Source organism: Brachycentrus maculatus, unplaced genomic scaffold (assembly GCF_059751285.1).
Source record: "Brachycentrus maculatus isolate JH-2025_06_01 unplaced genomic scaffold, ASM5975128v1 h1tg000012l, whole genome shotgun sequence".
Classification (NCBI taxonomy): Eukaryota; Metazoa; Arthropoda; class Insecta; order Trichoptera; family Brachycentridae; genus Brachycentrus; species Brachycentrus maculatus.
In genome coordinates, this window is record NW_028280766.1 from 805,076 (window position 1) to 877,164 (window position 72,089).

Here is a 72,089-nt window from a genome sequence, read left to right on the forward strand (position 1 = left end):
TCTTTGCTTTTATTAGCAATTCACCTCATAAAAAACACATGTTTTTTTACCACTTGAGTTTATTTTTTGACGACTAGTTTCGGAAGTTAAGCTTCCATCTTCAGGTCTTAATTTCAACATCAGTTAACATGAGTGTTTTCTTTAATAATTTCGTCATGTCTTACCATAAAGTAAATGCCGAAACAATAAATAAAATTTATCATTAAATGTGATGCATTCTGTGCGAAAAATAATGTTATTTAAAATGTAAATATCTCATTTCGTCCCTTGACGGCTCGAAGCGATGTATCGCTTAAAGCCTTTTCGCTTTCCAGCTTCGATATATCCGAGTACTTTACAAAATGTTCACGTGACAGTAGCAGGTGGCGTTGCAGATAAAAATGTCAGATTCAAGTCACACTTTATTTTTGTTTTAGTCTCTATAATATAGCAAAACGTATGATATTTTTATTGTATATTTTATATGGTTTTATCAACAACAACAAAAAACACCCAATCATATATCGCTCACTCCTTTCAACAACGTCATAAATAAAAAAAACTTTTTTTATTTATGATTTTTCAGGAGATCGTTTTTATAGTTTAAGAATATAATGAAATGTATTAAAAATAAATATCAAGCCACTTATTGAACTTTTTACAGTGCTACAGATATTTTTAGGTAAAATCTGAAGTTTTTCTCGATTTGAAAAATATTTAATATGTTTAAAAAAACAATTAAAAAATACCTTTTCTTCAAAATGCAAAAACAACACTTTCTGCCCTGTAGCGGGTAAATATTTAAAAAATGCCACTTTTGCTGAGATATAGTAGGTACATTTTCTCGGCATTCCAAAAACATGCAAAGCTGAAAGTTGACGATTTTTGATATATGACGTTGTTTAAAGGAGTGAGTGATTTGTAAACATTTAAACCATTAATTTTTTATTTTCAAAAAACACTTAATTTGATATACTAAAAAAATCCGTGTTTTACTGAAATTTTATTTAATCGATATTTTATAGACCTTTGATCGTTTCGAAAAGTACATATGGGACGCTTATCCCAATGCCATATTATTTATGATCGATGAAAGTTAATGCTTTTTGAGGACATTATAATAAAAGGTTACAAAGAAAATAAAACTTTTTTTATTCCTGTGCTCTATTCTCCACAGAAAAAATGGGTCTTTAACAGGAGAGAAAAATTGGGGGCCAAGAATCTTTTTATTGATCTTTTAATTCAAAAATATATCTTTGTGATCTCGCAAAAATATGACCCTACAGAAAAATTTACTACTGCAAAGCAAAAAAGCGTGTTTAAAAAAAATATAAAAAAAGTTTTTCGTATTGTAAAATACAGAAGGGACATTATAAACCTTTGTCCTTCAATTCATTTGAATTTTTAAAGTTGGTACAATAATTATTCCTCCATGCGCATCGAGGTATCAAAAACTACTACAAATAATTAGTATAAAAGAAACTTAATATAAAAGAGCTATTTATGAATGGATAATGAAGGAAGGTAGATTTGAATATTTGATAATAGACCGCGTCGTCAGCTATGTCGTATTTGATTGCATGTCATAATCAATTTACTTTATGTAATTTTGGAAATTCAGTTGGGGGCACATTGTTGCGATTCGGAATTACTAATTATGTGTATGGTGAAATAAATTTAATTAGAAAAAGGTATTATTATTTTTTTGTTGGAAGTACTACCGAGAATTTGAGAAGTGTGGCTGTCAATAATGGGTAGAACTGGTGAATGTTACACTGTGTAAAGTGATCACTTAAACCGGCCTATGACTGTTGTCATCCCCGTAAATGCCCAGACTTCCATATTCTGCTTCATCTTTGATGAGATGTTAAAAAATAACATGAAAATAACTCCTGTAATTGGAGATAATCCAGATTTTGTGAACAAGTATTTGGACACACTCAAAATGTTTATAAAAAGGTAGTTTATTTTTATTTCTACTTCCAAAGAGTTAAAGATACGATACAAATAACAATTTTCAAGTACATATATATAAAATAAATAACGGTATATCGGTATATGTATGGAATGTATTATACTTCGCAACTAACTAGAGAAAAGTACGAAAATTCTCTAGTGGATGACTATTGTAACATGCGATTACAGGGAAAGGTTGATAATCCCAAGAGTTCACAACAAACACGGAAGTATACTAACGCTTCATTTAACAGCTTCCTTTATTTTCATCTTGTTGCCTTCGGAGGTAAAAGGGGAAACAAAAATACGGAGCAAAGGCAAAGTAAAGGTATGGGTTACCGATCAGAAGTTATTGGATGAGAAATATTTAAAAGTTTGCGTTTCTTCCATATTCCCACTGAAAATAATTGTGTTTTACATATATTTTTTAAAATATAAGAAATATTTATGAAAATTACTTCAAAATGGACCAATCTAGAATTTAATGACGAAAAAAATGCAAAAAACTTACAGCGGGATAATCAATAACCCACAAAGTAATTTTCATTAAATTCGAGTAACATTTCACATACCTTATTTGCTTAAAACACAATCTTGTATGGAAAAAAATAGAGTAATTCAAGAGGAGTTAAAAAATTATAAAAATATTTTTAACCAAAATTCAATATTTAAACGAGTGTATTAAAAAAAAAACGCTCGTAGCTTGTCGCGCAGCGCAGTCGCTTACTGACTTTGTATATTTGAGAGTACACCCTTAAAACATTTTTCATCTTTCATTTTCATCATTTTTTTGTAACATATATATATATATATATATATATATATATATATATATATATATATATATATATATATATATATATATATATATATATATATATATATATATATATATATATATATATATATATATATATATATATATATATATGTATATATATATATATATATGTATATAAATAAACCTTTTTAATACTTTACATATATATTTCAAACCACTCCATTTAGAAATACGCAATTTGTTATACCTGCCGTTATTTCTCAACGGGTCGAAATTTATATCCCTTTCGGATTCATTTGGTAATTTGTATTTTTACAACATATATAAATATGGGGTGAGCCCATTCGTTTTTAGTTTATCAACGTGTTTCACGCCTCGCGGTAGGTGGGACATAACTTTACACTAATGCTTACTTAGGGGTTATATTCATGATTAATACCCAGTTTGACGCTTTTCCCTACCTAAACATTTTTATTATACGTGAATGAAAATGTAGCGGTTCAAAAATGATGACATGTTAGCTTGGCATAATGACATCCTTTACCTTTTACTGGCCATGAATTAATTTATATCGCACTAGATTGATCATCACATTCACCTCATTTTCTAAAGTGCTAGGGTAAAAGTAATACAATATACAAACTGAATAAATCAGTATTTAAAGATAAATATATGCACTACTGTTGGATTATTTTCCGTAATAGTCTCGTATCTGAAAATTGTAAAAATAATCCAACGTTTATCGATCCTCCAAACATCCCAATAAAAGGGTCTCTCCTTAATCCCACATAGAAGGCTGATGTGGACATATTTGTGCTGTGTTATTTATTGATTCGGCATTAACTTTGTGGAATGATATGTTGATTGCTTTATTAAAATTAAACACTTGAACATACAACTTTAATGAATTTTATTTATATATACGACTAGTTTCGAAAACATACAGATGTTTTCATCTTCTGGTACAAATTAAAACTGTTTTCATTTGTACCAGAAGATAAAAATATCTGTAAGTTTTCGAAAATAGTCGTTTATATAAATAAAACTCATTAAAGTGGTATATTCAAGTGTTTAATTTTAATAAAATATGCACTGTGTCATGAAATTAATGATAAACAATATAAAGGAGTTCCAAAAATGTGAGTAGTGTAGTCATGAATCATGCGTAGAATGGTTAATATTGCACGTGTGTAAAATTGATTTACTTACTAAACCAACATATGATACTTTTTTCATCCATGTTAAGATGTCAAAAAAAAAGATTTTTGATCAATTGGGACAATAGAAAAATTAATCCAACAACAGTGCATTTTTATAATTTTCAAAAAAAATATGTATTAGAGATGTTTAATTTTTTTATTGTTTCGGCATGTAGGTACTTTATGGTAAGACATGGTTAAATCATGTCTTAACAAAAAACACTTGTTTTTTTATCACTTGAGTACTATATTGCTACAACTAGTTTCAAAAGTTACAGATGCTTCCGTCTACTGGTTTGAATATACACTAAAGCATTAATAAGAATAAGTAATCTTTACTGATAGACGTGGGTAGATTGTAGATTATATGTGAAGAGGGATGGGGTTATGTTAGAGGAGGAGTTTGAGAATAACGTGAATATAGAATATTATTTATTAAATACTATTAAAAATGTTTTTTTGGATTTTAAATTTCATTATTTGGACTTTATATGATACTGGTGTTATTTTATTTATTGTTTCGGCATCAACTTTGTGGTAAGACATCTTACAATGATTAAAGAAAACACTTAAAAAGTTATTATACAGACCTGAATGATGGAAGTTTAACTTCTGAAGCATGCAGTCTATAACTCAAGTGGTAAAAAACAAGTGTTTTCTTTAATCATTATACTGGTGTTACACTCAACTCAAATTATTGCACTTTGAATGGATGTGGTCCAAAATGGAATCCTTACAAAATTTAATAAATATCACCTTAAATAAAAAAGTATATGTCACTAACCGTAATCTTATTACTTTTTACATAAAGTTGTAGGGAAAACTTAGTAAGGTAGGTTTTTGAAAAGTATGATATAAAACGTGTTCGTAAAATTTAAATGAGGGATGAATTAAAATTTTTTGCGGTGGAATGAAATAATAAATATTTTTTGTCTACTTGTAAACATTAATTAAAGTATGAGACGCCTTAATGTAGGCGATTAAAGTCTCATTTTCTTCACACAAAATTTCAAGTGATGTCTTAAAAGTGTCACGTACATTTCACATTGAAATGAGTGAAACTACGTTCTAACATTTAACTTACATCACGTGTTGCCAGAACATTTATTTGCTTACGTCTTCGGCGTTTTAATACGAGTATGCGCGATTGTATTTTATTTTTATTATTTTATAATTTGTACACCCTTCACGTCTCCAATATTACTGTAATATATTAAATTAGTGTTGGTATATGAATACTGTATGAAATATTTTTTTCAGCTTTATTTAAGAAATTCTTAGATAAATGAGATAAATTAGAGAAATGCTTAGAAATAGAATTTAGTTTTTTTCTTTCTTTCTTATGATTGTTTATAAATGAAACATGAAAATATTTCCCTCTTTTATGTATTTAACTTCATATAAAATCTTCTCTTTCAAAACCCTTGATTACGTTTTGTGTGAAAAATAACTTTTGTAGCATTTTTCAAATATCAAATACACAGAATAATGAATGTTTCATAGCTTTTAAAATGTTCACTCAAGTCAGCCACTGCTAAATACTCAGTCTCAAGTCACCCAACCCGAGTCTTGGGAATACTCAGACTTCCACATTTCGTTCGTATAAAAATTAATGCTTCGTTTTTGTTGAAATACATTTAATACATATGGATGTTTATTGAAAAAAATAAACCTTTATTTTGAACATATATTTGTTGTTTTATGCCAAAGTATCAAGAGTAAATTTTAAATTACTTATAATTTAGCCGTTCCTTACCCCCTTAATTTCACATTCAGTTGAATTCATTTTATTATATAGTAAATTACCGGCACTTAAGAAAAATCTGACGCGAAAATATTCCCCATTTGCTGCCTTAATTTTTATTTAAGTACATCATCTAAAATATCCAAAATTGTTAATGGTGATATACTACATTTTTGCAAAAGCAATTTAACTAAATTTGAATAGGAATTCAGCATTGTGGAGTAAAACCTTAACCGATTTACGGTATTCATGTTAAAGCATATTCAAGTCAGAGCTAACATAAGATAGATCGCTATTTCTACAAGCGAGAGAAACAGATCAAAATTTATGCTCATGTTAAATGCATCACCAACAAACTGAGGCGGTTTTAATAATTTATCAAATATTTTTTATTATTTATCGTCCGCCTCCGTAGTGTAATGGTCAGCACGCTCGGCTACCGTTCTGGAGGTCCCGGGTTCGATTCCCAAGGGGGGTAAAATAAATATAAGTGATTTTTTCACTGTAATATTTATTCAATATTACCATGGACTCGTACCTGAAGCGGAGGGTTGATCACCTTTCCTTCATGTGTAAACGATCAAGATAACACTGCATTTATATGACACAGTGCTCTATGCACCATTGGGGTGCGGGTAAGGGTTTTATTATTTTATTGTTATTTATTTATCATTAAAAAAAGTTATCAGAGTATGTCATTGAACGATATCCATTTTACTATTAAAAAAAATAGTTATGGATGTATATGTAGGTCAAGAGTCTCTTAAGGAATATAAAAAAAATCATAGTGATTTTTCCATTTTTAAACCACTTTAAGTACATCCATTCTTCTTTACGTTTCGTGTCCCCCCCTCTCGACGTTAACTATTACTTGTGACAAAGTGTCTCTATTTACGTCAGTCCGAAACAGCTCTTTGACGGCACCTTTTTGACCTTCGATTTATTTAAAACCATTTTTGTTTTCCAATATCTTCGTCTTCTGTACGTGTCATGTAAGGACCCCCCTGACGTCAACTATCACTTGAGAGTGATGATTCTCGTCCAATCTTGTATATTTCGGAGCCAGGAGATCTGTGTTCTGCCTACACTTTATCAACCCTCTATTGTTTTCCAATATAAAAATTAACATTTGTAAATGTAAAAAACAATGTCTTTTTAAATAAGGAAGGAAAATAATAAACTTGTGTTTGAAAACTTTTTCTTTACAGGATAGTGCAAGTTTTACTCTGCAAACAAAAAATTAATGTGATAAATAATACATGAACAGCTTCATTTGTATATTTACCAAGTGAAGAACGAATGTAACCAGGGATTTAAATTTTGCATTTATAATACCAGTGTCATAGTTTATGGTGCAAAGTGTAAAATCAGCGGTATTGGGAAAGTAGAAACGTAGAAGAGGTCGCGAGCTTTCGATTTTCGTTAGATGGGTCGGTAGCCTCGGTCGGCGACATGAACGGTCCCGGTTACGGCGGCGAGCAGTCGTCGCCCAAGCTGCGCTCGGCCAAGAAGTGCCAGTTCGCGGCCGCCGAGTGCGGCGTGCGGCTGGACAAGTGTGCCGGCTGGCTGTGCCGGCGCGGCGGGCAGGACCTCGACGCAGCGGACGAGCCCGTGGCGCCGCCGACCCCGCCGCCCGCGGCGTGCGACGACTCGCAGCCTCCGCCCAAGAACTGCTTCAGGCTCGTCATGCTGGGGTAAGTTTGCATGCTTTTTAGTGTTAGTCTATTCAGGACCATATTAAAAGCTTTTAAATGTGACACCGAGGATAGTCTGGAACGACTAGTTGTGATCGGTAGCCTGGAGAGAAAGAGAAGGAGAGGAAGAGGAAGATCCCCACACGATGGACCGATCAAATTAAGGCAGCAGCAGGCACCTCAGTGGTTGGAGCGCTACGTGCAGCGCAATCAAGGGATAACTGGAAAAGTGTCATTGCTTCTGCAAGGGTCACAACCCTCGGCAATGAGGAATAGACGGAGAAGAAGAAATGTGAACCGTCCTTATCATTCATCGTTCACTTTGTGTAATACCACTTTTATAAACACTTATTCGTGACTACCAAAGTGAACAATGAATGATAAGGAGAGTGTTATATTACCATACCACAGAGTAATCTATGCTTTTAATGAACAAAAAATTCACAGCAAAACGTGATACAATTTTGTTTACATTTTGTATAAAGTTCACAAAACAAACAAAAAATTGCTTCACATGAGAAGGTCTCTCAGGAAGCCTAGATTTGGGAATGCGGTGGGATAGTTTTCAATATGTTGAGCAGGATATTTTTCTAAATGATTATGTTTGATTAAAGGTTCTGCATCGTAAGAGTGTTGTCTTAATGTAAGGTGCTGCATTGTGTTGTTGTTCTTCTGTGTCGTGGTTTGTGCTGGGTTGTAAGTTATGGTTCCTTTTATTTTGTCCATCTTTTGTTAACATTGTGATAAGTGTAAGAAAAAATCGCAACTTGCAAAAGAGATCCGTTATGGAATATCAATAAATAATGACTGAGTGGGAAATGTGATGACAGGATTTTTCTGCAAATGCCTGGGTACTGTTCTATGTCGGCCAACTTAGGGTTGAAATCGAATCTAGCTGGCTAACTAAACTCACTAATACCCATATAATACAAACTTCCCTCCCTACACTGGAGCACTTTTTGAACCTTAGTGGGGGTGTAAAAAAAGTATTTATTAAGATTAGTAGTGGCATGGGTATTGAAAGCTGTAAAATGTAAATTTACTGTAAAATCGGAATACAATTATGTTTCATTTTTTCCATAATTCACGTTAATTAGTTTATTAAAAAAATATTTACAAGAGAGGTCTGTTAGGAAGTGTAGATGCTTTTGTATCGAACCCGGGAATGCGATTAGGACAGTTTTTAATGAACAGAGTGAAACCGCTGTGGTTTTTCCATAAACACCTTTTCTTTTTCAAAAATAATAGTAAGTTAAAATTTAAACATTGACGATAGTCAGATGTAGTGAAAAACTGGAGAATCTCCTCCAACTAGGTGCTAAACAGATAAGATATTCGGTTTTATTATACAGTCCACTCAAGTCGAATTGATGTGCCATGAATTTCACGATCTAATGGGATAACTCAAGAAGCGTGAATATCTCTAAGATCGTACAAGAGTAGAGTCTCGTTTTCGAAAATATTTTCTTCGCAATAGTAAACTTAGTTTTAGGGTCGTCATATTTTGTGAGATCATGAAAAGATATTTTTAAATAAAAAGATCACTTAAAAGATTGTTGGTTCCCATTTTTTCCCTAGTGTTTAAGACCTTTTTTGTCCGTAGAGAATAGAGAACAGAAATAAAAAAGTCCTTTTATTTTTTTGTAAGTTTTATTTAAATGTCATAAAAAGCCTAAACATTCGTCGATCAGAAATGATATGGCAGTTAGAATTTTTGTAAAGTAAATTATAGTTCCTAAATAAATTAAATAAGTAAAGTTTAGTATTTTTAAGAAAATTATAATTTTAGTAAATAACATATAAAACAAAATAAATAATGGATTAATTCTTAAAATTGAGCATTACATGAAATAAATGTTTCTGGTTGCAGTCCTTTTTAAATAATGTATTTTTTTCTTCATTTTATTAAAAATCTTAATAAAGTAACGTAACGATTTGTATGTATACGCAGTTATCGAAGTCATATTTGAATATTTACAGACCATTCGATCTATTAACTGGTTTCATTGATAGTATGACACTTTATATCACGTAAATCCAGATTGGATGCAATAATTATATATGCTTATGATATTGTTTAGAATAAACCTTTTAAAAATAGAAACGTGAGTTAGGGAAGTCTTCTTTGTAATAATTCTTTGAATAAAGCTGCCTGATTTTTTAAAGTTATTTTTTTTTGGAAAAGCCAAATTTATCTCAAATGTAATTATTAAACAAAAACGTTACAATAATTACAAATATGGAATGGTGTTTGATTTTTTTCAAAAATTATTAAACATTTCCAAAGTAAATTTCAGTACCTATTGATTAAATTTTTTTATTTTTTATTTTACCTTTCAAAAATGCAGAGGTTGAATATTTTAAAAGCTTAAAACATAATTCAATATAACGATGTATAAAAATCCATTTATTTTAGTGAGTACAAATACAAAGTATTATTTAAAAAAAATTAATAGCTTACCTTGAAATTCGTGGAAAACGGATTTGGAAATATTTCAATATACACATTGAGTTTCTAGATTTGATAAATTTATTTCAATTATTATAAGTGCTTCCGAGGTAAGAAAGGAAGGAAAAATAAATAAGAGAAAATTTACATTTTAGATATTCTTCCCTCTTCGTTTTGAAAACTTAATTCAATAAACGATATTTTCTTTTTAACGTAATTTCGTTTTGATGTGAATAATTCTGTATATTCAAAATTTTTTTGAGGGATTAAATTTTACTGTTGTTTTTATTAAGGTTAAAATGTATCTTCACTTTGAGAAAGAAACACTGATTCAGTTTTCTAAAGCAAGAGAATGTTTTTAATAAATTAATAATGATTTTTTACAAAATTTCTAAGGGATACAAAACATAAAACCATTTGGAGAAGGTTCCTTTGTACAATATATACACCTACGTTATTCATATCACTATAAACACTTACGGAAAAGGTTTAAATCCCAGAAGTGAAATCCTGAAAGAATTGTAGATATCGACTCACTAAAGGAGATAGTGTGCGGCAAAACGATGTATGATATATGTTCGAGTGGTGAAATAAAAAAAGGAAAGGCTGAGATAAATACTGCCGATAAAATTAAGAAAAGTGTGTTGAAATGGTGTGGACATGTGGAACAAATGGCTGAAGAAAGAAAGGTAAAACAAATTGTTAGGAATACGAGCAGAGGAAGACCGAGATATGTTAAATAATTGAAAGCTTGGAATACGGGTCAAAACTTCTAATTATCGGCGGGTGCGTATGAAAAAGGCGAAAAATGTGTGCAAAGACAGAGCGGTGTGGCGTTCTTTTCTCTCTACTTACCCCTGTGGAAAAGCAGAGAGATGTTTAGTTAGTAAGTTAAATTAGATAAAATTTTAGGGCACTACAGTTATATCCGGATTTTTAATTAAAATTGTCAGCCAATAATATTAATTGTTTAGGTAAAACTTTTCTGATTATGCAAAATTTAGTACCACTTCTTTACCGTCAAAGTACTCTCCGTTAAGGAGAATAATATTTCTTCAATTTTCAATTTCAATTTCAATTTATTTAATAAAAAAATAATATACATAACAAACAATATTCAAGGCGTATATATTATAATAAAAGTAAGCAATAAGACTTAAAGGTGTAGAAGAATCCCGCTTCGGAAAACTCCTTCGGACACATGGAACAGATCAATATCCAACGTGATATTGTTCAACATAGCGGTAGCTCTTCCTACAGGCATTACCATCGGCAGGTTGGTCCTGTGTATAGGAATGTGAAACAATCTATGCCGACGCTGTCTTAGGTAACTATCGGGAACATACAGACCAATGCTCTGGATAATTTCAGGATTATCGATCATACCGCGCAACAATCGATAAAAATGCGTAATCAAATACACATTCCTTCTAGTCTCTAAACTATTGTAGCCAAGCATACCCTGGAGAAACTGGGTCGGGTAGAGCCAAGGATAATAGCCGTACTCTCTCATGTAGAGATACCTCAAAAACTTATTTTGGACTTTCTCTACCAAAAGAGAGTACTTAAGCTCGTGTGGCCCCCAAATCATCGAGCCACTCTCGAGCCTACTTCGCACCAAGGAGTTATAAAGAGTTCTCAGCACGCGGGTAATTTCGAAAACCCTGGCAGTACGCAGAACAAATCCTAGCATTTTCAATGCATTACCACTGACTGCCTCTATATGATCGTGAAATGTCAGGGTGCTCACAAATCTAACGCCCAGATCCCTAACATTCGCGATAATGCAAAACAAGGACGATCTTACACGGCGATGCTTATTCTTGTAATTATGATAAAATAAAAAACGATTACAACCTTGATTTTTTTTATTTTTAACATTTTTTTTTCAATAGAAATATCCAAAAAAGTTTTGGTTGAATTAGAAACTAGCTACGTAATTTTTCGTTAGAACTAAACTCAGAATATGCGAAGTTCTTCAAATTCAATACATTTTTAGAAATATAAAAACCACGAGTATTTTAACTTATTCACTGAATTTAGGGTGCTTTGCCAAAAAATATTCGTATTTTATTTTGCATACCTTGAATATGTGAGTATTCATGAAAACTAGTATAATATTCCACGATTCCATGAATCGATTAAAATAAAATAAAATTTTAAAAAAATCATACCGACATAAAGATGTATTTAAAAAAAATTACCACCCGCACCAATATTTACCACAATTTTTCTGTCATTTGATCAGGTTCTATTTTATGGGGTTTACTAGGCAGAAATTTTTCAGAACATCGTCACATTGTGCTCCTAGCAGTCCTTTTTTGACATAAATATTTTTTACACGTAAAACTTTTTCTAAAATTTATAAAAGAACTCCATATAATGTAAAAATCCTAAACGACTCGTTTTTTCAGGATTGAGTGGATAATATATGAAGAAAAGGTTTTTATTTCTTTGTGCTGTTGCCATGGAAAAAGCACTGAGCATTCGAACAGTCTGTTGGGCAAATGTCCGATGTCGTTTTTTTATTTCTGTAGATATCGTTTGTGGTTTTTATTGTTATTTTAAAGCTTCAGATATGCATTTACACATATGTACGTATGTTCAAACATGTATGGATACATATTGTGGGCGACAAGTATAATATATCTGCAATACAAAATATATTTTCAAAGCATTTAGTATAACATTTTGCATTAAAATAAATCTGAATCTTAAAACAAAGCTTTGTAGTTACCTAAAATACAGTTTTCTTACCCTTATCTGCATCTAACAGTATACAGGACGCTGTACATTTTCATTTTTTGCATACATTAAAAAAAATCTAATTATCCACACTTTAAGTAAAAAAAGGTGACTTTAAAAAAAGAAGATAAGTGTGTCGAATCTTATGAAGCTACATAAAAATATACAGTTCATTATACAGGTGATTTAAATATTTTATTGATTGTTTCGGCATTTACTTTGTGGTAAGAAAAGTTAAAATTATTGAATAAGACACTTGTTTTTTTACCACATAAGTTTATTTATGACTTCTAGTTTCGAAAGCTAAGCTTCCATCTTCAGGTCCAAATAATAACTCAAACATAATTCATTAAAAACTGTTCTATAAATAAGGAGTGGGGTAAGTTAACGGGAAGGGGGGTTACTCAAGAGGGCGGGGTTTGAAAATGAAAAATGGAAAGCAAAGGCGTAGAGTTTTGAAACAATATATTATTAATGTAATTTACATTAGAAATTAGGTTTTTTTTTAATTTCTTTATTTTCTCAATAATTCATAATTTAGCCATTGAGTAGAAAGAGGTGTAATAATTTTAGTTTATGAGAGTAGAATGAGTGATTTGTATCTATAATGTGATTTGCGAATTCCGAAAAATAATTACTGACAAGATCGCTGCTAAATTATTAAATTCTAACCTTTAAATTTCTCACGGTTTGGCCCATATATTTCTATCGCAATATCCACACAAAATTTCATGAATACCACTTTTTTGTAATATTTCTATTTTTGATTTTGAGCAGTTGAAGATTTTATTTAAGTATTTTAGTCAGGTGATATAAGCTGTAATTTGAAATTGGTCTAAATGGAATAGAAAAATGATTTTGAATTTCTACATTATTTACGTTAATTTACAAATACAGAGTTTTGAAACATTCATTGTGGTATTTAAACAAAAAGTAATTAGAGGGTGTCTTTAAATTAGTTTTTCAAGTCATCACACTATTAATTTGCAAGAACAGATTACGCGAAAACAATGCGAAATGAATGTTTACAAAGTAAACATCTAACACAAATACTTAAACAAGAACTCTAAAAAGATCACAAGTAAATAAATTAACAAGTTGTTAGGGTGGAAACTCTGAAACTAGTCAGCATTTGTACTCATTCAAAAGGGTAATATGTATTTTCTTTTCAACGTCTTTCCGAATTCGTATAATGAAAAGGGTAAAGTGGTTAACTTAATCGTTTACAGCATGAAAACAAGGTGATATTTAGGAGTAAAATATATTAGATTGATTAAATTACTAAAGGAACTTAGAGTTAAGAAAATAAAAGATAAATGAGAAAGAAAATATATAGAAAAAAATGTGCATCAGGATAGTAACAGCATAAAAAACAAGGGACTCGAAATTGCATACTAGCTTAATAATTAGGAAATTACTAGCTTTGGGAATTTGGAGTCATTTGAGGAAGAGAGTGGCTTGTCTCATTTCTCTGTGGGAGAACCTACATTTGTGTTATACTCGTATAGCTACTTGCTAAAGTATTTTCTGTAGTCAAGGTCTGCATACTGAAATACGGGAGAGCTTTAAGCTTTCTTTATTAATTAATAACATGTACTATGTGACACGCAGAGGCGTATAAGGGTAAGTCGATTCGGTATATAATTATGCGGAACGTACATAAGCCCAGATCCAAGAACCTTCTGGCTTTTAGAGATAGACCCTCATTTATAATATATTTGAAAAGAGAATTTTCCTTTTCGCTTTTAATGAAAGGTTATTTATTTTTCTTCTACTTTTAATATGCACCCGATGGTACATAGGACACTGCATTGTTTTGACTAAGGCAAGGTGATTAGTCCTGCGCTTCAGGTGCCTTTGCAGGGAAATATTAAATAAATGTATTGGTGAAAAATCACTAACGTTTATTTTTACTCACATTGGAAATCGAACAAGGGCCCTCCAGTATGGTAGCTCAACATACTTACCATTACACACACACACACACACATACACACACACACACACACACACACACACACACACACACACGCGCACACACACACACACACACATACAACTTTACATATAAATTTGTGTACTAAGTCCCACCATCGAAAAACACAATAAATTGCAGATTTAACTTTTATTAATAACTTTAATTTCGATTTTTCACGAAACAATTTGCTTTTTAAATGAAAAATAATATTTTTTCCATAAACGCTCATAAAACTCGAAACAAGGTTTTTTTTAAATAGAAAACTAGTAGAAAATGTAGAAAGATAAAACTTTGAATGCATATACCTATGTGTGCTGCAATAAGGCGTTGAATAAATTATCATTTTTAACTTCCTTTAAAAATTTTGTTTTAAAAACTACAATGTTGGTGTATAAATTTCTCAAAGGGTCCGTTTTAAAAGTTTAAAACAAAAATAAATAATGCAAAGTTAACTTCGAGGCGGGAAACTGTGGAAAGATCTGCTATGAATTTTCCAACCCTAGGGGAGAAATTATTTTTAAATTCACCAAGAATGTCGCATTAAACCCTGAAGGGGTAGAATTATCGCGTCCTCGTGAGACAAGGCGTACAAGAAAAGAGTTTTATATACAATGTCTTTATTGAGAAAAACTACTAGAGGTTGCAAGATTTAAACTTTCAAGAAAAAATATATAAAAATAGGGACAAACATTAAGATTAATTGACAGAACTGAATACAAACATTTAATTTGAAAAGCCAGTGGGTAAGTCAGTACGACGACAAACCCATTGTCTTTTAATATGTTTGATAATTTTACTTCTTTAAATGAACAGTGCTTAGTTAATGGATGAAAAATTTCAAATACAAAATACAATAGCATCTTAAGCTACCGTGCTGGAGATCCCAGATTCGATTCCAGGGAGGGTGAAAACAAATATTAGCAATTTTACACTCTAATTTTTATTTAATATCACCCTGGACTGGTTTATGAGGCACAGGAGTGATCACCTTCATGCATTCATGCAAGTAACGTAAAAGATAACACTGCATCACGATGCAGTGCTCTATGCAACGTTGGCTGCGGATAAGGCTAAGAAGAATCATTATTTTTACAAGAACGCATATTTAAAAAAAAAAAGATATATTACTGAAAAATTTAAACATTGTTTTCTTAATACACAAGAAAAAACCTTAGTCGTATAAAATTTATAATTTATGAAGAAGAAGAACATAAAATAATAATGTGTTCATGACTCCAAACAAAGGAATGAATAAATTCTGAATAACAGAAATGTTTTAAAATGTATAAACTTCCTAACTCAAAGTAACCGATATGCTAAAGTTTTGTGGCAAATGTTTTCTTCTGTTAATTATCAAATGTGAAACATGTATTTTTAATTTGTATTTCGATAATAAAAAGCTAATATCATCATGAAAATTAGTCATAAAAGCATAAATGATTTATTATTATTATATAATTAGCAATATCGTAAAATAGAGAAATTGAGAAAAAAAATAAAGAAGTATTTAAATTTAAAGTAAATTCGAGAAAGGAAATAAAATATTATGCATCATTTTGTATTCATAATTAATACATTATGAGGAATAGGAACAACTGCGAAGTAAAATGTCATAATTATAAAATAACAAAAATATTATTAAAGAATAGAACGAGGACGGCCAAGAAAGACTTACTTAGAAAGGTTATTAAGTCCAGCAGAATGTAAAATTTGGTCCCGTCAAACGTTTTCGTAACCAGAAGGCATGAATATCTTATGTATGGATTCCTCAAAGGAAGCTAGGTATGTCAGAATAGACAAGTATGGCGTTCTATCTTCTCTGGCTACCCCTGCAGAAAAACCGCGTGATGGTAGTAGTTGTAGTATAAGAAAAATGATATACCTATTTTTAAACCAGCCCATGATATATCGTGAGACTTACAAATTGTCAGACATCCATATGCTCACCTTAATAAATAGACTTCTTAAACTATTTCTTAGTAGTTAAACTTCTAAACTAACTAAAAATCTCCATAAAATGTTTTTAGAAATAAGAGTTTTATCAAAGATTTCTGCAAGTAAGTAATTGAAGACATATTTATTCTATTAAAAGCATGTGTATACCTGCTTCTACAGAGTGTTTGTGTAAAACTGGGTTAAACCACAATAAATATCGATATCGAACCCTATTGGAAACACCATTCTTACAAAGGTCTTTAAATATTTAGGCGTCGAACGGTCCGCTTTATAAAAATGAACTCAATACTGCATAAAAGTGATCACTCTCATGCCGATACCACTGATATTTATGAGTACAGAGTATAGCTTTCGGGATTGGCATCTGGAACATCTAGTGATAAGACCAATAAAGAGAATTGTTCATGGAATACTGCAGGGAATAAACTCGACGAAAAATAGAAACGTGACCTCAATGAAAACCTACAAACGAAAATAACAAACAAATGATTTAGATACACTCTATATTTTTAAAACGTTGAATAAATGAAAATAATTTACAACATTTTGAGTGTCGAAATACTTGTTCACAAAATCTGGATTATCTCCAATTACAGGAGTTATTTTCATATTATTTTCATCTCACCAATAGATGTCTCTAGTGAAGTTCTAGTGATTCAAGAATAATGTTTAAAAATTGGTTCATATACGTATATACAACTCCCAAGAATTTGAGTAGTGTGGTTGTCAATAATGGGTAGAATTGGTGAATGTTACACGTGTGTAAAGTGATCACTTAAACCAGCCTATGACGGTCGTCAGCCCCGTAAATGCCCAGAATTCCGTATTCTTCTTCATCTTTGATGAGATGTTAAAAAAAAAAAACTAACTTACCATCACGCCGCTTTTTACAGGGGTAGGCAAAGAGAATAGAACGATAAGGCCATTGAAATAGAGTATCTATAATACGATCCTAGAACATTTTTATAAAAATTACTTTAGTAAAAATACCCAAGGCTGATCGTTATATGCTTTCTTTTTTCAATAGTGTGAAAAAATATTCACAGAAATTGAAAGTCTTACTACAAAGGGTATTCAAATAAATAAGAGTACCGCGATTCGCCTAAAATTCGTTATTTGAAGAGAGATACCAGAAAGGTCGTCAACCAAATTAAATTTACCTTTTTTGATATTTCATTGTGGGTCAAAAAAATTATACCTCCCCATTAAAAGACATGATGTAAAGGCTTTGTTATATAATACTATTTTCCCTAAATTATATGTTTTATCGATTTAAATTTACTGTAAACCGACAAAAAGTTTAAAAGAAAAAATTATTAACCTCCAAAATATATCTGAGAATAGAGCTAATAAAGCTGACTCCGTCATTTATAGGTGGATTTAAAATATTACTTCTTAATACTTATTTTTTTTCCATTAATTGATCGGCAGTCACTGTGGTAATATCAATCCATTTATAATTAAAGTTTTACTTTTTAAATACCACCATTTAATAAAATTACATGTTTTATCTCGCGTTCTATTAGCTACGTAAATTTATTACATTTTTATACATCTTTCATATAAAACATACGCGATATAATCTTAATTTTGAAGACCTGCGTACTCCACTTTTGAATAAATTTCACCGATGATTATTGATGACATGTACTTTTAATATATTTTTTCTTCCCACTGCTTTTGTATTTTCTTAAACTACTTTTTTCCACTTTCACTCGCCTTAAAAGTACTATTGAATGATTTTCAGAATTCAAAATTACAGTACCATGAAAACATTTTTCAAATGTTTTTTTTTTTTTAAATATTTTAGAAGTTAAATATTGAGATTACCATAATAACCATCGCTATTGTATACAGGAGAAAGGGTTGAAATCCCTTTTCGCCCATACAGATTTTCACAAGTTGAATAAATCTCCCCTTTTCAAACACGATTACTCCAACCATCCAGATGAATATTTTAAATATGCTGTATACTATTTTGCCATTTCTCATTATTATTATTATTATTCAATTCGAAAATTCATGCATATGAAAATAAACAAAGAAGAAAATGTATGATTGAAATGAAAATAATTTATTAATGTAAATATTATTGAATCAGTTTAATGTTCACGATCAATAAATCAAAACTTTTTTAATAAAGTATTCTAGGCTTTAAAATAAATAAAGGATTTGTGTAATAATCACCATTATATAATATTCGCCGAAAAGAAAGCGATTTGTTTATTTTATTTCTCTGACCAATAAATTTCATTTGAAATAAATATCGATTTGGTTCTTCAAATTTTCAAGATAAAAATATATAACTGGCAGATGACAGATTGATAAGTACAGACAAGTTAAAATGTTGATATTGGCAGGTAAAAAAGGCTCAAAGGAATATACTAAATACCTTTCTTTGTAACATATTTCAAAATGATAAAAAAGGTTTCTAAAATGTTTTACACCACAAAAGGTTTGTTCTTATTTTTAAATAAAACAACAACATCCAAAATGGAAAAAAAAAACTGAACAAAAATTTGTGAATTTCATTGACGTGGTTTTATATATTTTAAGATTTCAATTTTATGATTTAGTCCGCCTCCGTAGTGTAATGGTCAGCACGCTCGGCTATCGTTCTGGAGGTCCCGGGTTCGATTCCCAGAGGGGTCAAATAAATATAAATGTTTTTTTCACTGTAATATTTATTAAATATTGCCCTGGACTGGTACCTGAAGCAGAGGGCCGATTACCTTTCCTTGATGTGTAAACGATCAAGATAACTCTGCGTTTATATGACGCAGTGCCCTATGCACCATTGGGGTGCGGATAAGGGTTTATTTATTTATTTTTATGATTTCAAAGCAAAGAAACGATACTAAGAGTTATTTTGAAACAATTGACAATGTGGTCAAAATTCCTAAACTCAAATACGCTTTATTTTGAAGGACATGGACCATTATCATACACCATACACCATGAAGGACATACACCATTATCATTGTATGACAGAATTAAAAACGAAGATATAAGAAAGGAATGTAAGGCTGAACGAGGAATAATTGAAAAGATTAGAAAGAGCTCTTTGCGGTGGTATGGACATGTGGAGCGAATGGATAGCGAGAGAATGACTAAGAAAATATATGTGGCGAATGTGAGAGGGAAAACAGAACGTGGACGACCGAAAAAGACTTGGCACGATCAGATCAATCAGAACCTAAAATCTGGCGGTGTCAAAAGTCTGCGTAATCGGAGGGCATGTATGACTAGATGTATGGATGTGAAGGAGGCGAGGAGTGTATGTCAGGACAGAAGAGTGTGGCGTTCCATCCTCTCTGCCTACCCCTGCGGGGAAACGGCGTGATGGTAGTAGTAGTAGTAGTACACCATTATTTTAGAATTAATGTTTTAAAATAACATTATTTTAAATTAAATATATTATTCATTAGTACAACAAAGTCCTACTCCATTTCTTATCTTCATATTTTTCTCATTGAAAAATAGACACATTTTACATAGATCACTTTTTTTTTTAAAGAAGGCAAGTCGTCAAACTGACTTTCCTTAAACAAAGATTTTTATTTTTTCATTTGATGACCTACTAACCATCACATAAAACTTATTTTTTTCTACAAGGAATCGATTTATCAAGGAAAATGTTATTTTATACAACACCAGGAATCCATTTCAGGGAGCTTTATGGAAGAGGCTTCCACAAATAGTAAACAATTTGTACTAAGTGTATATTGGGAGTAAAATCTACGCCAAGCTTTACAGCTCTCAATCACATTAAACCTGAATTGGATTTCATTCGTAGACAGCATGTCAGTCACAACTTTAGAACAATTTTAGAAGTGAATAAATATAATGGCAATATTAGTAAAAATGTTTTTTATTATTATTGTTTGATCCAGCATGACTAACCTGTGAGTGAAATATTTGGTGAATCATATTTTGTTTACAAATAATTAAATAATTACCTTTTAACTTTTTGTTTATGCAGTGCACAACGGAGTCTTGGCAGTGCACAACGGAGTCCTGGTTCCAACTCTAATGTATGGAAGTGAAACATGGAGTTGGCAAAAGAAGGATGAAAGTAGACTGAATGCAGTCGAAATGCGATCTCTCAGAAGAATGTGCGACAAAACGATGTATGATAGATGTGCGAATAGTGAAATAAGGAAGGAATGCAAAGCATTATCGATAAAATTAAGAAAGGTGTGTTGAGATGGTTTGGACATGTAGAACGAATGAGTGAGGAAAGAACGGTAAAACAAATTTATGAGGTGAATGTTATTGGGAAAAGAAGCAGAGGAAGAACGAGAAAAACATGGCACGATCAGGTATGCCAAATACTTGAAAGTGGTCAGGTTAGGAGTCGTAACAATCGGCGGGTATGTATGAGGAGATGCATGAACGTGGAAGAGGCGAAGAATGTTTGCAAGGACAGAGTGGTGTGGCGCTTTATTCTCTCTGCCTTCCCCTGCGGGGAAGCGGCGTGATGGTTAGTTGAGTTAGTTAACTTTTTGTTTATTTGTTTTCGAATTATATAGCTTGTACATAAAAAAATAAAACAAATAGTTTGATTGACAATGATAACAGCCAAATAAATGATTCCACATTCATGTTATGAATACTGTTGAGCATTAAGATATTAAACAAGAGAAGAGAGGGTGGGTGTGTGTCCATTCGGCCTACAACTCTATGGTTCAGTTGATCATCTCAGTCTGATGGGTGTGTTTAGCAAACATACCACTCGCACTGCAGTGAAAGGATAATTTCATTAATGTCATAAAACCGTTTTATAAAAGCTAGACTTCATGTGTCTTGCTCTATGTTCGGGTTCTAAAAATGAACATTTTGAATTGCGTAAAAGCTGTGACCAAAATAAGTTAAAAATAAACAAAATAGTATTACTGCGTTATTTATTACATTCTGAGTATTTTTATATTAAAAATAAAGCAATGAACGATTATTTATTCTACCAGATACTGGATTATTCACCCTAAGGATGAAATATCAATATTTTAGGTAACTCAACTTGAGAGGAAATATCTATTGTTTACATATAAAGATCTATTGTTTACATTTGAGAAGATGGAAACCCGAGCATCCCAGGGTTTAAGGAAGCTTTTTATTGTGCAGAAACTATTTCATTTGTATGTGAGTTCCGAATCCTGGATTATAATCACATACATGAGAAACGCGAGAAAACATCCTTTTATTTTATATTATTTTTGACATCTCATCAAAGATGAAGAAGAATATGGAAGTCTGGGCATTTACGGGGCTGACGACCGTCATAGGCTGGTTTAAGTGATCACTTTACACACGTGTAACATTCACCAATTCTACCCATTTTTGACAACCACACTACTCAAATTCTTGGAAGTTCTGTATTATAGAACCAATTTAGAAACCTTGTTCTTGAATCACTAGAACTTCACTAGAGACATCTATTGGTGAGATGTAAAGAAGCTTTTTATTAAGCAGAAACTCTTATATTACTATGTGAGATCCGAATCCTAAATTATAATCACACACATGAGAAACGCCAGAAAATACCATTTTCATTTTTATTATTTAAGCTTATAATTTGACCAGACAATTTATTTACAACATTTTGAGTGTGTCCAAATACTTGTTCACAAAATCCTTTTATTTTAGTTTATAATTTGACCAGTTAATTTTTTAAAAACATTTTGGGTGTGTCAAAATACTTGGTGTGTGTTCGCGAACATGGATTATTTCTAATAAGAAGTAACTTTTTATCTTATTTTGAGATTATCTGGATTTTCGAAAAAGTTTTTGGACACACTTAAAATGTTGTAAAAAACTTACAATTAATTAATAGTTATTTTGTTATCTTCATAATATAAAATAATAATTCATAACTGTTTTATAGTCGGGACTCTCACTCACTACAGTGAAAATATCACTTTAAAATACTTATTATTACGTTATTTTTTACACTTTAAATTCCCATCTCTGAATTCGAGTGAGGGGATTCGATAAAAATAATCAAGGCCATGGTTATTGGGCAATAAATAATTCTGTTATTTGAAATGCGAGATTCGAACGCTTCGATTTTAAAACCGAATATTTCACATCAATAAATTAAATCTGCCACATAGCGCTGAAGGCTAAAGAATTACGAGCGTCACGTTTTATAAGGGATAAATAATATAAATGCTTCCGCAACTTAGCTGTTCAAAATAGAGATAAATTCATTTCCCAACAAATGAAATATTTACACCTGAGATAGTTTTCAAAGAAATATAATAATATTTTATTTAAATTATTGAAAATAATACTTAAATAATTTTTCTTCTTTTTCTTCATCTTGTTGAAGGCCTTGTGGCTTATTTATAAGAGGGATTGAATTATTATTATTTGTTTTAAGAGGGTTAGTCATGGTAGACGACTCCCGGGCAGACCACCAAAGAGATGGGTCGATAGCTGGGAATCGACGTCGCAGGAGGCTAATCCCTCTTAAAAGTTTTTAATAAAAATAATCGTGACGGACTTTATTTTTATATTTTCTTTGTTATTCTAAACAGGAACCACGTGATCAAAATAGGGACAACCAGAATCAATTTTTGAGGCTAGCGATTGAACATTAAAAGGGTAAACTGGGGCACAAGGATAAATATTTACTTTCCTACGGTTTAATAACAGACCTTTCACAGCAATGTCGTACCGATAATATAAGTACACAACATCCCATGTAGAATGGAAAGTCACAGTGAACATTTAAAATGGTTTTGAACATTATATTAAAATTTCAAAATAATTGTGTCAATTTTCTTAAATTATTATTTCTTCTTCATCTTCTTCTTTCCATGTTCACTCCCTAGGTGGAGCATATGGCCAACACGAGACGTCTCCAAGTCACTCTGTCACGCGCCATCTCCTTGGCTTCCTCCCAGGTCAGTCTGGCGTCTTGAAGTTCCGCTGAGTATAGTCGGTGAATGGTCGTGAGCGGTCATCCGGGGCGCCGGAATCCTCGGGGTTGGAAGAAGAGACACGAGGGGTTGATGCTCTCAGGTGGCATTCTAAGGACATGTCCCAACCATGTCCACCTTCTCCTTTTCAGGACTTCCAGTATGAGGGGCTGTTGAGTTCTTCTCCTCACATCGTCATTCCTGACAAATCATACCACTTTATACCCAGTATTCGCCTCAGGCACCTATTTTCAAAACTTGCTAGTTTCTTGCTTTGAGCTTTGGTGAGGTGCCACGACTCACATCCGTACAGCAACATTGTAAGGATGTTATTTACCTAAAAAATTGGGCGCAAATATATTAGTATTATAGATTTTTCAACATTTTGAGAATTTCACATTTTTTAATCTATTAAAAAAATGCGTGAGGTGAATAAGATTCAAGAAATAGTCGATTTTCTGTATTGTTCTCTTTGAATTTGTTGAAGGTTTTATTATTTCAAAATTATGATGTGGTTATGGTTAATATGGAATTTCATTAAATAAAATCTCTTTTATAAAATGAAATATTTGGTTCACCCAATGGTTTAAACTCAGATAAAACAATAATTAATAATATACTATTTCAAAATACGTCACCATTATTATCAATGTTTCCTTTTACAAAAAATGTTGTTCCTTAACCCCCCTCTCTATATTTATTAACCTATATATACACCTAAATATATTTTTATTCGTTAGTTTTAATTTGTACCAGAAGATGAAAACAACTGTCGTTTTCGAAACTAGTCGTAAATAAAAATAAAACTAGATAAAGTGGATTACTCAAGTGTTTAAGTTTAATAAAATAATCATGTCATTCCAAAAAGGAAATGCCGAATCAATAAATAACATTTTGAGTGTGTCCAAATACTTGGACATCTTCACATAGGTAAGGATCTTGCGTACATCCAAATAAAGCTTTCTGAAATTGACATAGATAGCTCTATTAAACTCACATGCACTGTGTCACGAGATAAATGACACATATAAGAGTTCCAAAAACTTTAGAATTTTGAGTTTATCAATTAGGGTAGAATGGTGTGTGTTGCACGTGTGTAAAGTCAGCGCTTAACAAGCCTATGAAAAGTCATAAGCCCTGTTAATACCCAGATTCCCATATTCTTCTTCATCTTTGTTGAGATGTCAAAAATGTATAAGAGTAGCATATCTAAAATTAGACAATGCATGTAACAATATTCAAAATGCGTAATTTTTTTTTCTTAGATTTCATCTAATGAGAAGGTTCAATGGAAATATCAATATGATTTTACGATGTTTATATGATGTGGTCATCGTTTATGGGTGGAATGGTGAATGTAAAATTATGTATTAAGTGATTATTAAACTAACTAATGACAGGAAATAAGACCTCATATTCAAAAGAATATTCTTTTGAATATATTTTCTTAAGAAAAAACACATTTTTTATAAAATCAAATGCATAATATTATTAATTTCCGCTTATAAGGTGAAACTTTAGCGATAAATGTTGAAACCAGAAAAATGTGGTTAGTTTGGTCTTTTTGTCAGAATATAAATGATAAAAGTTTTTGAATAATTCATTTATGTTTTATTCAGAAATAAATATTAAACTTATGCAAATCTAGGAGTTACATTTGATTCAACAATTTAACATTGTGACACTGAAAATATACGGACGTTATGGAATGAGGTGAAAACACACGAAAAAGTATTTTGAGGGAGAAAATCTGCTCAGCAGTACTTGACAAAAATACATATTTTTAATGTTGATATTGTAGAATACGTTAATTCCTACTTCATTCCTTTATTTACTTATAATCTGGACGGTAAACTTATCTAAACAAAATATTTATTTAAGTATGAAACCATTTCTACAATATCGCTTTATAAAAGCTTTTCCTTGTTTTATAAATATGCTTTTCATTATATACGAAGATGAAAAGAAAATAGCACTCTTTTTTACGAGCATATGATGTATCTAATGGAAAAGAAATTGAATTAAGCTAAGTGTCATTAGAACTGGGTGGAAGAATTTCTCAGATTATCGTTTTTAACGAACTTATTCATCTTGAAGCTAGACATGAATAGGTTGTATAATATTCATTAATTTTATTATTGACAAGCTGTATCCGGCCACGAGTAACTGTGGTTCACTAAGGTTAAATGGAAAAGAAAAAAAAAGAAAAACACTTATTTCTAATATGTTTAATTTCACAATTTCGCTTGCGGGTATATAATACTTAAGCCCTGTCAAAAAGCACGTTGAATACCATGAACGATGTTTAGTATTGCATTTGTGCTACTTTACTCAAGTGATGGCGCTGACATTGTGATCAAAAAGCTTATAAAAAATACATGGAAGTTAACTGTAAATAATTTCAGGAGATTAAAGATTTTGAACAAACTAAAAATGTTGTTTTGTGGGCAATAATTTGAATTTATCTTGAAAATAATGTACAATTTTTTTCAAACAGAGTATAATCAAACATCACAAAATGAACGTTTCGATAACCCCAAAATATTTAGAGGGTAAAATAAATTAATTTTATATCTATGACATGTAGCTTATGTGCTTCTTTTCCAAGTTTATTAAGAAATAAGTATTTTACACATTGACAAAAAAAACTCATTTTACTTTCGAGATAAAAGTAATTTTAATAATAATGCTAAAGTTTTGCAAGGTAGGTGCTAGGTATAAATAAATGTAGTCGAACCCTTATCAGAACTCTCGGGACTCTCAACCTTTTTATCCTAATTTCAATCTAATATTCTCATTTAATCAGAATCTTCTTTATCCACAAGAATTTTACGTGCCAAACATTATAAAAAATCCAGATAGCTTTGCTTATAAAGCGCTTATTTTACTAAAAGATCTTTTGAGTAAATGACAGGCGGAGAAGGTTGTTAATTAAGAATTGAAATTCTCCAAATGGAATGATATTTTTAACTTCAACAGACGGAATATCGGAGAAAAGGATGAAATTTTTAGTCGCAGAACTTTTGTTTTCTAGATACAAAGTTTAATTGTTCTTCTTTTTGAAAAATACGTAGGTATAATATTAAACTTTTATTTGTATTATATATTTTCTTTCTAACGTAAGTTTTCTTTAAAACATGCAATTATGTTTCACTGATTGCTTAAACTGTTTAATAAAGCAACGAAAACAAAAATTATCATCAAATTTATTTTATTCAATGGATATATATATATTTTTACGTTTGTGTAGAAATTATCAGTTTATAATATTTACAGCGATATTTGAAATAAAAAAAGATTAAAAACAGATGAGGAATTGTCTCAGATGATGCTGCTATGAGATAAATTTAAAAAATGCACCAAAGTTTTAACAACTGGACAAAGATAAGATTTATTCTGAATTATTTCAAAAATAATTTTTAGGTGATAGCATATTTTATTTTTAAATCTGTGATTGAAAATTTATAAAATGTTGGTAATTAATACGACGGATAACTGAAGAGAAAAATGTTTTTAATTTTTTTTTTGACATATCTTTGAACTAAAAATTTAACACAAATTTATTGTAAATACTTAAATTTTATTTAAAATTCAATGTTTACATATAAAATCGATATTTTATGGATGACAACATTCAAGCGTGTGCTTTCTTAAAAAGCATTGTGTTATAAGTAAAACCTTCTTTACTATCCGTATGCCACTCGATCAATTTTTGAGTGAAAAGCTGCCGAACAAAGGCATCCTACAACACAATATCCTGATATACATTTTTTCCCCAAAAAAATCTTTCGAAAGCGACGTACTTAGAATTTATCATTACCATATTTCAGACGGCTTAACATCATAATATAAACGACTTTAAATTCCCATTGTAAATCCAATTTCGTGTCACCATGTTTTATTGCGTCACCCTACGTATGCGTAAATTATTCAATTTGAAGAGAGAATAATAAATTATATTTTCATGAGCGTTGCTTTACATAAGTTTCTAAAAATGAGGCAAATTTCTATTGGTTTACTAATAAACTAGTTTAATAAATTTGCATAAAATATGTTGTTTTCTTTTAAAAATATACTTAATTATTAATATGAATCTTAAATATAATTGTTCATTTTATTGATTTTGTGTAAATTATAAAACATGTTAAATGTTTAGCGTTCTTAGAATCAATTCTTTGTCGTTTTTAGTCAATGTTTTTTCCTGATAGAAAGCAGAATCAATATTTGGAAGAGATTTTTTACATTTCGAAAAAAAGGGATCCTTAATTTTTTTATTCTCATTTGTTGTTGTGGTTAAAAGACATAATTTTTTACAGTTGCCTAGACTTCCACGTTCTTCTTCATCTTTGATGAGTTGTAAAAAAATAATAATTAAATTTAAAAGTTATTTGAAACGTCCGTCCATGCAGAATTCATTAATTTAATATTTTTGTAAGATTTCATTTGTATGAGTAAAAAATACTTTTGTGATGTTTATAATAAAATAATAGGTTTAGGACAATATCATAATAAGTGATTTTTATTCTCATAGATCAAAATAAAAAAAACGAATATCCGAAACGAGGAAATACGCAGAAGAACTCAAGTAGTGGATGCTACCCAACGAATAGGCACACTCAAGTGGCAATGGGCAGGACATATCTGTCGAAGAGACGACGGTCGATGGGGAAGAAAAGTATTGGAATGGCGCCCAAGAACTGGCAAACGAAGCATCGGCCGACCCCCTACAAGATGGACTGACGATATAAGAAGAATAGCGGGAGTGACCTGGATGCGAAAGGCGGAGGATCGAAGAAGATGGAGACTCATGCGGGAGGCCTACGTTCAACAGTGGACGGACACAGGCTGATGATGATGATGATGAGATCAAAATATAACTTTATCAAGAGTTTACGCCTGTTAAGCTTGACCTGAGTTTAGTTTGAAGACATGAAATGCTAAAATGATTTTTTTTAAACTTGGAATATTTCCTATTAAATGAGATTTTTAAACAAAAGTATTCTTCGAGGAGTAACTATAGCTTGAAATCATCAAAAATTAACTTATTTTTTCAAGGTAATATTTCAGTGGTGTGTCTTATTATACAATATTTCGACGTTCAGCCACCGTTGCATGGGCAATCATCGTGGTAAGGTGTGATAAGAAATTATATTTGTGAATTGTTGTTAATTAATATATGATTGATAATACAACAGCAATAAATAATACAATTAGCAACACATCGCTCTTGAGTGTGGCCAGCGCCGCAGTGTGACGGCTGCAAAGTCAGCACGTAGTAGTTTCGACACACCACGTCAAATTAACCCAGAAAAAGTTGGTATCGTACTGACTTTGAACATCTTGAAAGTGAAACATAATTTAATCGCATTTAAATTAATTTATTACACTCACAGCTATACACAAATTTAACTAACTTAACTCCACTAAGCCATTTAACTATGTGAAAGTGTTTTAATGCTTACAACTCCATTAGTTTATTATAACTTTATGTTAATATGTGGAATTTGTGGCAAAATGTACAAACATTTTGTCAACTATTTGGGAATTTCGTCTTTGAGTAACTAAATTTACAAAATACAATACTTCCCCCCTTTTCAACCGTTTCCAACCTCCGCACCTTGATACTCCCAGATTGTGTTTTTGCATTTATTTTTGTCAAATAGTCAGAGATTATAAAAGGATGAAACAATTTTAATAAACTATCTATAAATTATGGTACTTTTGGTGAAAACAGTTGACTCAAATATGATCAAAATGACTCAAATATATATCCGCATTTAATTAACTCACTATCCCAACTTTGCAATTTGGAAAAGTTTTCACATGTGGAATAACGTTAAATGGTCGTTTGCAAAGCAACACTGATTTAATTAACAAGTTTATTCCATGACATGGACGAAATGTTTGTTTAAGTGATTAAATTAAGAATTTTTCTCAAATGTGCATTTTTTACACCCTTCTGTGTATTTGCGTTATTTGTTTAAATTTTCATCGCAAATTTATCTGTTATTTAACGATATTTTTAATGCAAAAATGATAGTTTAAGTATAAATTTAAAAAAAATATATGAGTGTCACCAATATGTCTAAAAAATATTGTGCTAAATCCTTATTTTATTAATAATTTAACATTTAAAGCAACAACTTTACCGTCAGTATTACTTACAAAATGTTTGTAATGTAAGTTAAAAGCCACTGATGATATTATAGTTTACCGGTTTTAAGACATACCCGTCTCTTCGTCAGGACAATAACTACACAAACACGCAAACAACAGTAAACGTCACTACCATAGCACTGTTTACTCAAATACAGTTACATAAAATATAAATCACACTCGTTTTTCATCGACTCGAGGACCAAAATGCAAGAAGTCCAACAAAGATGGAAGACTTAAATAACAGTGCATGATAGGCTTCGGCCAGTGCATGTTGGTCTTTGGTTTGATCAAAAACGCAAGTAATTAATATTTTGTATAGTTGGATGAGTATGAAAAGTGCTACGGTAATCTTGTTTGCATGGTCGGTTATGATAAGTTATGCTCAAATTATATTTTGTAGTGGGAGAGGGATAACTTAATTTTAGACGGCATACAATATCGTCCATGTGACCTATTTTGTGACAAATTCGGCTGGTGGAATAAAGTGTATTATTTCTCATTAGATTTAAGTGGTGGTTTTATGATAAAAATATACGAAAACAATTTCTATCAAATCGTTTAAAATCCAAAAAATCCAGGGGTATCCATCTTACTACACTGTTTAATTGCACTTCCTCTGTAAGCACGAATTTTTCAAATGAAAATTCACAGCGAGTGTGTCTCTTTGGTAACATTCATTCATCACTACTGACGCTACTGACTTCAATTTAAATATCACCTGAATACAGAATTAAAATATACATGTAGGTACCTAGTTGCGGCGGAGGGCGGCCGTACTGTTGAATTGAGTACAAAAGTCTATGAAAAACCTTTTTTGGGCTGTTTTGAACTATTAATATTCATATGTTACATTTTACTTTATAAAATAGCAACTATTTAGATTTTTTCACTTTTTTTTGACCAGTGACCGAGCTTCGTCATTACCGACTTACTCATGTCAATAATTCAATTTTAATTTATTTTCAATATAAAAAAAAATGAAATTAAAAATCACGGCTTAATAAACTGGTCTTTTATAGATAAATTAATAAGATATAATTTTGTATTTTTATTATTTAAAATGCTATTAAACCACAAATCAGTATAAAACTTGAATACATTTATACGTGAATACATTTTTAGACTTTCATTAGTATTTTTCGAAAGATTGCGATTATAAGTTTATAGACACGATAAAATATTCAATATCTAGCTATATTTGTTTCAAAATGGAAGTAATATTTTATGAGTGCTGGGAAAGTAAATTGCCATAATAGAATTATACGCATATTAAGGATCTCTTATATGAAAGGGATGAGTAAAATATAACTTTCGTATCACGTTTTCCATTATTATTCTCATCGTTGTATGTATTCATATACATGTATTATATTAAAGTTTCCATAACACACACGGGAGAAAACGTCCAGACTGTAAATTGTCGTCCTACTAGCTGTCGCAACTGACGTTTTTCCAAAATTTTAATTAAGAAAACTTTTAATTAGACTGTCTAAGCGTAGATGTACAAAATAAGTATTCAACCTGTTACCATCTTGTAACAGATATTGAATATTTTAATTAAATTGTTTTAATTGAATTGATTTGATACACTGTCAGAGCACCCTGTCCGCCATGAGCATTGTGCAGTCAAGTAAGTGTTTCTGTCTCTTTCAACAAATTGCACTACCATTGCAGTCACTTTTTTTTAAAGCGTTTTTTTTTATAACAGGTATATAAAACATTCGCATATTAGCATGCAATGTTGTGTCAAATTTCCAAACAATCGTTAAATAGCTTTAAGAGAATAAAGCTTTTAAACAAATTAACAGTTAAATTGCCTCAACAGCTACACTAAAACAACAACATTTTCCAAAGTTTACTTAAAACGACAAGTTTCTAACGAAGAGTTAGCATGAGAGAGGTAACAAAACTCAATTTCCGAAAGCGTTAAAATAATCTTGTTTCGCCTTTTTTATGATTTCGCTTCGAAATACTGCTGTTAACGTGTTTGATTACAGTACTTCAAGTCTCGTGCTCAATCATCGAGAGTCATGATACTTATTGGGATTTTTGTTCCCTCAAACGTACGTTAATGTTATCCTGGACTGGCACGCAAAGTGCGGGATTAATCATCCTGTTTATATGTAAATTACGATCAAATGACATTACACCTATTGTATCTAATGTATTACTTTATGTATTATTTTAAGAAATAAAAAGACTTTGTTTTTTCACAAAATCATTCAAGATACTGCTCCAATGTTAGAGTTTCTCAAGGATGATTGTATACAAATTTTCATATATAATAAAGTAAGCGTCAGAACAATTAAGGGCTTAACGCAGTTAACAAGTTTCTCTTCGAGTTGCTTTTGTTTATTGCAAACGAAGATTGGGGAAATTTGAGACCTAATTTAAATAAAGACTAAAGATTGTACCACTTGCGAAACGATAAAGCTCACAATTACAATTTCCAAATTTGAAAATACGGCGATGTGACTATGGCCTGTATTATGGCGAATAAAGCTTCCTACCATTTTTGAGTAAACCTCACTTTGTTCGGTTGAATGGGCTGTGAATAATTTAAAAAGCTCGGAAGCTGATGTGAAAGCTTTTTTTAACTGCGAATATCCTCTTTCCAAACTAAATCGTAGTAGGATTATGAGTAATTAATTCAATTTCTCCCCAGGAACTACATTAAAACAAAGGAAGAAATACAGGAATTCATTTCAAAATTATAAAATACAATCGTTGTTGAAAACGAAATTGTATTATATTTTGTTCATGGCTTAAGAGTTTTCAAATAAAAAAAAATCGCATAAATGTTATTTTGAGTAAAACATATTTTACAACTCTTTTGAAGCGGAATAAAAATTTGTACTTATATATTGTTGACTAAATATTATTTAGAGTTCAGTTCAGTTTGAAACTCGCGAAATTTCACTACAATATTTGTCCATCATATGAACGTTTAATTTCATACATTTTCGGATCTTCATGTGAATTGATTCCTGTTGAATTGATTCAAAGTGCTGAAGCAAATTGAATTTAAAAAGATTTTTTGTTTTAAAGTAAAATTAAAACAAGTACCATACATCCTTAAGAATGTAAAATAATATCAGAATACCAAAGTGCAATACCAACAATTCCAAAAAAGTACATTAGATAATTCAATATTTCAATCACTATGCTACTTTACGAAAATATGATATGACTGAAATAATATTAGATGCCTTTTTCAGGCAGGATTCATTTTAATTTTTATTATACTGGATCCTGAATTACGTATAGTAAATAAAATTCTGTGTAAGTCCATATCTGAACGAATATAATAACGAATAGTTTGTAAGAAATGTGTTCATATCACGTTTTTTTGTCTGCTGAAAACTTTCAATCGTCGCACGCTGAAAATCTATCGTTATTCAGATTTTCAGCGTTCTGTTATAATATGGGTGGTAAAAACGTTTCGATCGCTAGTGCTGTTAGTCAGTTTATAGCAAAATAATAAAATTAATAAAAATGGTGACAATGCTTCGATATTATGATAAAAAAAATCCGTCGTGGAAACAATTTTAATTGTTCCGATATATTGTGAATACATCTAAATTTATATGCTTTTATTTAATGAAGCCAGTTGTAATAAAAATCTCTTAATTAATATACATATCAATTTTAGATGAAATTAAGTAATTGTTTAATATAAATCTAGTTTCACCCATTTATATTTTAATTTGCTGAGTCGTATGAGAAGCATTAATATATGTTAACAATTTTTTAATGGTTTTGTATTTATTTATTCTTTATATGGAAAATGTTCCATAAAAAATAAGATACGGTACTTTTGCCACTATGACTTCTGATAGTCGGAACACGAAAGGGCGTAAACATCAAGCGATACACACGAGTAAAATTAGTGTAATATGTTTTAATTGACATAAGTCAAAATATCAAAGTGGATTCCCTCTTAGCAAGACTAATAAATATTGAAAATGGAACGATGTGATATCACACCTTCATAATCTGTAATCATTTTTAAATTTCTATGTATATTGGAAAAGGTTTGTCGCATACATAAGTTTATCTCTATATTTGTTCGATTTTGTATATATTTTTTTTACCATGGTAAACTTTTTCTAAATGCTGTTAATCAAAAGGAAGCCTTGAACACTATTATTTTATTATTAGTATTATTATATATGCAATAACAAAGATATGAATGACTGGGAAGATGGTAAGTATTTGTTGGTTTGATCCGAAAATTTACATCTAGTAATTTTGTGTATTGCTAAAATTTATTTTGCCATACCTTAAAAGGTTACCTTGTTAGCCTTATATAGCCATGTTTTTACTGCAAAAATTGCCTACAACTGTAAAAACTCAGAAATTCTGGTGAATGTGTCTACTAGTCGACAGAACTGATAGTGACTAAGATATGGTGGTTTAAATTGCGTTACGTTTCTGCCGAAAAATACTACAGAGATTGTAAAATAGATATGAATAATAATTGACGCAAACGGCCTTTCTCATGTTGCTTTATTACTATTTTTTTAGTTACTAATCATTCAAAATACGTTTGAAGTAATCTCAAGTTAAATTTGCTAGGTTCGTACATTAAAATGTTCATAAAATTTTGCCTCGTTTTTTCATTTATTAAAAATTATATTTATTAATAAAAAAAATCAATACAAAAAATTGGGATAAATAAATCATACCTTTAATAGTCCAAATAATGTGACCATAAGCCAATGTATCATAAACAATTTTGCCTATCCTCACCTAATTGTGCTACGGGTATGATGATCAAATTGTAAACTAAACATGTTTAATTGATCATTAATTCTACTAAGGTCTAGAAGCTAAGGCCTCAACTCCGATATACAGAATACGTAAATAAAGAACCCTAAAGTGAGGGACATTACCGCTGCATAGTAAAGGATATGGATTCAGAATATTGATTAGGTAGAAAAATGTGTCATCATTTTATAAAAATATATTTATACTTCATACTCTTTTTGTATGCGTAAGCGACTTGTTATTAAAAATAGGAATCGTGTTTAAACTGATTCGAATCCTGAAATTCTGAATTAACGACATAAATTGCAGGACCACAAACCATTACAAATACAAGTTTTTAAACTTGACCCTTGGCAAAATAATGTTGATAAAATAAAATTTATTTCAAATTTACCTTCATTCCCCCAGTACGGAATTGAGGTCAAACGTAAATTGTTTTGTTTGTTGCTGTATGTGAAACGAAATTTAAAAAAATATATTCTAGTTTTATATCACAAGTTGCAACTGACAGTTAAACCTCTCTCTGCCAGTGTGGCACAAAGTTCAATTTATTTTTGTGTGAATGACGTATGGGAAAGACGTGAACTTCAAATTCCGTGACAATACGTCAATATCTTACGGTGACAGGTTTAATTTATCGTATCTTATAATCTCATAGATATATATGCAGCAGTTTTTCACGTGGTTATTTCATGTATTATTACTGACAATTATGTATTATTATTTTAAGCACCCTTCACCGATGTTAAATTTATTTTTGTGCATAATTTAGTTTTCAAATTGGTTCAAACATGAAAATGTTTTACCTTCAAGAGCCGTGTTTGCGTGTAGACACATGTGTACACCGTAATATCGATGTGAGTTGAGTAATTTGTTCCGCCAATTGATATTTTCCGTCGTTAAATCTAATGATGGCACTTTCACTAATGATAGGCTTGTGGATACAATTACATACTGCCTACCTTTGTACCGTATATCGTATCATTAGACATAAAAAACTTAATTTTTTTGTTGTTATAAAGAAAATTGTACATAATTTTGTGACTTTATTGAAAAATATCATAATATTTTTTTTTACATTAACGATTTTCAACTTATACTTTGAGTGCTCTTTTATATTTAAATCATGCTGTTATATTACGAATTTTAAACCATAACCATGACTTCAGATTTTGGTGCAAAATATCAATGTATGGTGATGTTTCGTAAGGTATTATTGTAAAAATAACGAATTCACCCTGAAAGAAACGAAATATTATTGAAGAATATAAAAAAACACATTCGAATGAATTTAACTTTAAAAAAATCAAGATTAATAAAGTAAAAAAAGATAGCGATAATTGAATGGACCTCTGAGATTCTTTGTTTTACAAGTGGATTATTCGATTGATGTTTTTTCTTAAATAGAGACTGTTTCGTTTTTAATTTTGAAATAGTCTTTAAGCCCGCATATCAGTATCGAGATTCAAAGAGTAGTTTATCTTTTCAACAATTTTGGCACAGTGTTCTTGACAAGTATTTGGGAAATAATTATACAAAAGCCTATTTGTAGAAATGATTTTCAATTTAAATCATCTGAAATTCGTAATCCTGTCTACGCGTTATTTTTAAGTTATCTCTGGTCAAGCATCTCTTTACTCCAGCCATTCACCCATGTAGCCCGAAGGCTCCATTAATCTAAATATCTGAAAGCAGAAATCCCCCCCCATATATTATTCATAGACCTTTGTCAAATAGACACCTAGCTTATTCAAAGGGCTCTGAATATCAAGGGACTTTTAGAGATTGAGGTGTGTTTTGTGATGATTTTGCAAGTAAAAGCCTATTGATAGTCAGGGGTTGTATTCACCCCTGTATCCATCAACAGGAATCTGTGAATACGAGGGAAAAGCAGTCAACACAGCAACAAGCAACCTTTTCAAATGAAGCTTTGTTTAGAGGGTAGGCTGAAACCCGGGGGAGTACCTAACTGAATTCCGTCGAAAGAAATACGCGAATTATCGGATGGCTGGAAACTAATGAACTTTGACGAAAAGCCGAGTGACAGCTAAAGAGTTTTTACAGTAATTGGAGAGGGTTAAATAATTCCCTTGAGGTACTCAGAATATTGTATAAGGATGACGTGGGTTTTGAATAGTCCCAAAAGGTTTTTATAATTGATATTGTATTCATACTCGCACCATCTGCGCTTGATAGGGGTTCAAGGCAATAATTAATTTCAAAATAACATTAAAGCAATAATTTCTAAAACGTAGAAATTAGTCACTTATTTGTTAGACATTAACAAAATTATAATTATAACATCACAAAATATGAATACACCATATCTAGAAGACAAATAATAAAAAAATCTTCTAAGTTAAATTATTAATAAAATTAAAATAAGTCATGAAATTTAATAAAAACATTTTAATAATAATATATATTAATAATAACATAATAAATAACATAATAAAGTTAAAGTTATAGTGATTACTTTACATACGTGCAACATTCACCAATTCTACCCATAATTGATAACCACACTACTTCATCTTTGTTGAGATGTCAAAAAATAATATGAAAAATAGCTCCTATAGTTGGAGATAATCTAGATTTGCGAACAAGTATTTGGACACACTCAAAATGTTTGCAAGCTGAATTTCATTGAAATGTGAAATCATTTGATAAAAATTAGAATGATAAAAATAAAAAATCAGAATGATTGTATTTTCACCAGTTGATGAAAACATATATCGATGAAAACAGTAGTTCTCGAAATAAGCCCTGTTTATATTAATAAACTCAAAAGTGGTTTCATAAAATTATTTTATTTTCATATTAAAACAATCAATTTTATAATGGTTATAGAAAACACTTCGTTTTTTACCACTTGAGTTTTATTATAGACTACATGTTTCAGAAGTTAAACTTCCATCATTCAGGTCTGTATAATAACTGTTATTATACAGACCTGAATGATGGAAGTTTAACTTCTGAAACATGTAGTCTATAATAAAACTCAAGTGGTAAAAAACGAAGTGTTTTCTTTAATCATTGTAACATGTCTTACCACAAGGTTAATGCCGAAACAATAAATAAAAAATCAATTTTATTGTAATTTTTTAAAAATAAATCTAAAAGTTATGAAGGAACTTCTTACTTCTTACAAACATACTTCTTTACTATAAAAATAAAATAGAATCCAAGAAAAAAAAATACATTTTATTTCCGGATTTCAAATACATGGAATATTTAACGCACTTTGTGAATAACCATATCATAACTTACGTAAATTTTATTTTATTTTCGTAAATGATGATAGTCCATAAAAAAATCTTTGATCTATGAAAATATGGTTCATTCGTTTTTTATTGTCTATTCAAAGCGCGATTTTTCCCATCTTTAAAACAGCTACCACTTTGCCATTATTTCTAGTATCATACATTATGTGACGATTTTACTCAAAATTTATACAATTTTTATGACCTCTTTATGTATGATGAAGGTATAAAAATATTTTATCGTAGTAATAAGTGTTCTCATTTATGATATGAATTTCAAAGACAATAAACCTCTTTAGTGTTATTTCACATCGATAAAAAGAATGTATGATAAGTACTGTATACTTATGTTAAGTTGTAAATATGAAATGAAAATCGATGGGTTTATTAAGTAGATGTAGAGTTTATAACGCGTAATGATGCTGGAATCACTTCTTCTTCATCTTGGTGTAGGTCTTATGGCCTGTTTTTAAGAGGGATTAGCCTCCTGCGATGTCGATTCCCAGCTATCGACCCATCTCTTTGGTGGTCTGCCCAGAAGTCGTCTACCATGGGGTTGGCCGTATAGTGCGATGTCGGGGAGTCTGGATGGTTCCACGCTGGAATTTAATCTACATAAATGAAAACTTTATTTGTTAGTTTAAAATCTTAAATCTTTTAAAGTTTTAAGTTTAAGAAAATATCATCAAAAATCAGGTCTTAGACTATTTAAAACAGTTATTATATTAGTTATATAGTTATAAAATAGGGTATGTGCTGTGTGTATGAGCGGGTATGTGTGAATAATTTCAAATAAATTGAAAAAAGTTTCATTAATATTTTTTTATTTCCTGGGTGTAATCGTGATGTCATTAATCAGCAAATAAATAGGCCACCATAGGTTAAACGAATTTGAAATTTCGGCAAATTAGTACCGAGGTGTAAAGTCTACCCGGATATAAAGTTCAACGTTTAACAACACACCCCATTATAGCGTGCGAATAAACACGCAACTGTTGGATAGAATTTGTTTACCGTTCCTCCCGACCGTCGAACGACAGTGTCACGTCGAATGCAAATATCAACTTAACCTTAAGCAAATATTTGCAGTTGCCAACAAAGAAAATGCCTTTACACATTACGTACAGTTTTTGGTAGGGTGTCTTTTGCAAAACACTCGATCACAATGGTTTTCAACTTCAAACCATATTTGCAGTGAAACTGATGTGTTTATTATATGTTTTTAATTATTTAAATACAAAGATATATTTAAACTAAAAAAAACATGACATGTTTTGTATTTTAAAGGCATTATTAAGTGGTACTCGTATAATAGTATAACACTTTTTTTTATTTATTTTACTTGATTATTTCAAATAAAACTTGTATGATACTCCTTATTGAGTTTTATTTCATTAAACAACAACAGATATTTTCATCAACAGGTGATTACTAAACTTGAACAGGTTTTTGTAATCATCTGTTGATGAAAGTATCTGTAGTTTTTGAAACTAGTCGCGTGTACTGAAAAAAAACTCAATACATCGTTTACTTTGTATAATACCACTTAAATATCTTCAAATAATCCAATAAAGCAAAAACGTACAAAAAACTAACATGGATGTTTGGAGTTACAAGATTGAATTTTTATTTATTATAAATTTGTTCAAAATGTAAAGTAATATCTAATTATATGAACTCATAGAATAAAATAACAAGTACGTAATTTTTTATCATGAATTTTATTTGACCAGCAACCGGGTTTCGTCGTAACCGATATCATTAGACTGGTGTGGAAACCCAGTTGCTGGTCAAATAAAATTCATGTAAAAAAAATTACATAGTTGTTATTTTATTCTATAAAATGCAGTTCTACCAATAAATGTCAGTACAAAAGCTAAATATATGAACTCAAATTAAAAAATAAAATCAATTCAATTAGTCGTTCTTTTATTAGAGTAAAAGAAATGTATCTAAAACAAAATCTTTTAAATAAATGTCGATTTGGAATATTTTAAAATTAACATTAAAAGTAATCCATTGTGAACTGGTTTTTAAACTCCACCTAATTGAATGGGAATTATTGGAATATAAAGTTCATGGATTCGCATCAAAAAAGCTTTTAATAAACATGTTATCGCTAGCACTTAGATGAGGTTAGCCAAATTACAATATTTTATATTTTTATGTAACTTTTTTTGGGAAATATGCTTGGTTGTGAATAATTAAGCATTATATTTTTTTTACAATTCGTTTTCTTTTTTTTTCAGGTCAGCACGCGTTGGGAAAACGTCCCTCGTCGCCAGATTTCTCGGCGCAAAGTTTGAAGATAGCTACACTCCAACTATAGAGGACTTTCACAGAAAGTTGTATAGAATAAGGGGAGAAATTTACCAGCTGGACTTACTGGACACTTCCGGAAACCACCCGTTTCCGGCCATGAGAAGGCTTAGTTTCCTAACTGGTAAGTTGTATTTATCATCTCTTATGCAAATTCACTCGTGACTTTCATTTCATTTTAAACGAACGATATTCAGTTTTTTATTAAATAAAAATATAAGATATTACAATGATTATTTAATATCGCTTTTAATCCGATATAATAAAAAGGAAAACTTTTGTTTTTATTATTTACAAAAATACTTCAATTTCACGCTACTCCAATGACCCTAGCGGCTTAAAATTAGAAATATGTATCAAATTGTGGTAGAGTGAGTTCGAACCGAGAAACTCTGACTCGAAAATCCGCGACACTAACCACGGGACCACAATCCAACCCGATATCAAAAAAAAAATTTTTTTTTGAGTAATACATACTCACAAATATAGACACATATTTTTTTATGATAGAAATGGATACACAAAGAACTAAATCAGTATTTTTAAAATTCAATGATTGAAAAACTCAAATACATATATCGTAGTCATATAGGAAAATGTGACCAAGTGCATTTTTTTTACAAAAACGCGATTGTTGACTATTTGATATCTAACTTGCTTAGTACTGCCCTGAAAAAAATCCCAAAGCGATTTTAAACTTGGAAGTATAATATATTGACTTGTTAAAAATGACTAACTGCATTTAATTAACTGTTTATTTTCTTGCCGAGCAAAAGTGACTTGAATGCCCTCCTTAACATTTTACGTTTTGTTAGTTGGTCACTTTTTCCTGTACGACAACGATATATCAATCATTATTATTATTATTTAAGCTATCCGCACTCAATAGTTCACAAAACATTACATTGTAGCGATGTAGTGGTATCTTGGTCATTCATTGCATGAAAGAAATGTGATCAGCCCTTTTTTTCTATTAACAGTCCAGGGTGAGATAAATGTGAGAGTGAAAATCGCCCATATTCATTTTGACCACTCTAGGAATATAACCCGGACCTCAAGCACAATAGTTAAACGCGCTGACCACTACTACTGAAGTGGACAAAATCATTATTTACTTAAATATAATTGATTGTCTTTTGTTTAAAAACAATAATCAAAGCAATAACAATTATCTTGAATTTATTGTCATAGGTAAAAAAAGGTACTAGAATGTTAGTCTACGCAATGGCAATAATCATAATATTTAATTTTATTACTCCAGCAGAAGTGTCATCTTACGTGTCAAAAAATACGTTCAGTGAAAATAGTAATTTTTAGTTTATTTATTATGAAGATCCATTTTCACAGCCGTTTCACATTTCAGCGAGAATAATTTAATGTCACTGAAACCGCCAAACAAAGGAAATTAAGGAATATCAAAAATCATCCGAAAATTGTCAGTTGAGGGATGCGTATTATATGGATACCCGAAGCTTTAATGGCCACCTTCTTTTTTTTAAAAAAAAAAAGTATTTGCACGGATGAATGAAGCTTCGGATCTTTCAAGCACCAGTGGAAGCTCTCTTGTTTGCTTAATTTGAAAGCACGGATCCGTAAAGGGTGCCCATGTTCCTATGCCGTTTTCGTCAATGGTTTCTGCGACTTTTATACCCTGTACGTGTTGACTACTCTTAATGTACTTTCATCTCTGAATATTTGTCCTTTGCCTTTGTTTTATCATGAAACATAATAATCTGTACTGCCTCGTTTAAAGACAACAACTGTTTCAGGAAAGTTTTATATTTTCTCCCTGTTACGTGCTTTGACTAAATTTTTCGTTGAAAGAGACACTTTTGTGATGTTTAATTGGTGTCACCGTTGTGTCTATATCGAGATATTCGAAATTATGTCTGACAACCAAACGTGAGATGTAATTTCTCGATACAAGTGTTACTCGATACAACTTTTTGAATTCATAAATGTCTATATTTAGTAATGTAAAGATCACACTTTTCTATTTATGAAGATTACCAAATCATTTTTAAGGCACATTGAATAAATCAATTCTTCATTTTTTTGTTATTTTAACGCTTATGCGCACCAAAAGTGTATAGAGTACAGCATTGTATAGAAATAGTGTTATCTTGATCGTCGATACATGAAGTAAAGATAATCGCTCTACTCTTCAGGTATTATCATATTGCATTAATTTAAGAGTCAAATTCATTTGTGTTTATTTTTACCTTCGTGAAAATGGAAATTGGGACCTAGAGCCTTTAAATGTGGACTTCGCAAAGAAACAGCATTAAACCAAACTTGAAAATCTTCTTTTTCTAGACCTTTTTTTTACACGCCAAATAGCATAAAGGGTATTTACTGCATTACATTGACGCAGTATTACATTGATTGTTAAAAACATAAAGTTAGGATGATCAGACCTTCCTTACAGATACTAGTACCGGGTGATATTAAATTAATATAACCTTAACCCCTATGGGAATTAAAATCGAAACCTACAGCACGGTAACCAAATATGCTAACCATTACTTTATGGAGGCAGAAAAACATGAAAAACTTTCAGTTTTTCATGTTTTTCTGCCTCCATAAAGTAATGGTTAGCATATTTGGTTACCGTGCTGTAGGTTTCGAACCTGAATTTATTCCGTATTATGTAGTAAAAATACAAACATATTAAAATATCTGGGAACGTCAATAAGTTTAATACTCAATAAACAATTTAAATGATAATATCTAACATAAGTGCAAACAAAAAATAAGATATTTCCATAGTGATAAAACATCCAAAATTCTTGAAAAACAGCAAGCAAGAAGGATATTGGTATAAAACATGAATTATTAAAATTGTTTCTTTAGGGTTGTAATGTGAAAAGTGACATACGAGTTTTCCGAAAATTCATAGGACTATAAAATCCTGCTCCTGCGACTTACCGTCAAAAGATTTATTCTGTTATAAAAGTAAAGGCAATAAAATTCCTTGTTTACTAATATAATTATTTCCATAAAAATCTCTAATGTACATACATGTTTATGATTTACCCGATAAAGACATACTTGTATGAGTAGATTGTGTTCAGTTTACTTGCCCAGATCAATATTCGTTTCTTTCAAAAATTATGATTTTGCATACATATAATTAAAAAAAAGCCAAATGGAGATTTAAATACAAAAATATTTTATTGTGTAGTTTTTCATTTTATTTCGATGTTTTATTCTTCTTATCAGAAAGGTTCAAATGTTACTTAAATAATATTACGTGCAAAACGTGAAGATACTTATAATATTTTGATACATCTTGTTCAAAATTAACATTTTCTGTACAGAAAACAAGTTATCATGTTCTGAAAAATATCTTACAAGCGTACCAAAATGAAAACTAAGTTTTTAATTAAGTTTTAAGTCGTAAAAACCCAATTACTTTTCATGTATTTTACTACGTTTATACTTAAACACACTTTACATGATGTATAGTACGAAAAGATCAATTTTTTTAAACTCGTATAATATAACGTAAAGGTCTCGTACGAAGGGTATATAAAACTTACCATATTTTTAAACGAGGTCACTTTATATTTGCTTAAATTATGCATCTGAGTTACACAAACATGCGCTGTCACCGAAAAATTTAAATTCGAAAATCTGCACGCCAGTCCCTGCTTCCTAATAGGATTTAAATTTATCCACCTGGCATATTCATGGGCACCCAGTTTAAGCATGTAAAACAAGCACACGTAAGCTTTAAAGCTTACAAAATAAACGAGCCCTGACGTTCTCTAGTATCGAATAAAAACAATCGGATTTAACGAAAACACCTCATTTGCATTGGTGCCGTGTAAATGCAAAAGCCGACTATTAATTTCAAAGGCTGTTTTAGCATATTGCTTTCGATTGAAGGAGGTTGCTTTGAGATTCAAATTTAGTTTTGAAAAGTGTTTTTAAAAAAAATATTTATACGAAGTTTAAAGTCCAAACTGTCATTAACAATAGCTTTTACACGATATCCTTATGTTCGATGTTGTATTAAAATTAATAAATAGATAAACCATTACAATTTTGGTTCAATAGAATACATTTACATTTATTAACTACATAACTACCTTATTATGTTTAAGAGTTTTTACTTAAAATTTATGGCAGGAAATAGGAAAAGTAGAAAAATAAGAAAAACAAAACCTAAGGGATCAGAGGGCTATTTCCAATAAAACTAGATTAATTTATATTCATTGTAACTATTAGGCCTTTTAGGACTAATAGTTACAATGAATATAATCCGAACCCTAAATTGATAATACATACTTTATGCAATTCAAACGCAAGTATTTTGAATTCAATTTGTTAATTTCAAGAGCTAAGTAATGAAATGTAATAAAAAAGTTTAAGCATCCAAATTATCTGTTGTAAAAAAATGTGATTTTAATACTACAATTTTTTACGGAGACACAAATTGAAAATTGAAAAGAGTAGGTAAACTCGTAGTTGTATTTTTAAATTGATTTAATTAAGTAATCTTTTAAGAGTTTCGATGCTTAAATCCCTTCAACGAATATTGATCACCACTGTTTCATTGTAAGGAGTGTTTTATGCCTAGCCTTTTAAAAGTGTACCCAGAAAGAATCTGCGAAAAATACATTAGTATAAATTACTACCCAGTTCAACCCACTCGCCCATAAGGATGCTTAATACAATTAAGTTGGAACCAGATTATACTCTTGAAAATTTAAATTTTAATAATGTATATTATTTTAAGTTAGCCACGATACATTTCACACAAACCTACTCTAGGGCAGGTTTTTTGTATAGTTCCAGAAATAAAACTGAATTATTTTTTATTATCATTATTTATTTTTAAATATTTTTTTCCATATAATAAAAAAATAATAAAACCTTTATCCGCACCCCAATGGTGCATAGGGCACTGCTTCATATAAACGCAGTGTTATCTTGATCGTTTACACATGAAGGAAAGGTGATCAGCCCTCCGCTTCAGGTACCAGTCCAGGGTAATATTGAATAAATATTACAGTGAAAAAATCACTTATATTTATTTGACCCCTCCCCCTAGGAATCGAACCCGGGACCTCCAGAACGGTAGCCGAGCGTGCTGGCCATTACACTACGGAGGCGGACAATAGTTATAATAATCATTTATTTCTTTTAAATATGCTTCTTATGCCTATTGATTATACCTGTTAATTGTTTTTATATTTTGCCATGTATAAGTTTTGGTTATTTAAAAAAAACCTTTTTTGTAACTTTATTATTTGTGTTCCAGTCTTGTTAACCTCAATTCCTTGTCCCAAAATGAGAAATAGAAATTTCTCATCGGGAATATTATATATATGACTTATGTATGTAATATGTTTTAAAAAAAATGTATATTTATATATTTAAAACTAACAACATAAGAACCAGATGTAGGAATCAGATCGCAGACAATAAAAAATTAAAAACAGTTAGATTTCAAATTTTAAAGTTTAATTACATAGATACTATCGTATCATACTATAGGTCAAAGAGTCAGTGCAGTTCAAGGTATACTAATATGAATTTAGTAATATTAACAGAAAGGTGTCCGGACGTAGAAACGTAGATGTTCGATTCATGTCCATTGCAAAGTGAATTCAAGATTTTTTTTTCAATTAGTCTGCATTTTAGTGATGTATTTTTCAAAATTATATTTTCTATCTTTACTATCCTACCCGCTGACAAAGCTTTTCTGATTATTTGATTTAAAAACTACTAAAATTTTATTATTATCTCAGCATTGATGATAAGCTTATTAAGAAGGAAATTTCTTATTATTTGTGGTAAAATGATTGGTAATGTATTTTTATACCATGCGTATTAAATGTACTTCACATAATTTTTTGCCTTTTTAAATTATGAATAATTGCATATTGGATTCGTTTTTGCAAATACTATAATATACTATAATAATTACAAATACTATTGATTTTATATTTGAAGCGGTAATTTTGTAATTCTATATTTTATAACTATGAAATTTATTTATTATCAAATCACTCAATACGAGTTTACATATTTAAACTTAATTATAACTTCCTTTAATTTCGAAGTAAATTAATCTATCCTTAAGACTTGAGGAAGAAGCTGCTAGCTTCGAAACCTGTTGACGTTATAATGAGTTATAATACGACATATATACGCTTGTGATTTTATAACAAAGCTACTTTTTAAACAACCTGTGTGAATATTTACTTCGATCTTTGGATTGCCTTTTTATTACTTAAAAATGTGTGATTTTACCAGGTAATGCGTGAATGTATTTTTACAAAACAGATTTTTAAAAAAGGTTTTGAAATTACTGTTATTTACGATTATTTTTCGAGGAAAGGTCCATGTGTTTGTAGGTATTTTATAAAGAAGGCACTTTTAATTACTACAATTTCGCATTTTCCACCACAATAAAAGTTTATTATTATTTATACATCGTATTAACGGCGCTTTGTGGGCTATTAAATTAGCATAAATATTAAGCTGAATTCTAACCTAGTGGATGTTTAATAATCTCTTGTTTTAGGTGACCTCTTCGTGTTGGTATTCAGTATGGATAGTCGAGAGTCTTTCGAGGAAGTTATACGACTTCGGGAGCAGATACTCGAGACGAAGATGAGTGCAGCCGCCAACAGTGGGGGTAGAACGAGCAAAAGACATGTCCCGAGGGTTCCTATGGCTATTGCCGGGAACAAATGCGATAAGGACTCAAGGTAATATAAAACTACGTATATTAACCTCCATTACGTTTATGTGCTCCTAGGAGCAAAAGTTAATGGGGTAGAAACAAGGTTAAAAATAAAACTGGAAAAGACAACACAAAATTTATTACCTAGTAATAAGTTTGTTTGTTTATTAAATTAATAATAAATAATACATTAAATTTTAAATAAACATGATGTAAATATCTTTGAAAATTAAAACGTTATCACATTATTTGGTGATTTTTCCTTACCTTTATGGAATACAAAAATACATACAAATAATAATTTTTATGAATTAAAAAAAAAAATCAAGAACTTTTTTTCATCAACAGGTGACATAGAAAAAAATTGTAGTTCCTGAAAAAAGTCGTGTTTCCGTAAATAAACTCAAAAAGTGTTCTTTAATATGATTATTTTAACATTAAAATCAAGCGTACTCATTCAATTAAATTTAATAGCCTATTAAAATAACAATAACAATAAGAAACATCACATACTTTATACTTCTTCTGATCGTTTTATGCTCAAAATACTGCGTCGGGCATTTTATTGGATTGACTCTATAAATATGAATAAAATTTATTTGGATAAAATGTAAAATATATTCTCTATAATATTAAAATTTGCTGAAGTGAAACTATTTATAGTCAACAACTCAACTTAAAATGAATACTCTCCGATCCATAATCGGAAACACATTACACGACCGAGTAAGAAATACCGACATCCGGAGCATATGTAAGACGGAAGATATCGTGAGATGGGGACGACAACGAAGGCGATACTGGAATGATCATGTTAACAGAATGTCAGATGACAGACTTCCACGTATCGCCCTTCAAGGAATCCCTGAAGGACGCAGACCCCCAGGCAAACCACAAAAAAGGTGGAAAGACAGCTGGGAGTCAACATCTCAATCCACAAGCGGAGCTACAGATCCTGAGGATCTAGAAAAAGAAGAAAAAGAAGGAAAAAAAAGAAGAACTCAAGGAATCAATTTATGTATCGCTGATAGCGGAACTAACTTGAGAAAGTTACCCCGTTCTGCATTTATAGGCTTCTTACTTTGAGTTGGATGATTTGCTTCGAAATGGAATAGTTCGGATCTCAACTTTGTAAGAACTGACAACTTTGTTCTTCGGCAAGTTAAGTTACTACAAATTTCTACAAGTTATCGGCAGATTATTCATTGGAATTGTCCTCCAGCGAGTTGAACTAATCGGTCTACGAATAATTTGACGATTCTCATTCATACTCAGTTCTTAAGAATCCTTCGATACTTTGGGTTCAAAATATGTATAAGTAATAATCATTTTAAAAAACGTACCTTTTTAAGTTGGTTTCATTTACTTTTTGTTTAAAAAAACATTAAAATGAATAAAAAAGAAATAAAACACTTGTATACTAACTACCACTTTTGAGTTAATTTATATATCATAAACAGGACTAGTTTCGAGAACAAAAGATGTTAAAAAAATATTTTTGTTAGATCAATTTCAAGTTTTTTTAAATACTTGATCTTTCCAAGTTTCATTTGGTCTTCTTCTGCTTCTTTTTTCAACTACGTTTGGCTCATAAATTTGTTTTTCTGTTTTCTTTTTTCTTCTTCACTAATTCTTTTCACATGCCCAAACCATCTCAAAACACGTTTCTTAATTTTATCGATACTGCGTATCTTAGCCCTGCATTCTTTCCTTAAATCACCATTCGAAAATCTATCATAAATCGTTTTGCCCCACATTTATCTAAGAGATCGCGTTTCAACTGTTTTAATCCTACATTCATGCTTTTTTTGCCAACTCCATTTATCAATTTAAAACATTGTGGTTCTAACCGGAACTTCATCGTATGCTGCCATTAAAGCTTTTATTTCGGCATTATTATAAACAGTGTTTTATTCATATATGTGTTGTATGTACACAAACATGAATATAAATAGTTAGTGGATAAACTAATCAACACATTTATATATATTTTTTTAATTTTATATTGCTTCTTTTTTTTCAATTCACTCATTTACATTTCTATTTAATACAATCCTTTAATTTTAGTTGCGATGAGCCTATTTAAAAAAGAGACTGAGCTCTTGGGCTTAGAGGGGGTCTTTTTTCTTCTTTTTTGTTTTTGATAGTACCAGGATATACATTTAAAAAAATATATTACTGGGCAACATATATTTTTATACGGTAGGTACGCGGGAGTTATCTTGTTTTGTTTATGTTTTTGTTTATTGTATAAGTTTTATCTTTTTTCGATATTTCTTATACACAATATTGCAATTTATTATTTTGTTTTAATCTCTAGGATGGATTATAATGCGGTTAAGTTAAAGAGGATGACAAATATATTATTAGCATTTCAGCGGTTGGTACTTAGCGAAAATAATTGGATTCATTTATCTTCATTTATCCAATTACGTCATACGAAATTTACTAACGAATTTCTGAAATTTATTTCGCTCAATATAGGTACTTATTATATTATGAGAAAAGAAGATGACACAAATCTTTGAAAACATAAACAATAACAAACATGATCTTTTTATGTTTTATATTGATGTTAATCGTGGTCGATATAACATTTTATTTTTAAAACGTACTTGTAGAATGTCATTATTAAAATCATATATTATTTTTTACATCTTAGCATAGATGAAGAAGAATATGGAAGTCTGGGCATTTACGGGACTTACGGCCGTCATAGGCTGGTTTATGTGATCACTTTACATACGTGTAACATTCACCAATTCTACCCATGATTGACAACTATCTACTCAAATTCTTGGAACTTCTATATTGTTCAAATTTAAGAACTGCGTTCACCGCAAAATTCTGTTTTATCGTTCTTTCTTAATAGTGTTTAAAAATAAAAATAAAAGTAGTAAAAAACAAATAAATTTTCAAAATATATGCCACAAAGTACAAATGATCAATTGTTATTGTTATTGTTCAAATTTTAGAACTGCGTTCACCGCATAAATTTGTTTTATTATTTTTTCTGAAAAATATTATTTCTTAAAAAGTGTTTTTCTTAAAAAAATTAAAACTAAAGTAATAAGAGACAAATTTATTTACAAAATTTGTAAAATGTGCCACAATGTATGATCAAAATCATTTGAAAATTGAATGATTTATTATTTCGATTATATTGTATTTCACATGACTGAAATGTGTTCGGCCCTGGAAAAAATGTTTGTTAATTATTTAATTTCAGAAAACTAAAGTTTAAATGAAATTTTATTCATGAAAAGTTTTATTTTAGAATCGTTCTACCTGAAGAGGCCGCCGCGTACTGCGCCACTCAAGATTCAACCTGTGTCTTCGTAGAGACGTCTGCAAAGAAGAATTTGAAAGTGGACGATCTGTTTTACGATCTGTTCGTAGTCGCGAACCTCCCCTTGGAGATGGCTCCCAACCACCACAAAAGGGTGAACACGACGTTCGGCAGCCCCTGCACATTACCCCCCCACGTACCTACCCACAGGTCCAAGATGTGCACCCTCTCCATCAAGCGAAGGCTGTCGGACGCCTGCGGGGTGGTCGCCCCTAATGTCAGGAGACCCAGCATCAGGACTGACCTGATGATCATGAGGACCAAAACCTGTTCCATGGGGGACGGCGAAGGGCCGGGAGGGAGTCCAGGGTTTAGTTTTAATAGACTTGTCAGAAATGGTTCTCAGAACGACGGGAAATCTTGCGTGTTGCAGTAATATTTCAGTGCTTTTACTTAAATTCAAATTTACTCCTTAAATGAATCTAATTATCATTCTTACATATTATAATTCTCAACGTGCTCAAAAAATTAGTATCAAGATATATTGAAAGTTTTTTTAATGAGTTAAAGTTTTTTTTAAATACATTATGACATTTTTATTAATATTTACTTGAAATCACTTTAAATATCAGAAATATGAGTACTCACTTGTTGAAAAATGTATAAAACGGCTTTAGGTGTACCTGCTCACTTCAGTAATAATTTGTATTTTTAATATTAAAATCAAACACTGATTTTAAGGGTCAAATAAATTTTATCATTAAAACAATTTTTTTCGCCAAAATTTTTTTTGACAATTGTTTTGACTTGGATTTTCAAATTTATTTCAAAAACCATAACAATGCGAAACGATCGTCACAAATTTTATTTTTATGTGTTTATTTATAATAAAATACCATTATAAAATAAGTATTATTTATATTTGAAGCACTAACTTTGTGACTTTCCATTTGTAAATTAAAATGTAACATTGTTTTAAAATCAAAATAAATATTTTATTATAACTTAATTATAATGTCTACCGGTTTCAAAGCTAACCGCTTCTTTTTCAAGACTGTTTTAAGACTAAAATAAGTGTTTCATTTTAAAATTAAAAATATGAATAAAAAATTGAGTTCTACAAATTAAACGCCAAATCTTTAAATAAATTTAGTAATCATTTTTGAAAATCTTGTTTTGTTGTGAAAACAATTCAACGCATGCTATAATAAAAAATTGTGCAAAATTATCAAATATAACTTAAAATTTATTCATTAGAAACATAAGTTAAATCGGTTTAAGGTATGTTTCATTATTAACTTTAAGTTACATAGTATGAATAGCCATTTACTTCAAAAGACCTTTCCATAATCCTTCAATGTATACTTGTAGATTAAATAAACAAATTTAGTGATTCTAAAAGGGTAGCAAAGTCTCGGAAGTTATGAATAAAACAAAAAGCGTCTGAAAAGAAAACTCGTTTGAAATAACAGGAATTATATTGAAATCCTCTTTCCCCTAAGTTATCTAAATACATGTTCTATCCACAGTACAAACAAAAATGTGGGGAAGAAAGCTCGAAATACCACGTAGTTGACAAAACCACCTTTCGGATTGAAGAGTGTATTTCAAAAGGGCTTCAGTATTTTGTAGTGGGTATACTACCATATAAATATTTGTAAATACTTTCAAAGGCATTGTTGACTTTCGTTTTCCATATAAATATAAAACATTTTTGCCTATTCCTACATTGACAAAACCAAACATGACACTTTTATGCTCAAACTACCTAAAACACAATTTTAAACCAATACTTTTCTCAACTTTTTATTATAATAATTTTCATATACATATTTTTTCAAACCCTTCGCACCCCAATGGTGCATAGGGCACTACATTATATAAATTGATTTGTGCATGTAGGTACCTAATACACAATATAAATTAATTAATCGATCCAAATTTCACAAAGTCAGTTTGATTTCACTAATTATGTTTTATATTTTTTTGTAGTGGTGTTTTAAAATAAAGTTTTTTTTGTTAGTATTAAATAACAGCTCAGTTAAAAATCGAGTTACGTATATTTAATCAGTAAAATGGGTATGACATACCAATTTTTAATATTAACCAAGTAATATTCTGTGTTAACTTTTTTTCATTTAATTACCTTAAAATCTTCTTAGTTAAAATTACGGTTGAAGTTAAAGTAAGAATGACAACTGTGTTCAGAAATGTCATTTTGAATATTTAATATACATTAAATAAGTCGTTTAACTTAAAAAGGTAGATAACATTGTTGCTTGGTTACATATATCCGAATAATCTTCGATAAATAATTAATTACTCAATTCGCTACTCTCAATAAATATTATCATATTTCAAAATATGTATTTCAATTGTGAATAACTTAGTATCTTATATTGAAAGTGAATAATTCAAATGTTTTTAATTAGAAATTAATCAGCTAAATCTGAAAGTTACAAATTATCTTTGTCAGTACAGTTCGCGAAAATTTTCTTTATTTTTAAGTTTAATCGTTTTTTACATGTTTGAATGTATGAGGAGATGCATGAACGTGGAAGAGGCGAAGAATGTTTGCAAATATAAAGTGGTGTGGCGTTCTATTCTCTCTGCCTACCCCTGTGGGGAAGCGGCGTGATGGTTAGTTTTTTTTTAGTTAGTTAAGATTATGCAAAGAGCTATAGTTTCAACAGATTTTTTTTAAATATCAAATTTGTATTTAAACTGGGAAGATATAAATAGGTCGTGTGCAATTTTGGTCAGAACTGAGATATCTTTCTCTTAGGAATCATAAATGCTGGTGAAAAAAAATTTTTTATGTTGAACTGTTTATTTGGTAATTATTTGTAAGTCCAACATTAACTTGAATACCAATTTTCATACAAATGTAACCTTTTTTTTAAGAATAAAAAAATTAAAAGAGTTTTTAATCAACTAAGAATAAACAACATTTTGAGTGTGTCCAAATACTTGTTCACAAAATCTGGATTATTATTACAGGAGTTATTTCCATATTATTTTATGACATCTCATCAAAGATGAAGAAGCATATGGAAGTCTGGGCATTTACGGGGCTGACGACCGCCATAGGCTGGTTAAAGTGATGAGATTTCATAAAATTTCATCTTTGAGATGTCATAAAATAAGAATAAACAAGTTACTTAAAATTATTTAATTTAAAAATACTTTATAAATGATTTTTTTTTTACTTAAAAACTCGTATAACCAAATTGCACTTGTCCTCTTTATACCTCCCTAGTTTTACGATCATATTTTATTTTATTTTAGTGTGTAAATTTACCGTTAATTGTAATAATAGAAAGTACGTAGTCATTAAAAATAATAAGGTTACTTTTAAACTTATAGTAAACTAAACTATTTTGTAATAATGTATTCACGAAGAGCGATTATTTTTGGAAATTGATGTCACGAGGTTAAGTTAATTACGACGTGATCGTTCAATGTCGTAAAATGACCAAATTTGATAATAAACTTCAAAACTAGTTGATTTACTAATTTACCTTAGACAATATCATTTATCAATTGTTATTAACTTTATTTTAAAACTAATGTGTTCATAAAATGTTATTTAGATTAATTTTAAAGCACAAATACGAACCGCAAAAGAAGGCTCTTGATTTGGTGGTTATTGGTAAATCAATTTTAATGGTTTGCGTAAATTACTATCTTAATAACTATGTTGACTCTTGTCAAATCCTGAACACAAGATATTAATTTACAGTATTCAGGGTTGCCAGGTTCTCGATATTGATTATTTTTAAAATGTCTATTTGTATGAATAAAAAAAAGCAGCCTTAGATAAATACATATCCGAGTATCTAGGATTGACACAAATGTTTTGTCTTAAATCACGAAATGGTTATTCCTACGGTTTTAACCGCTATTAAAAGGACATATTTAGGGTGATGTAATACTGCAATTTTAGTATCGTGTGATAGCTACCTTAAAATATGATGTTGGCTAAAATGAAGGAAAGAAATGAATAAATAAAGGAATAAAATGAAATTAATACAGAACACGGAAAAACTATTTTAAAATATATATTTTGTTTCTGTATAAAATATGAATGGATTTGGAATACCCAACGGTATTCGATTACCACTGCTTTATATTACTAAAGTCTTTATTTGAGTACCACTGCTTTATATTACCAAAGTCTTTAAATCAATTAAACATCGTTTAAATAGATGAATTACAAAATAGTAATGTTTTCTTTTATTTTTGGTATTACTAAAATCACTGGTCTAGTCAAGGTACTGAAAATTACATTCAAGATGGCATTTTAGTAATAATAAATATTCATGTGTTACCTTATTCACCCTGTTTCAATGGATGACTTTGAAAATTTATAAGGATACATTTTTTTGAAAATTCGTAAATTATGCTTTAATTAAAAAAGTCAAAATTAATATTGAAGACACCCTTCTAACGTTATTATGCAACTGCTCCGCTTTGGCAGGTGAAAATCTCCCGTCTCCTTTCCCACCCTCTTAAGGGGAATGACATTCGAAGGTACGTCTACAAGAAACACCCCTTAAATGAATATAAAAATTAAGCAAGAATATTATTCAGTTAATATTATCAAAACAAAGAAGATTAGGATGAGAGAAATCATCCTTATAATTTGTCGTAGCCTCCCTCTGAAACACGGTGAGCATAAGTGAGTTCGTACGCATGTTAGCTGCTATAAGATTTTGCCGACAACGTGGTGCGAATCTCGGTTTCACTTTAACGGGTTAGATTAATCTATCATTTCTATCCATCATAAACAGATGTACGTATGTTTTTCTCTTCTTCTTCTTAATTGCTTCTTCGTTATAGAGAATCCTGATCAAGGTGGCCATTGGTTTAACAATATTTCTCCATATTTGTCAAACAACTCTCAGTCCTGAGAGTTTCCACTAAAGAAAAAATCCTGTTGTACTCATGACCTACGCTCCAGCAATCCGTTTACATAAAAATCTAGCTCCACGTTTGTCATTCTACGCTAGTGACTACAATAAGCTTTCAAAGCTCTCTATGCTCTCTAAGACATATAAAGATAGTATGTGGATCACATTCAGCTCCTAAAGAATGAATGAATCGTGCATCTGGTTGCCTATGGGATACGAAACTTATGCCTCTAGCATTAAATTACAAAGTCATCACTCATACGTTGCTTTAAACGTTCACGTTTTGACTTCTTACATACATTTGTAAGTAAATTGAGAATATCATAGCCTTTGCATTACTTATTATTAATGATTTAGACATTCCGTGATGTTTTCAAATCTTGTCAAACAAAGAACATCGCACATTTGACATCTCTATTTTTCTCTGTTATTCTTGTTTGCAGATCATTTTCCAAGCTTATTTTCCATTAAATTATAACTTATAAACTATTGTTCTATGTATTGAATTATAGTAACATAATGTTGAACCCCTTAATAAACCATTTTTTAAGGAGAAAATTGTGTTAAATTTTTCTGTCGTTGTGTTATAGATATATGGTTTCCTTATAATGTATATAATATGTGTAGGTACTCACATTTTAAGGACCCTTTACATTCATTATTTTATAAATTATTACCATAAAACCCCACTAAGAATTTGAGTGTTTTTTTTTCAAATTACCGTGAGGTGTTTTTGTTCTTCATATATATTTACAATAATAACTTAACATGTTTACAAATCTACTCGCAGTATTTGTATTGCAAGTCATCTTCCCGAAAGTAAGAATTCTGCTTTAAGAAATATTATTCTCATATTTACGTATAATAAATAACCTTATTTTCTCCACGGATTTGTGAAATTGAACATGTTTAAATTCGATTTTTTTACATTTAAAGCTAGATATCCACTACCCGGAGATATTGATATTGTCCATAAATTAAAGTAAAAACACATTATGCAGTGAAAATCACCGTTCGAAATTCGCAGCGTGTTCGCTGCTAGGTTAGATCAAAACGGATCTTTGTAGATGGAGCGCGAACTGTTGTCCGCTCGGAGCACGAATCCATTAGTAGCAATATCGAAGTGCTGATTCTTCGTGATCGTAGTGGATACGCAGCTTTATACCACCAATGTTGCCAAATTCTATTTAATATTTAACTTTCTCCTATCTAGTTCATAGCATACTTAATAATTACAACTAACTACTTTTAATAATACAAATATTAACTATAAAATTGTCTGTTAAAAAATTGCTAAACAAAATTGCTAACTTATTTATTAAATATCACTATTTATAAGTGTTTCAAATTGTAGATATATTTATGTATATGTGTTTGAGCTGTTTTTAAAACCTTAAAAGTAATCATAATTAAAATTCCTTATAAAAATGCTTAAAACTATGTGTTAAAATATATCATTAAAAGAAGCCTGTAAAGAATTTATCAGCGAAATAAAATGGGCCCAAAATATTCTATAAATTTGTATTTTGAAAATATTATCATTGAAATTGTTCCAAACATGAAGAATGTGTTGGCTTTACATAATTAAATAAAGTGTTTGAATTGAATTTTTTTACTGCATTTTTATTTCGACATTATTCAATTATTTATTCATAAGCCAATTTACGAGTGTGCCAACACAGATAAATTGAAATGTTTAAGTTCCTCGATACAATTGAGCGAATGGGTCTTTGATGTGACTTTGTATGACAAAATAATAAAGATTTCTGCATAAATTAGTCAAAAAGATTAGATTCCTTTAAAATATTTATGGACACGTAGAAGTTTAATAGTCAAATTGGACAGTATACTATTAAATTGTTTAACCATTTTACCTATTTTCCGCCTTAAGCGCGTTTACGCGCTCTCCAATGCCGTGCTCGTCAGGCAGGCCATACTTACTAAATTAGCGTGTAAACGCCTTCATTTTTGTGCTTGTTTCTAGGATATATCAAGTACTTATGTTAATAATTTAAAATAAAGAACACATAACTACATATATTTAACACAACACAGTGTACATACTTGGTAAGTTTTCATAATATCTTAAAATTTGTTAGGTTCTACTTATCTTAAAATCTATCGTCCTACCGGAAACAGCTTTATTTTTCATGTGCCCTAAATATTGTTTTATAATCATAATTATATGTAAATTACATAAAAGTAAAATAATTTAGTTATTTAAACTTCATGTACAGAAAAGAAATAAGTATATAAGCGGGCTTATTGCTAAAAAGCAATATCTTCCAACCAATCCAAAACAGACAAGTGATATCGATCAATACTTTTTATACCATATATAGCTTTTTGAAATCATAGAGTAGATAGTACTTGAACATTTAAAAAAATATAAATTACAAATGAATAATAATAAGGAAGACGAAGGAAAAAGGGGGGAAAACTAAGGGAGAAGGTTTGATGGACAGATAGAATTCTAATGAGAAAAAGTATTAACTCCATATGTATTTTTGAACTTTTTTGTAATATTGAATTAATATCACTTCCCATTCTTCAAGAAAACAAAAATTATGACGATTTAAATGGGGATTTCATGACTTTTTGAAAATATTTTTTTGATCCCAATATATTCTGATCTGAAAACATTGATTTATAAAGGACTCTGGCATCTAGAAAAAATACCCACGGTCAATGCGGTGCGCGAATGTTGCTTACACGTAATCCTCTAGTGCCCTGACAAATCACATTGTTATCGAACTGCTATTGAGATATTTTCAAGAAAAATGCAAACCTAAGTAGAAGTGAATACTTCATACATAAGTAGGTATTTTTAAGTAAGAAAGCGAGATGGATTTAGGCACTCTAGTAGAATACAACCTTTGGCAGATGACCGAAAAGGATCCGGGAAAAACTAGCCAGGATTCGAATCATAAAAGGTTGGAGTGACGAAAAAGTAAGTGATTTTTTCAATTTCCTAATGTTGAAGTGACCCCAGAATCTATGCAACATCGCTTATCATTTTCCTTTTTGAGTAAATCCAAGATAACTTCAATGATATATCATTATTTGACAAATATTAATGAATAATACTCGTATATTGCCAAATGTTTTCGATAATTTTTATTACATTAAAAATTTTTTACTGCCCTTCACAAATATTAGAAATTATGAAGTGTCCAAAGAAAGGGAAATATATAGGTACACTTATATTCTGTGAGTACATTACGAATATTAACTATTTCAAAAATAATTTCATCAATTGATTCCGCAGTCATTTTGTAGTAAAATCCAACCATTTTTAATTGAACTTTAATTTAATTGAAAAAGATGCGGAATACATCGAAACAGGTGTTACAATAGATTTTAAGAAATGTGGTATTTACCAAGTAAAACTTAAATAAAAAAAAAGAGAAAATGATTTAATTTAGTCTACTCAGCTAACTCTTTTCGTTCATACTTTTATTTCACCCGTTTAAAATCTGTTTGTGATTCCGTAGTTAGTATAGCGGAATCCAAATAAGAGTTTCTGAGTACGAGCCCACCCCATAACAACTTGATATCTATTTTTGAAACGGTCCCATTATACCTACCAACAAAACATGTATGAAATTGAGATATTTGATTGTTTATAATTAAACGTAACTTTGTTTTAAAATCACTATAAATATTTTATTTTAACTTAATTATAATGTCTACCAGATTCAAAGCTAATCGCTTCTTTTTAAAGACTGTAACCCAGTAGACATTATAATTAAATTGTAATTATATATTTATAGTGACTTTAAAACAAATGGAAATCATAAAGTTCTTACTTCAAATGTAAATTAAACATTTTTGAAATATTTGAGTCTAATAATAAATACTTAAATTTAATATTGGAACAATAATAACAACAAAAAAACAATTTGATGCAAAGGAGTTTTAGTTAAAATCAGTTGAATACCCAGAAGTAACATCAAAAATTCAGAATCATATTAAAAATAAGTATATAAATCTTCCAATAAAGATATATGAAAATCTTTATCTTTTTTCTTACAAGATACATGTTTTTCTCTAAAAAAATACTTGTAGAGATTAAGAAAGGCTTCCAAAGTACAGCATTACCAAGTATATATTAGTAAGAAAACTAATTAAGGGAGAAAACCTGCCAAAGAAAAGGCTATAATGGAATGCTTGAAAATGAAAAGAAAAAGGAATTTAGTATTGAATATCTTGAAATTATCGGCATATTTACAAAACTTGCGGGTTATTAAAATATTCCAAGAGAAATGACCCGAGGGCGGGATTAAGAAACGCTCTTTATATTTGACCTACTCTGTATTGTATCATGTCATAGAATGCTGAGAGCGCTGTCGGGAGAAATAGGGGGTGGAAGTAATATAAATGCTTCCGTAGCGCAGTATTCAACAATACGGCGTTCATCGCAGACCACTTTTGTTTTATCCGCTCCGTCAGAATAAGAAATGTCGCGCTGCTATCAAGCGACGGATATAAAATATACAATAAGCACAAAAACGACAAAATAATAGATAAGAAGTAGCACAACTATGCTATGTAAGCATTTAAAGATCAAAGCAAAGCAAGTTTTTTTTTTTTTTTAAATTCAAACTGTGCGTACAATAAACTGAGCTATTTTCCAATTGATCAAGAAAGGTCCAGAAGGTTTAAAGAATGTAATGAAAAGGGCACTCAAAAGAAGTGGTGAAGAGTGGGGCAAAACGAGGGTATTGGAAGATTATATTATACATATATAAATATATATAGATATATATATATATATATATATATATATATATATATATATATATATATATATATATATATATATATATATATATATATATATATATATATATATATATATATATATATATATATATATATATATATATATATATATATATATATATATATAAATATATATATATATATATATATACATATATATATATATATATATATATATATATATATATATATATATATATATATATATATATATATATATATATATATATATATATATATATATATATATATATATATATATATATATATATATATATATATATATATATATATATATATATATATATATATATATATATATATATATATATATATATATATATATATATATATATATATATATATATATATATATATATATATATATATATATATATATATATATATATATATATATATATATATATATATATATATATATATATATATATATATATATATATATATATATATATATATATATATATATTCAACCCTTATCCGCACCTAATGGTGCATAGGGCACAGCATCAAATTGACGCAGTGTTATCTTGATCATTACTTACATGAAGGCAAGGTGATCACTCTTGCGCTTCAGGAACCAGTCCAGGGTAATATTTAATAAATATTACAGTGTTAAATCACTAATATTTATTTTCACCTCCCCCCCTGGGAATCGAACCCGGGACCTCCAGCACGGTAGCTAAATACGCTGACCATTACACCACGGAGGCGGACAAATAATATATAGGTATCTATATATATTATACACTTATAAATGTGTGTGTGTGTGTTAAACCTCACCCCGCCAGACTTTGATGATAAAGTTTATTAAGCTAACGGCGCTAAGAAACCGATTTAAAAAAAAATCGAATAGAGACTAGACATGGGTCGTTCGCAAATGACCGGACCTTAATGATCAGTTCTTATACATTGATGAGTAACCAGATCCCGATTTAGAGCCATAATTCACAGACACACACTTGTTCATTAACTTGCTGAATCACAGATTCACTGATTCATCGATGCTATGATTAAAATATTCATTTTACTGTTGGCTTTTTTGTTCAGACTTCTATTGACGAAACTAGACCGTAGAGCAAGAAGTTTCAAATGAATTAGAGGTTTTGCAATGATTTTTTATACAAATTAATATTGAATTAAATAAGAGCATAAAACAAATTTGTTGTACAATGATATAAAATGACGTTTTATTATAATGTTGCTTGCCTTAAACGTTTCAAAACGTTGTTTAGATACAATACATTTCTTGTGCTGAAAATTAGTTTCTAACCCCGATTCATAAACTCTATTTTATGGCTGTAATATCTATTGTGACATTATTTTGTAATTTTGCAGCACAATTTCTTCAAGCGATCCTAATATTGTATCACACGTTATTTTCTTCCATAACTATATACGTATATACATATATGTACAAACGTATAATATGTTCGTCTAATGGTATAGAAATTTACTGACATAATGGCTAGATAATACTGCTTCTGTAATGGTGGGAAAACTGTACCACAGAATCAGATGGGGGGAGGTTTAGTGGTGCGATGAGCCAAAGTGTGGGGAGTGAGTGAATAGGAGGAGTTAAGCGCAGATGCTGTTGCTTCTAAGATACTTATCTTTTATACACAAATTTCGTATATGAAAGCATTTACAATTTACAGTTTTGCGGTTTCAGCATCTTTCAAATACATATTTATGGGATAGTCCTTTTTATTAACCAACTCATTTAATTATATCTATTTTACGACGTTATTCGAAAAAAAAAATAGAGAATGACATTATAATAAATTTTATAGTTATGTACACAGTCTACCTATTTCATTACATTCCCGCTTAAATAATAAAATTTGTAGTTTGCATTTTTTAAACTACAAGGTTTTTTTTTAAACTTAAACATACTTTAGTTTCGGCTATGTCGGTGAGTAGTCATCAGCAAGGTGCTAATATGGTGGTCTTACATTTTTTAAGTGAAAAAAACTGTATTAGTTTTTTCCACATTCATGCATCTCCTCATACATACCCGCCGATTATGGCTGTGTGTGTATATTCTTTTCAAACGTTAGTTTGTAAATTTATTTTTAATTAGGACAGTATATTGTTATTAAAAAAAACTTGAAAACTTTTCACTACTCGGTATATCATATGTTTCTTCAATGATGCCTTTTCTATTCATGCTGACGGAACAAAGTATCTTTCCACGAAAAAAATGTTTCCTCTCTGACCTTCTTCAAGACACGTCTGAAACATTCCTTTCGTTCTTTGAACCCTAAATGTCTATCATGTCAAACTTTCCTTGGATTCCTATCATTCTCTCTCTTAACTCTTCCCTTATTTCAATCCTACTTCCTATCCTTTACAATTACACATAATCTCCTTACTGGAGTCATATAATATTTTTGAATTTATACATGTACATCTGCAACAATCACAACAATCGGCTCTAAATGCTCCAAACTTTAACCATTTACCGATTTCTTTTAATTGATTTGATTGATGTGGCAATAAGGTTACCAATATGTAACCAATTTAGATTAATCTCATGTAAGATGTTAAATATGTTAAAAAAACGAAAAAAGTATTTTGTTTCTAAATTCTACACCAAAAAACAACAAAATAAAGCAAAAACTCTTATCGTGTGAATTTTCTTTTAAAGCATGAATGTGTGAAAAAGGATCCAAGGTGAAATATATGATTTTATGTACATATATGTTTTTTTCGAGTTTCATCGAAATTCCCCGTAGAATAGAAGAAATGTTTTTCACCACATTCCAGAGGGATTGATAGAAATTTAGAAACTGGGTTGGATTTATTGGTTCGGATTCGTCAATATTCTGACAATGTTTGAACATTACTTCTACGCGTTTATATGATTATTTACAAGACAGATTTATTTCCTTTTATGTCATTTACTAAATTATTTTTTATTCTCACAAGTTGCAACTCTAGCTCTTGCATCAATATGAAATGATGTGTTTTAACATAATTTATATTTTTTAATTATCAATACTTTACTTGAAAACAAACAGGCTAGTATTTATCACAGCTAGAGAATATTGATTTTAATCTCACAATAAATTTAAAAAATGCTTTGAATGAGATTTTTATTTATTTTTTATTCAAGTCTATTTATTTACAAATTGATTAGGCTTCTGGTAGACAATTTGTGTACATAAAGGGGCTATTGTTTTCAAGAAATATTTTTCAACTGACTAAATATAAGTAGAAAAACTGGTGACAGTGGTGAATATTTGTACCATATTGGTAAATCATCTATCTGACGAAATTGGTGGTCACATAGCGGATATTCCATATACTGACATGAGTTGTATTGTGGATAAATTGATGAAAACAAGGAAAATATAGGGATTTTAACTTGAATTTTTTTCGCAGATACTTTGTGGCACATTTTACAAACTTTATAAAATTAAATTATACTCAATTCTAAAACATCATATTTAAAAAATCATATTTTTGTTTTTGGTAAGGGAAGGGTAATTAACTATGAGTATTTCAATGTTTTAGAATTTAGTAAACAAACCCTGATGATGATCTTCAGAAATGGCGAATTTTGGACGTGTCGAGGAAATTCGTCAAATAAAAAATAATAAATGTAGAATGATGGATGGAAATCGGTCTATCCTGAGAAAAGTCCAGCAATAAACCTTCGTAATCAAAACGTTTATCAAACTTCTTTTAAAATATTTATTGTTGCATTTTAGATGCGAATAATATTATTTCTGATTGAAACCAAATGAATGTGTATTGATGGCTAACTTGATATTATTTATATCAATAATTTTAAACATTAATTTCAAATGTTTAAATATTTTATTTTTTGTAGTTATTTATTATTTCAATGTTATAAAATTGAACTCTTGGTCGAATTAAATTCGATTCATGTTAAATGCTTTTCTGTATTAGGGTATACGATGATCAAATATGTATCAATACATTTTAAAATATTGGAAAAGTTTTTTTGGTGTATTTAAATAACGAATTGGGAGAGGTACTATTTATTTCAGAAATCGTTTACTCGTATTTTGTTTGTTTTGTAAAATAAGTTATAAAAGTGGAAAGCGCTCGCGTTACTCGTCTGCGATGCAGTTTTGTATACCTGAATGAAAATGCATTTCAAGTGTGCAGTATATTTTGATATAAATTTCCATTTAAAGTAATATTAAAGAAGTTTGTTGGAAAATTTCACATCAATAATGTTTTCTGTATAATGTTATACATATCAAAAATTGATAGAAAATCGAAACATATTTCAATGCCATTTATGAAGGTTCTATACATAGGTATATTTTAATGTAGAAAAAGCTAGTTATAATTGTAAGAATTAAAAAAACTACGTCACAATAATATCACATTTTGATATCTCAACTAAGATGAAAAAGATAATGGAATTCTCGGTATTTGCAGGGCTTTTGACCTGTCGTAGGCTGGATAGTTAAACACTTTAGTATACATGATTAGTAACCACACTTCACAAAATTTTAGAGCTTTTTATGAAGCTACATTATATATACATAATATGTACATATGTATGAGTTCCAATTTTTTTAAAATTGTGTAACTGGTAAATGTTACACATGCATAAAGTGATCACTTAACCAGCCTTTGACAGGTCGTAAGTCCTATCTAGACTTTTCCAGACCTAAGACCTATTCTTCTTCATCTATGTTAAGCTATCAAAATGTGAAATAACTCCTGAGAAACCCAGATTTGTGAATAAAGATTTGGACACACCCAAAGTGTTAATAATATAAAGTACAAATAAACTAAAATTGGTTGTCACTAAACCCATGACTTTAGTTTCACAGTCAGTATTCCTTCTCTTATCGGTATCTATTTTATATTGAATTAGCTTCATGGATAACTTGTTTTAAATTACAATTATTAATAACTCTACACTGGCTTGAAAACATTAGAAGGGCAAAAAGCCACAAAAAGAAGAAAAGGAAGAAGAAGAAGAAGATTATAACTGTATTAAATTGTTTTTTATTTATTTTCAAAATTTTTAAAAATTTAGTTGAAAAAAGAAAGACTCCTTTCCCTAAAACAGTTCCAGGTTTATGTATGGATTTACGTCATTCTAAAGGATTATTGCCATTCAATTTTTAAAAGCAATTGTGATAAATGGAAATACTATTTTCAAACTTAATATTTTACTTTATAATAAACTAATTTTTATATCCTAATTGTCTAATTTCTTTGCGTTTTAAATAAGAGTTACTTGAGTTTAAAGTTCTAATTTAAAATTGTTTAATTAACAGCTTGACTTCGAGCGCATGAATTTAATTAGTCCTTCAGCGAGAAGTTAGCACTTCGTTTTAAATTATAACTGAAAAACGAAACCAACGTCTTAGAATACAGCTCATAAAACGACATTACTAAAAAGTGTTCATTTTATTGGATATCACTTTTTCCATTCAGAAGAAAAACTGGATCAGAAAAAAATCTATAAACTTTTACTTTGGATTAAAGTAAGCAAGTAGAAAGAGAATAAAATATATTACTGTGTCATTTTCCCGTATTTATATTAATATATCCCGTTTGACTCTTTTCGATCAATTGGCTAGAAATTTGTGTTAAAAAAGACGGAATACTTATAAAGGTCTTTCCCGAAAAGTTTTCCCAATATATGCTGAAGAATATAAAATGGTAAATTGAGGTGAAAATTCCATTAGCACACTTGAGTGTACGAGGGGAAAATGTTTTAGAGAAAACAATAATTTCGATTACATTTTCCATTGTCCCTCAAATGAACACTTCTAAAACAAATATTTTCAAGACTGTCAAAGAAATTTGAATTTTGAAGTTGTATTGGAAGCATTGTTCCACGTAAATGGGTATTAAAAGCGTGGAGAAAATGTATCACTCAATATTTTATTGCGAAAGTTGAAACTCACTTTCTACACTACATAAAATCACTAGCAAAGACAGATGTTTGTGTAAAACAGAGCTTTATCTAAGACTCTTGATATTTTAGAGCCTCATTTTATTCGTTGTAAACAACTCGCGCCTTAAAACCGGATTATTTATAAATAAAATTGAATCCCCCTTTTATAAACCTGCTTTATTGTGTTTATAAAGTGAAGGGTTTGTAGCAAGCGGAGTGATTTGTGAAGGAAATTCCGTTTAAATATCATGAGTTGGGTATATTTTCCTTATGTTATTTTCATTAAAATTTATCTCATTCTCAATTTTCTGTTCTACCACAATTTTTTTTCTATATAAATAATGAAATGTCTTTACAACTAACTTACCAACATGCCGCTTCACTACAGGGGTAGGCAGAGAGAATAGAACGCTACACCATTCTGTCTTTGCAAAAATTATTCACCTCTTCCACATTCATGCATCTCCTTATACATACCCGCCGATTATTTCGACTCCTAACCTGACCGCTGTCTTTATTGATAATGTCAAAAAATATTTAAATCTTTAATTCGTTATTTTTTTTACTGACTTGACAACGAAACCAAATTTGTTAAAAGGAAAAATAATGTATATTTTATAGACTTGACATTTTGTTCAATACATGAATATATTTTTGTGCCCTTTTGATTTTTCATGTGAAAATTTAAATATTCCTTAAGGAATATTGACAATTTATTAAATAAAATGATGTTATTCGCCAAATGTAGCAGATCCTCTTTGAAGTATCGTATGAGATAACTATGTACTAGGTTTCGTGGTTTTATCCTACGGCCTTGTTCCGCCTGTTTCAAAAATCCATTCCCTTCCTTTGCGTCTCCTTGAAAGCATTTCAGAAATCTTTCAGCATGAAGTATATACGCACAAGATCCCCACGCGACCCCAAACTATCTCATCAACCAGTAGGCCACGTTACCAAAATGTTCGAATAATACCTCGAATTCCAAATTTAGGCGATTTGTAAAACTAAACTTGGTTAAAAGGATCCCTTTTTTTAAGGTATGGGGTGAAAACGTCAGATCGACTGGCGGCGATGAAGTATTACCCAAATATCCTTATTTATGTTCAAGCTCGTTGTTGTTGCCACAATTTCAACAAAGAAAAAAACTATTTGAACCCTCCGGCTCAGAGATCCTCGTTTAGAAGCGCAGTTTTATAAATAAGACTGTTTTTACTCGCAAACATATTCTTTCCTCAGAAAGCTGTGTATTAGCATATCCTACGTCGATACTAAACTAAGACACGCCTCGATTATTTATTTTTATATTTCTACCATACTGTTTTTAATACTTCTGAATTGCTTGTCATGTAGAAAGCATGTCCAAGGTCTGCATAATAAGTATTTACTATTAATCGGTAAAATTTACATGACAAAGGCTTTGCGTTGTCAGTTGACTGCTTGGAACATTACTTGTTAGTTAGTAGGTACTTGTGTCGTATTAGTACTACGAGTGGAAATATATATGTATTAACATAAGATTCTCAGTATCATCAATATACAACATATAATTTATTGATTTGACATAAACTTTGTTTAATGGAAACATAGACAATAACGGTGTTGAATTTTGCTAATTCAATTTTTTTTAATTGTTTATGATTTACCCTTTTATATGTGATTGGGTGTATTGTAATTTTTTCACCGTTCGTTTTGAAACTTCTTAAGAACTCTAATTTCAAATATCTAAACAAGGAACAACCCTTTAGCGGTATTATGTGATAAGTCTGTTTTTGGTCTGTTTGGATTACATTGTTTCGTAGTAATAAGCTGCTCAATATTAATTAATAAACAAAAATATTGATATAGGACGTAAATAAACAGAATTCGCATATAATTTATGTTTCCGTATGATTAACTACCGGAAATTGGATTAATTTTCCCTTATGTATGGTATGACAACAGTCTGACATACTGCATATCTTTACAATATTTTGGAAATAAAAAAAAAAATAAATGATACTCTCAATATTATTAATATTTAAAGCATTTACTTTGTGGTTAGTCATTTTTACTTATTTTTTTTTTTACAAAAATGTTAATTATATTAGAATAAAACCACACTGAGATTTTTATGTCTACCGGTTTCGAGATGTACCCGTCTCTTCGTCAGGACAATCACTACCACAGCATGCAAATAATACTACCCTTCACTACTATAGCACTATTTACACACTTAAAATACACGAAATATTTAACACATACGATTTTTGGTCGACCTGAAGACCAACATACACTAAAGGTTTCAGCACAAACATGCGTTACGAGCCGAGGTTAAACATGCATTAGTGCATGTTTAACCTCGACTATAAATAGTTCTATGGTAGTGAAGGGTAGTATTATTTGCATGCTGTGGTAGTGATTGTCCTGACAAAGAGACGGGTACGTCTCGAAACCGGTAGACATAAAAATCTCGGCGGGTGGTTTTATACTAAAAATATAAACATTTTTGTAAAAAAATAAATAAGTAAAAGTAAATGAGTTTAAGTGACAACTTACAATATTGTGCCCTAACTCTATTTTTTCGTGCTGAGGGCACATTTCACAATATTTATTTATAAAACTGTTTAAAAAGTACATTGTTTATGAAATGTAATCAAAAAAGCCATAGCCGAAAGAAGAAATCTATTTCAAATGTACCCATCTTCATTATCCATTTATGTGAATAATCATTTTCTTAAAAACATAGAGATTCACCTAACCCAGATCATGTTGACTACATGGTGTGTAGATGTGAGTGTGTACGTATGGATGTGCTTATTTTTTTCATTAATTGATTCAGCAGTCACTTTGCGGTAATATATCCATTTTTAATTTAAGTTTTTCTTGATACAACAACCACATCTTAAAACCTTTTATGACACATATTTTGATTAATTCCGCATCATATTCAGTATTTGAAAATTATGCTGAATGCATCAAAATACGTGTAAAAATAGATTTTGAAAAAAAACACCTTTTCGTAGTAAAATTTAATTACGACTTTTTATATCTTTTATAAACAATGTGTTCAACTTATTTATTACCTTATCATTACAAAAAAATCAAAAGTGATTAATTTTGATTGAAATTTATTTACTAACTTGAAGTAAAATTAATTTATCATTAAATTATTTCTCTTCGTTGAGTATTATTAAAGAATCAATAATTCATTCCAGATTCTTGGTTACCCACGAGAAATTGCGTCTTGAATCACTTTCAAGTATTTGCGCAGATTAATTCCAGAATTAAACGACATTTCACTATCTCGTCATCCTTCAATATATTATACAGAGTGACTTAGATCAATCCTCTCACCCTCCTTACTTGAAATTGCAACTTGATCGTAGGAAAGCTGAAAAATCGATAAAAGCAGTAAAATAAAAAATAAAAAACAATGTATTAAAAATAATTAGTAAGTAAGAGTCGTGGGTGAAGTTCAATTTTTCATTCTAGTTTATATTATACGAGTTTCGAATAAAGCAAAAAAATATGTGTAAATCATTTTGTAATACTCTGAAAACTGAATCTAAAACGATTCTATCTGAACTTCATATTTGATATGCGATCTCATATTTAAAAGATATGATAATTAATAAAAAAAAAATTTAATAACTAATTTTCATTCACTTATTTTATCGTATTTCCGAGGATAACTTAAATGTAAAACATATTGGATCGATGGTTTTATTTATTTCGTCTATGGTAATACGAATATGGTATATTCGTAGATTCTAAAACACCTTTGAACGATATTTAAAAATTCCCTAGTATGTAATGCAATGAAAATTCTTGCTAAGTCATCTGGAAGGGTTCGATCTTAAAGAATGTTTGAAAGATAATGTTGAGAAAATGCTCACATGCTCTTGTAAACGTTGAAATGTTAATATATGCTGCACATAATGTGCTTCCTAGCAACATTGCTCCAATATACATTGTTTCAAAGATTTTGTTCTTTTTCTTCTTATTTTTCCATGTTCGCTTCCTAGGTGGAGCACGTGGCCAACACGAGTTTCTCGTAACCACTCTGTCACGCGCCATCTCCTTGGCTCCTTCCAGGTCAGTCCGTCATCTCGAAGTTCCGCTGAGTATAGTCGGTGAATAGTCGTCAGCGGCCTTCCGAGGTGCCGGAATCCTCGATGTTGAGAGATGATGCACGAGGGGTTAATGCTCTCAGGTGGCATTCTAATAACAAGTCCCAACCATGTCCACCTTTTCCTCTTCAGGATTTCCAGTATGAGGGGCTTTAGGGTTCTTCTCCTCACATCGTCATTCCTGACGAAGTCATACCACTTTACACACAGTATTCGCCTCAGGCACCTATTTTCAACACTTGCTAGTTGTTGGGGTCCACTTATAATTACTCATCGTATATAAGTAATCTATAACCATATAAATCAAAATAAAATAAGTATTTAGGTTTCATAAAATAATAACTCGGAATACCATTTCTTCAAACAAAGAAATGAATTTTCTTTCTGTAGTAGGTCCAAGTAATGTAATATGTGAATCGGGTTTCAGTGTATTGGTAGATAATAGATAACTCATTGTTTTCCTACGCTTTCCGAACAATTGACGCATGAGACCACATTTCTACTATAATAGAAAATAATGGTTCGGGAAAAGTTTTTCAAACATCAGAACCGCTTATATTATATTTTCCGCGTAATAAATTTTGGTTAAGCTCGCTCGATTGTACGGACACGGACGCCTCTACTTATCTTTATTGAAATTTTCTTACGGGTGAAATGCCGCCGATTTTATGTTTCATCAAAAAGCTACTTTCAAAATTCTGTCACGTCCAATAATGGTGTGTGGTTGATGAGAAAAAAAACTTTTCCTTAAAAACTTGTGAAACTCTCATTATACACATAAGGCCGTACATGTGTAGGTAGATCAATCTATTTAATTTAAAACTTTGAAATATTATCCTAAAATTCTGCGATTTCCTGGAATATTCAAATAAATTTTACATTTCAGATGACAAAAAATCTAAATCTTCTGTGAAATTTAAAAAAAAAAATATTGTGTTCTTATTAAATTCCCAAAATAAAGAAAAAAAGAGGAGTTTGCCTCCATGTTGTAATAGTTAGAGTGCTGAGCTACCGTGCTGGAGGTCCTGGGTTCAATTCCTAGGGGGGGTCTTGAAAATAAATATAAGTGATTTTACACTATAATTAATATTTCATATTACTCTGGACATGTAAATATGTATCTATCAAAATAACACTGCGTCAATATGATTCAGTGCCCTATGCACCATTGGATGCGGAGAAAAAAATGTATATTACCATTTATATATATATATGTATATATATATATATATATATATATATATATATATATATATATATATATATATATATATATATATATATATATATATATATATATATATATATATATATATATATATATATATATATATATATATATATATATATATATATATATATATATATATATATATATATATATATATATATATATATATATATATATATATATATATATATATATATATATATATATATATATATATATATATATATATATATATATATATATATATATATATATATATATATATATATATATATATATATATATATATATATATTAGGCATGAATAGGTCCCTTGCCTTCCGTAAAAATTAATTAATAGAGAAATCGTTAAATACAAGTATACTTTATTTTAAATGACATTCTTTATTCTTAATTTTATGGCTGTAAAATGGTGGGTTAATGAGATATGGAAGTCCTCACCCATTCGACCCTCATTAATTGGATTTTGAAAATGTGACCTGAGTTTCTCAAACTATTACCAAGTTATTTGAATAAATGTTAATTTTGGGAGAGGCCGTTCTCCGCTTCGTTACGGATAGGTTAAATAATTTGTTCTGCGAAGATAGTTCCTCTCACATCTGGCGTATCTAGAAGTACATATTTGATATCCATATACTCGAAAAAGTAGATAGGTACATCATATTATGTTGTATAAGACATGGAATAAAATAACAACTATGTAGTTTTTTCCACATGGATTTTATTTTACCAGCAAACGGGTTTCATCATTACCGACATCATCAGACTAGTGATGATGACACCAGTCAGATGATGTCGGTTACGATGAAACCTGGTTGCTAGTCAAATAAAATCCATGTGGAAAAAAATAAATAGTTGTTATTTTATTATATATAATGCAGTTTCACCAAGAAAACTACAATAAAAAACTTAATTTGTTATTAAATCTTGGATTTGTTATTTACTCTTTTAGTGTAAACCTCTATCTTATCTTATTACAAAAAATAGGTTCTGATAAATTACGTAATTTGTTTAACTACACAGTGGTTTTACTGCATAAATAGTAAAAAAATATATTTTAATTTTTAGTACGGAGACTTTAGGTATTCTGTCATTTCTGGAGGTAAAAACCATACATTTTATGTAAATATGTATATAACAATATAATCACTTTTGGTGCATCCAAATTCTTCTTCACAAATTTGAGTTTTCTCCACATTAACAGGAGTTATTTTTTTGATTTTTTGA

At 30.0% G+C, this 72,089-nt stretch overlaps 1 protein-coding gene across 1 annotated transcript; it reads left to right on the forward strand.

The window, feature by feature from the left end:
• The first annotated feature begins 7,014 nt into the window (after window positions 1-7,014).
• Window positions 7,015-50,403, forward strand: LOC148313426 (GTP-binding protein Rhes). Its single transcript, XM_088263370.1, has 4 exons — window positions 7,015-7,353; window positions 39,846-40,039; window positions 46,454-46,640; window positions 49,893-50,403. Exons 1-4 carry the CDS (start codon window positions 7,112-7,114, stop codon window positions 50,338-50,340), a joined length of 1,071 nt encoding a protein of 356 aa, XP_088119496.1. The 5' UTR covers window positions 7,015-7,111; the 3' UTR covers window positions 50,341-50,403.
• Window positions 50,404-72,089: the final 21,686 nt, after the last annotated feature.

What these genes read in the sequence shown, in the direction of transcription:
- LOC148313426 (XM_088263370.1), top strand. Translation starts at nt 7,112, where the DNA reads ATGAACGGTCCCGGTTACGGCGGCGAGCAGTCGTCGCCCAAGCTGCGC. An exon ending in TTCAGGCTCGTCATGCTGGG is followed by an intron (nt 7,354 to 39,845) that starts GTAAGTTTGCAT and finishes TTTTTTTTTCAG; the next exon opens with GTCAGCACGCGTTGGGAAAA. An exon ending in AAGGCTTAGTTTCCTAACTG is followed by an intron (nt 40,040 to 46,453) that starts GTAAGTTGTATT and finishes CTCTTGTTTTAG; the next exon opens with GTGACCTCTTCGTGTTGGTA.